Raw genomic sequence first — 70,030 nt, forward strand, 5'->3', positions numbered from 1 at the left:
TAAGATGCATTACTGCCACCTTCAGGCGGTAGTAATGCATTACCTACTTACGTACTAGTATGTCGGGAAGGGAAAATATACTTCTAAAGACAAGACAATAGTCACGCATGAACTATTGAACCATCACGCATGAGCCAATGCATACAAAGTAATGTGCTGTGGCGTATGTAGTTATCTGCTTTGTAGTTATGTACTACCCATCAAGTATTTTGATGTACACAATATTTTCAGACCATAATGAGGTTATTCTGGAGGAACAAGGGAAGAATGATATTTCCCAATATTTCTGTGCATTCTATGCATCTTGATTCTATGAATCCTTGAGATGTTCAAGGTTCAGAATGTCATAAAATGCACAAAACAGACCTGTGACATATTCTATTCCATGCACAGGAATATTCCAGAATGATCCTATATCACTGTAAGCCTTGAGGTTATTTAACAACTTACCTGTGAATTTCAAATCCGGATGCAATTCATCTTCAAACTGTTTGCCAAATATTGATGCACCTCCACGACCTATGAAAACATTTAGCCCATATAAAAATGCTGGTTTTATTGTAGATTTTTCTGACATTGCAAATAAAAGAATTACGTATGGATTCAAGAGCTTATCTAGCCTAAATCTCTATGTAGATCAGAGTTAAATTAATAATACAGGCTAACTTAAGTGACTTAAGGATTTCAGCACAGAGAAGATGCTGAACCACCTGAGTGATGGACCTGGCCTTGTCACTGTTCACAAACGATCACCTCACCTGTTCCAGTTGGATCTCCACCTTGGACCATGAAATCTTTGATGATGCGATGGAACTTTGTAGTGTTGTAATATCCTCTTCTGCTGAGCTCAGCGAAGTTCTTGCAGGTTTTGGGAGCATGCTTCCAGTAAAGTTCAACTACAACAGTTCCCATTCTGAGATACAAACAAGATAAAGTTAGAGTCAGTCAGTCCTCAATGCACCAGTTGTGAACAACACTTCTAGCTATACAAACACAACAATTGTAATGACATTTTTTTCCCTCTGTAACTGTAAAGGATTACTATTATATTTTTTTTGTAATTGTCCGTTACATGTAACCAGAGCCATGCAGCCATGTAACTAGTTACTTCCCAACCCGGTCATGCTCTGGAAACTTCAAATGGTGACTATTACCACCATAGTAACTACGCATGATTGAAGAGCCATTAACAGAGGGGATACAGTGCGTGTGTGTGTAGTCGGGCAAGCCAATGAACAAAATAAACACAGTCTCTCCTTTTGCCAAGTGGTGTCATTTGGAATTCCGTGGTAACGGAAACGTAATGTTATTTGGGGAAGTAGCAAGCTGACACTTGTAATCACATCATGAGCCTGTAAGTGGCAGACAAAAGCAGTTTACCTTGATGCAGATGCAGATGCAGGGGCTTACATTGTATAGTCTGTTTGTGGTTACAGTTCTAAATCAATACTGAACTGATTTTGAACCCTTTTGTCCCTAGCAAAAATGTTGAGCCAAAAAGATGGGAAAATAGGGTAAAATAAAAGTTTCCCTTCAAAGTTTTTCAACAATACACCTGACCTTGCCACAATCTTTTCTGACCATGGGATAAAAAATATAAACTTACAGTAGAATCAAAACAATATAATTTACCACACTTGCTAACTCCTGCAACTTTTAAAGTGCATGAACTGACAAGAGAAAACGTATTACACACACACACACAAGTGTGCATGCTGGCCAGTTGTAACTATGGTTGGTCTACCTAGAGCCTGCCTAGATGTCGTCAATGGTCAATACCGTACTAAATACAATACGCATGCGCAAACATCCAAAAGAAGCTGATCTCCCGCCAGTTTGACAAGCCCTACTTGTTCGTCACTGAGACCGGTCACATCATCAAAAGTAAAATACAATCACACCACTGGATTAAACAAGCTGCTTCGAAAGTTAGCTTGACTTCCTTTGCCTTGTTGCGGTCGGTGCAACAACCCCGAGAGGGCAGTAAGGGCAAAACATAACTAAAACAGTGATAACAGATCGTAATGGAGAGACAAAGGCTATGGTACATATATTTACCGCAACAATTCATTCAACACATTCATGTCTCTTATTAGATTTTGCCCTTGTTTGGCCTGACGGCACGCTACTGCTCGTAATGTTTGCGGTTTGTTCATTACTCTAAGATACACATTACTGAACTTTACTGTTTAAACTGTTTAAAGTTAACTTAGCTAAGTCCGAGCCAGCAGAGTAGCTAAATGCATAGACAATTAGGGAGCAGAGGTTGAGATAACTGCTGTCCTACAGATGACAATTTCATATTAATCAACTGCAGTTGTAAACACTTGGTGTTAGCCAAGTTAACGTTTCCTTGCTATCACTGTCAATCATTCATTCATGCATTCATTCAGGAAAACGCCGAACTCAGCTTACGTTGTCTCCACAGACACTGTAGGAGGCTGCCATGAATCTGGTGGTATTCCTGCCATTTCAAAAACGAATCGGGACACTTCAAATACTAAATATGCGAATGATAAAGTACTACCGCATCGGAGCAGCGTGTAGCCAGGCGGCACTGACGACAATTTCAATATGGCCGCCCTCGTAATCTTTTTCAAAATAAAAGTCGACATTTATTCATTTGTTTTTAGTAATACAATGACGGACAAAATGCTCATTTAACAAAATCTAAATGCAGAGGTGGGACAATACAAACCAAACTAGAAAAAAAGCTTTAAATGCCTTTTTCTTTAAACAAAGAACAGGTTAGTGTTGTTCAGCTGAATCGCCTACTGATGAACTTGAAATTGTGTGGCTGAGAAAACAACAAATTGTGCATGGGGGTGAAATATAATTCTTTTAACAAGTACACTAAGGAAATATAGATATTGAAGCCTGAATCGCCTTTGTAGGCAACAAATTGATCTGTTTTTTTTTCTCTGTATCTTTCAGCGTTACTTTTTTTTGTCTTTTTACATGTGAATGACATTACATCTAATGTACACAGATATACAAATACTGCCACTTTCCCTGTTGTGATAACTGGTATGAAATGCATAAGTTACCATTTACTCTTTGTTCACCAGCTGTCATGGGTGCATTTTAATATTGCATGTGCTGTATGTGTATGTTTGTGTATGTATTATATAGACATTGATGCCTGAATTGAGCCTATCAAAGAAGGCTCAGCGGAGGATGAACTTCCTGAGGCTGCTGAAGATGTTCCACCTGCCAAAGGTCATAATAATGCACTTTTACACTGCTAGCGTTGAGTCCATCCTAATCTGCTCCATATTCATCTGGTACGCTGCCAATTCAGTGTGTCATATTGACGGAACCTTGCACTGCACATTCCCAAGATTTTTATATTGATATACATATTTAGCTTAGTCTATGTAAATATGTATTCAGATTGATATTGTCTATATTTATGTTTCTTTTGGGGAACAAAATGTCCCCCTTTTGTACCCCTTTGTCCACTTAACCTATTTGTGCCACACAACCAAGACACATTTCTTGTATGTGGAAACCTATTTGGCAATAATCATATTTATGATTCAGATTCGAAAGTATTTGTCTGTCAACCAATTTAAGAGCCTTTCAGATAATAAGGATGTGCCTCAATGCTGTTGTTTTAAATGATTCTCTGATTTATTTTTTTTACTTTATGTTATTTTATTTATTTATTTTTTTATACTTAATTTCTGAGTTGTTTAATGTGTTTTTTTTTTATTTATTTTGTCTGTTTCGTTTTGTTATGGTTTGTTTATGTATTGTTCTTCTGTACTATGTAGCCTCAATCAGGGCATTGCTGCAAAAGAGCCCTGTGCTCAGTCAATTTCTCCCTGAATAAACAACTTTTGTAAGTATGACGGCATGTGTGCCCTCCCCTATGTCTATAACTCATTTTAAGGCAGAGGTTACAAAAGAGTTCTTGCTTTATCCAGATTTTTGGATTTAATTTATTCAGTAATGTATAGTGTTCTATGACTCACGAGCAGTATAAATAAAAAGTTAGGTTTTTTTTATCAGCTATATTGCCCTTGATGTGAAATGCAACTTAGACTGGATGTGGTGATCTATAATAGATTTAACGGGGAATGATAGTAAACAATGAAAAACGAAATGTACCTAATAATACCATCTCATTCCATGGTAATTTGCAAGATGAGTCTGCCACAATGATAACATTTGCATATACATTATGTTGTGTATATATCTCGAGTAGTTAGCAGCACAACAGGCATATGCTGTGTAAAACCTTGAAACATTTGTCAAAACGAATTTCCAAACACAACTTTGACGCGGACCTTTATTTTGACGTGGAACTCCGCATCGACAGCCACTCTTATTCTTCCTGTCTTATAGCGGAGCTAATGATAACAATAACGATCTACTGCCACCTACTGTAGTGGATGTTTGGATGAGAGTGCCTTGGTTTTACTACAACGTCTCTGGTTTTATCTCTTCTAACAGTTATCTCTCTTCCCAGCAATGAAACTGCTTCCTGAAATGGTGTGCTGTAGAACAAGGCATAAACTAAAGTAATCTACCTACAGATAAGTATTTTTTTCCCGTCAGACAAGTTTTACCTCAAAAATGTAGGTTGGAAAGGTTAGACTTCCTAGGCCAAATGTATCACCAACATACAGTAGGCTTTACTTATAGGGGAGACATTTCCAGGGTTTTGCTTCCAAAAATGATGTAGCGTCGTTCATCTTTTTCCCAAATATGGAGAGAGTCGGAGTCCGGTGTTGTCGTATGACTTATCTCTGCATGAATCACATTATAGTATTGTATAGTTACCATACAATCATTACTATTTTATTGATTTGGTGCTTTACAAATAAAATTTTATTGAATTGGATTACTCAATTAAAGGACACATTTAGTCCATCTTGAGAAAAACACAATTACAGAGATCTACAATTAACAAGCAAAGATAGGTATTACTTACTATATTAAATACTGTAACCTTTTCTACAAATAAAATGTTTATTCATTAGGTTGATTTCTCCAATCAATGATAGTTCTGTAGGTAATGAGACAAGCATGGCAGGCAAACCACAGGACACCTTGCTGTGACGGAGAGGGGCTTAGAGCCCCTAGCCAATTGAACTAGGACCACCTGCAGATGCTGCTGACTGGGAATGGATGCTTCCAAGCTGCTGCTGCAGCGCATGGGGCTTGCTGTGGGTGACATGACCTTTTGACTTTGTCGATGTGACTAAATATATTTTTTAAACGTCCTTGCACTGCCTTTGACATGAACACTTCTTAGTGCCCTTTCCTTGGCCTCACCACAAGTCTCATATCTCCAGATGATGCAATGAGGCAATTCCCTTTATTAAATGTCCTCAACAGGTTATCCGTAACTGTTCCGGGGTTTAAGAACTCTTACAAGCATATCTTCTGAGGTTATTCACACACAATATCACACTGATTAGCAGCTGATGTTTCTAGCTATATTGCAGGATGTGACACACTGGAAGTTGTGCCAAGGTAATATTATAAGCAAATCTAGCCATAATAAGCCACTAGTCAGGTTTCTTCACAGTGATACTGTGGCATGTCATTCACACCCCACCACCACCCTCTTTACTGTACATAATTGTACAGCTGCACAGTTACAGGCAAGAACACAATGTACAATCCTCAGCTATAACCACAAATGACAGATATATGTGATAGATTACAGAAAAGACACATGGTTGCCCAATAGGAGGCTCTGACAACAACAACTTGTATGTCTGAGCAAAATCGCTGATATGCTAAATGCGCATTGGCTGAGGCACACACATATAGGTTTGCCATGGTGAGAGCATTAAGTTAAAACATTGTATGCACAATCGGCTGCGTTTCAAACCATGCAACTGAATGAGTGCCATTGAAATTTTAGCAACTTATAATTAATTTAGTTCTAGCATTTAGCTAATTCTAGTTCATTTTGCGCCTGAGGCAAGGACACAGTGGTAAAACTTGTAACGTAAATCGGAAATCACCATTAAACAAACAGTACGTTTTTTCACTGAGTTGCACTTACATTGCACTTAAAATCTACAAACCAAATAAGGAGGCAATTATAAGATTTTCACTCACAAACATTACAGTGTATAATTGCATATTTTTCAGTTTAAGTACATTGAGAGCAATTAAACCCAGGAAAAATTCCTTGTATGTGGAAATGTACTTGGCCAATAAAGATGATTCTGATTCTGATTCTGATTCTGATAAAACTGAAGGCCATGGTACCATGTGTTTTTTTTTTTTTAGCCTCTATTTAGCGGTTGTAGTATTCATAATTATGTTTTCATTCATATCCTAGAGTCCTTCATATCTACATAAGGAGCGGGTCGTCTTCCACGGAGTCCACCATGTTTTTACAATAGCCCAGAACAGACCAATCAAAACATTGACGGGCTTTTTGCATTGTTATTACATTGACATGACCACTGTGACATACCTGCTGTGACATACCACAAGCGTATTCGCACACGCTTGTAAAGGGAAGGGTATTCAGCCGGTTGCAATTCAGCAACCTCACCACTAGATGCCACTAAAAACACTCTACCTTTAAGTTGTACAACAATCAGGAGGGGTTTTATACTTGGGCATCTTACAGTTACCATAATAGGAAAAAAAAAAAAAAAGAGATGTATGTCTGTGTTTGGTAAGACCACAGTGTAGGGGCTTAGATACTGAAGTATGAAAGTCTCAGACATGTATGAAAGTATCTCAGACTTTAAAACCAGTGTTTTAAATATAATCTAATGATGTATTGAAGTAGATTATGATTGTGGTAGTTTGTGAGAGAGATTTGCTATGTGTTTTTATACAATAAATATGATGATCTCATTTAAAAAAACATTTTTAATAGGTAGCTATAGTGTCTGAATCCACGAGATTCACAAAGTTTCACAAATTCGAGAGAGAGGGTAAATATACCAATTTTTATTCAATGTATTAAGAGAGGGGTAAGAACGGGAACGATGGAAGCTGTTGTATTTGTTTTTCTCACACAGATCTCAAGTATCAGCGACACAATGTGCCGCACAGCTAAGACGGTTGCTCCCCCAATCAGTACCTGCCAAAGCGCACATGCTCACAGCTAGTAAAAAGGGGGTTGGGTATACAGAAAGGAGAGACTCCCTTTTGAGTAGGTGTGTTAAGGGTAGACAGTCATCAAACTAGTATTTCAGAACCAGAGGGTGAAGTGGCAGCTCTGGTTTGCAACAGAAAAGGGTTGGTGGCAATTTGTAACAAAGGTTTTATTGCTTTTCTTCTTTACCAAATGTTTGTCAATAGTGTATTGTTCATTCCAGTAAGGAGCCACCTGAATGGCTTTTGACCTTAGTCAAAGCAAATGTATTGTTAGTTTTAATGAATCATAGCAGAACATAATCGCTCCTGAAGAGTTATGGGACATTTGTTGCCATATGGACTCCCTGAGAACATCATTACCAGACAGTGTTAGATCACTTAGATCACAGCCCAACACTGTCAGATAAGATGCGCTCTGAGAGCTACTGTTTTATTAAGCATCACTAAGTTCAGCATCAATTTCTTTGAAGTAAACATAAATAAACATAATCGTAAAGACAGAACCTTGAAATATACTGCGTACATATGAACAACTTTCTTAAAGTCCATTCAAACCTCTCAGGCCCCTTTTGTCATGTTAGGCCTCGGATGACCACATATACAGGCATGCATAACTCTGTTCTTTACTGTTTGTTGAAAGAGATGCTTAAACAATTCTAGGAAGTTATATGTTAAATGTTGTATCACACAGTACATGGCCATGTAAACTTGCATCCCACTCTGAAATTCTCCTCAACTGATGAGGTTTTAAATGACGTAAAATGATAGTTTCCAATCCTCTCGGTGGCCTAAGGACACGCTGCTGCCAGAGGGTCATTCTCATCATTACCAGGCAGTATTAGAGAAAGCAAAGACATCCAAAACTGCCTTGTAAGATGAAGATGGCCGTCTCATTTGAAAGTGATATTTGGAAACGCCCCTCGAAGCAGCTGTTTGAAAGCCTTTGCTACACACACCATTCCCTTCTGTCCATACATATTGGTGAATGCAAGTAAGGCTTACACGTTACATGTAACATAGTAAAGTAATTAAATTACAAATAAATGTAACTGTCATCCATTACAGTTACTGAGAAAAAATATGTTATTAAATTACAATTACTAATCAAAATGTTGGGGATTACAAAAGGGGTCACATCTGAGGATGTCATTTTCAGTGAAAAGCTTTAAAGCTCATAATGTAGAATATAACATTAATTCTGTTGCTTTGCATCTTTTTTTTTGCTATCTAGACAGGCACAATTCATTAAGCAGTATGCGCTAAAATTAGATTTATACAAAGTATGGAGCAATGCTAGAGACCATTACAGAGAAGCCCCTGGTCTGATCAGCACTTACAACTCTGGCGTCAGTGGGATGGCACAGCTCTCTGAAGCAGCATGTGAGGCCTCTGGACATGACATGACAAAGGGAAAGAGAGAGTCACAGAATTAACATGGAACACAGATTCTATGTATTCTCATACTTTTCAAACACCGCTGTATCCCACTTTAACACTCTAACAAACGTTCTCCTCAACCCTCTCCTGATGAGCTAACATGAGACATTGCTGGAGTAGGGTTATACTATATTTTATTTTTTACAAAGCTTTTACAAGCTCTAGTGGAGTAACAGTTTTCCTCCTAGGTAAAGCAGGCCTCTCTGGAGACTTCTTGCCACTTGATGTTACCTAGGCAATAGTTGCCAATAGTTTTATGAGCACATCTGCTTTAATTAGGGAGCGGCAACCCCATACAGGTACCGCAGGGACTTTTGTCAGCTTCAAACAGAGAGCTACAGTCATGCATGCGAAATCTCTTCTTTCCCTCCTTAATCCCTTCTACAAAACTTAATTTGTTACCTCACTTTTTACAATTCTAAACTAATTACAGCACTATCTAAAGGACACCTACAGACGTAAGAGAAAATCATAACTACATTACTTTCTATAGTGTACAGCTCATGGTCCATCTTCATAGGGGATTATGCATGGATAATTAATTTACTTTTGAGACTAAGTGCTGCAGTTGCTACTTTAAAAAAATATAAAAAAAAATGTAATCAAATTGGGCAATTTGTTGATGTATGATTTGTTAATATCTGTTTGGAGCTGCCCAAACAGGTTTGTTTGGTTAAAGAATTGAATTGCATGTTGCCTAACATTCTTCTTGTTATAAGAATCGTTTCCATAAAGATCCTCAAATGACTTACACCTGTGACTGCAGTACAGGTTTTTTTCATACCTTTCATTTAGCAGAAAATGTTTCAGTTCGGCCATATTCAAACCATCTCCAGAACAAAATGTTCTGAGTCATTTGCTGTCATTAATGAAATACTATGTAAAGTAGGCTACATAAACAGCAACAAATAAATGTACACCTTACCCTCTTCTCTCCACCTGTCTGCTTTTCATAGCCTCGGACAAGAGCTACCATTGTGCTGTCGGTGACGTGTTTCTCATCTTATCCGTGTTTCAGTTGGACAGGTTTGCCCCGTAGAAGACTCAGTCTTAGAGACAGTTTGTAACAACAGTAAAATCTTAAAGAAAAAAAAGAGAAGAGAAAGTATTTTGGACAGATCCTTTTGTGAAGCAGCAACAGGCAACACCGTCTTCATGAAGTCTTCAAGCAGGGTGACCAACTTTGTGAGGGTCTTGGTTTACATGTACACCTTTGAGCTCAGGTGTCGCTCCCGTGGTCTGACCAATCTCCGTGCTCCCCGCACTGACAGGTGTATTTCCTGAGTTGTGATTGGCTGATCCAGTCTGAAGGTCCTCCTGCTTCTTGTGCTCACACACCACTATGTTTTTTTTCAAGAATCCAAGCAAGATAGGTAGGTAGGTAGGAAGAACAAAGAACTAAAAGTAAAGTAAAGAACTAAAGTAAAGAACTTCTGTAAGACCAGAATTTGGAGTCATTGAATACACACCCATGAACTCCAAAGTAATTGACACATAAATGCAAATGATGCGGCCATGATGTGCTTAGGAAGACAGGTTACTCTTGGGCACACACTTCCAGGGTCACATGAAAGTAAACCACCTGAAAGGTCTTCTGAGAGCAACATGGGCCCTGGAGACTAAGAGGCTAATTAATGCTTCACAACAACTACAGCAGACAAGGACCACAACCACTACCTTTTACATGCAACTCTGACATTGTTTTATAAACTGCCTTTATATGGCTATAAATGCTATTGAAAGGCATTCTACAGACATACTTTTGGTTTTTTAGAGCTGGAAATATTGCCATAGTTACTGTTTTTGCAATACACATCCCAAGAGAAAAACATATGTTCCTGTCTTGTCTGTTAAAAGAACTGTCCTCCAACCAGATCTACAGAGGGGAGGGACGTATGTGTGTGTATGTGTGTGTGTGTGTGTGTGTGTGTGTGTGTGTGTATGTGTGTGTGTTTTGTTAAAAGGTGAAGGGGGAAGTGCAGCGGTTGACAGTTGGTCGAAATTCACCAGGGGGATAAGAGATTCCAAACACAAAACGCTTCACCCCGGCAACAAACCCCTGCTTTGATTCACACTCTGGTAATTAGTTCCACTGGGCTATTTGTGCCGAAGAAGAGGTGGCTCTGGGTTCAGGTGGCTGCCTCTGATGCCCAAATAGGGGAAAAAGGTGAATAGGAGAAACAAAACAAGCTAATTACTACATCAGCTCATGCCCCACCGCACCCAAACAACACGATCAATCCTTAAAACAATACGAAGGTGAGAGGTTATTGGGATTTTTTGACTTTCCCTCCAGCAATTTGACAGTACTCTCGGCTAACAAGCAGACTTATTAAAATTCCAAAATAATTAAAAACCAATGGGAATGAGGGGATTAAGCGGGTTCTATTACCAGGTACAAGCACTATAAAAGATGAAATATTGAAACACCCGTGATTTACAGTTTAAAACCCACATCTGAGAATCCTGGAATTGTTTTCAGTGTGACACAGAGCTACTGTACTATTTCTGTTAAATGCCTTACACTAAATGCCAGCAGGCCTAAATGATGCATGATGCCCCTCACCTCCCCCATCAGTAACAGATGAACCCCTCCCCCAAACAGTGCAACCCCCTCTCCCCACCATCACCGCAGATCAGGTCAGAGGGGAGCTGATGAAAACGGTTAATGCCTGTCTTAAGCTGTCGAAACGGGGGGAGCCCCTTCAACAAGGTTTCAACCTGAGCCTGCAACTGGGGAGAGTCCCTGTACTGTGGAAGACACTGTTTTTTCATCCCAGTTCCCAAGAAGGCCCACCCCAGTGTGCTGAATGACTTCAGGCCAGTTGTCTTGATGTCACATATGATGACCTTGGAATGGCTACACAGGGCTTGCACTCACCTAGACAAGGGAAGCAATGCTGTGAGGATTATGTTCTTTGATTTCTCCAGAGCCTTCATCACCATCCAGTCCCTCCTACTGAGAGACAAGCTGACAGAGATGAGAAGGGACTCACACTTGGTAACCTGGATACCTCACAGGGAGACCACAGTATGTCAGGCCTATAGGGACTGCTCCTCTGAGACTGTGGTCAGTAGCACTGGCACACCACAGGGGACTGTGTCTTGCTTACCCTTTACTCTTTCTTACACTCTCTGAGCCATGCCACATGTAGAAGTTCTCAGATGACACTGCGATTGTGGGGTGTACTAAGAGCGGACAGGAGGGGGAGTACAGGAGCCTGGTAGAAGACTTTGCGACATGGTGCAGGTAGAACCATCTGCAGCTGAACACCTCCAAGACCAGAGATGGTGGTGGACTTCCAGAGGCCCCCCGGCCCAATCTGCAACCAGTTCTCCATTGAAGGGGTCAATGTGGAGGTGGTCAGAAACTACACGTACCTGAGGCCGCAGCTGGATGATTGACTGGACTGGTCAGCAAACACTGACATTTTTTACAAGAAAGGGCTGAGCTGGCTCTATTTCCTGAAGAGGCTGGGGTCCTTCAATATCTGTTCAACTCCTGCTGATGTTTTGGTGTTGGTTGTCGCCAGCATTCTCTTCTATGCTGTGATGTGCTGGGAAGGCAACATTAAGAAGAGGGACGCTATGTGGCAGGGCAGGCTGGTGAGGAGAGCTAGCTCTGTGGTTGGCATGGAGCTGGATTCCCTTATGCCAGTGGCAGAGAGAATGACCCTTAACAAACTGTTGTCCATCATGGACAATGCCCGCCACCCACTGTACAGCATAATTACTTGGCAGAAAAGTATATCCAGTGGCAGAATGCTGTCTCAGACCTGCTCCACAGACAGACTGAGGAAGTCTTTTGTCCCCCGGGCCATACGGCCATTCGACTCCTCCCAGCGATGGCGGGGGTTTGACTGCCTCTTCGTTGCTGTGATGTATTGGTAATAGCATTGACACACCACACCAGTAGGGGATGCTATGCTAATTGTATGTTTAATAGTAGATGTACGCATTAAGACATAAAGCAGTGTAGAACTATAACCAAATGTGGTCGGTCGTCACTCAGAGTTGTCTTGCTGATGCTATATAATGGTGAATACGTACACTATAGTTGACTAGGAAAGTCATTACAGTTGCTACCCATGCTCACCTGCATTCTGTTATTAGGCTGCTTGGACTGTCGGTTACTGGCTATCTTAGTCCTTACACACAATCTTGTAGTATTTATTATTTATCTCCACTTTGTATTTTATATTATTTACAGTACTTAATATTCTTGCACTGTTGATCACCTTGCATTTGCACTACACCTCCATTGGCACTCTATTATAATGACAGCTGTCTTTAGCAGTTCTGGTGGCTAGACTATCACTTCCCTGCTGTATTTTTGTTATTCTTGTGTGTATTGCTGTTTTTGTAAGCTACTGGATGCCTAAATATCCCTTGGGATTTATCTATCTATCTATCTTTCAATCTATCTGTCTATCTATTTATCTATCTGATGAAAGGGCCATGGTATGGATGGCTGTGAGGTCCTGCTTTGCGTTGTGGAGGCTTTAAGCCTGACTAGAACGCCCACATTTGCCAGACCATTGTCAGATCCATTACAATCAGCAGTTAGGCTTCTCAAGGGATAACAACTTTTATGCTTTTGCCAACATACCTGAAACAGACTTCCTTATTGGTCATTGACAGTTTCTTCTTTAAAAAAAGAAAAAACTGGAAAGACAGACAGAATGGCATCAAGTGTTTCACAATTTATAAAGCCCATAGTCTAAACTATCACAGATATAATACATTATAGTAACCATTCTCGTGAATAACTTTAATTTGCTCGCTGCTCTTAATTCATCTTCTTGTTTTATTTCACTTTTAATCAGCCTCTCATAAACTGGATTCTAAGTAGGCTAGATGACATCTGAACCTTTCTGCCCTCAAATTAGGTGGCGATGTGGGAGAGGCTCCGCTTACATGGACAGGCCGCGCCTTCTCAAAGCTCTTCCGTGTGATAGCTGGGGTCGGCTAATTTAGCTAATATAAGGACTCTGCTAAGACTGCTTAGTCTTGCCCACAAGTAGTCTGGCACGTACACCGCTTCTCTGCTCACCTTGACGGTCGTCTCAAATCTCAAACGGTAATTCTTTACTTTCTTACTTATCCCGTGTTACATTTTGTGTTAAATCTATGGAAAAATCTATTCCCGTCACATTGCCACTTGTTTAATATGGGTCGGTTAGTAATCTAACGTTAAGTTGCTAACGTTGGCTAACTAACTAAGAGACCGGCCTCATTACGAAAGAGAACTAAAGGCAATTTGGTGTGAGTTAGACAGTGATATCTTAGCTGTACTGAGTAGTGCTTCCTGGGTCTGACTTTTTGACAGGGGCAATCACCCAACGTTACAGCAACACGTGCAACTAGTTTGCAGTGAAGGGAGGGGGTGTCTAGGAATGTTTTACTTAAATTGCAACACGCTAGACGTTATAAACTCCAAAGGGTAGACTGGATGTTAAATTTTTTTTTAAATGGCCCACCTGAAACGAAGCATAATGCAGAATGTCGAGCAATATGGATTATGGTCATTTTTTCATTGCTCCAACTCTAACACCAATGATGGTGACCAGTTCATTGATCATTTTCTTTTGCTGATGATCATTCATTTGTAAGATGACTGGGCTGAATTGGCAAATGGGAGAATGCTGTGTTTTATGCATCTGTAGGTAGTAACTGAAGTAACAGCCTGGTAATTCATGGATGAAGCCTACGTGTAGCCAGTGGTGTAACTCCCCAGCTTGTCAGCTGATAAAGATTGACAGATCATAATCCAGTTATCTTGTTAGCGCTGTCAGATAGCCTTAAAGCGAAATCTCTTAAATAGCTGAAAATTGAGGATGTAGCCTATTCTAGTGTTGTGAGTAGTGGTGATTGCAATGCATTCGTAACAAACGAAGCACATTTGTAATTGGTATATGGAGGCTTTGTGACTTCATTGTCGAGGATCAGTCTGCCTGTCTCAGGTACTTGAGGCGAAGGGATTCCCTCAGTTTGCCCTCTACTAATGCTGTTTAGCATGAGCAGTTTACAGAGGTGCTTTATTAAAGGAGACATTACCAGACCCAGACTTTGAAAGCATTGAGATCACATCTGAAGTTTCCAACATTGTAAGTTGAGGTGAGGTGAAGTGAAGTGAAATGAATTAAGTGAAGGTGAACGCTAGATTAATGACAGAAGGACTCCTTGTTGTGAGATTTCAGAATCATGTCTATCCTGAACATTCATGCCCGAGAGATCTTCGACTCCAGAGGGAACCCTACTGTTGAAGTGGACCTCTACACTGAGAAAGGTGATTTATGGTTCATTCATCTTCATCAACAGTTTCGGCAACTCGTTGTGCCAGCATCCTTTGCTATCATTTGCATGGGTAACTACATGTAGGTGTAATTGAAACTTCTGGGGGAGGGAGGGCACAGGTACAATACATTATTGTGTTTAGGCTTTATTATCTTGAGGCTACTTATTACATGTACAGTGTAATGATTGACCAGACATTACAAAACAAAACAAAGATCGCAAAATCTTTCATAAATCAAGTTTTGGCATCTGTCGGGGGTTCTTATTTCTGTTTCTTGGACCCCCTGAACTGCACATGTCCCAGCTCCTAATTGAACAGACCTGATTGAAGAGAGTGTAATTATCATGTTCTTATTAGCCAAAACAGGTGTGCTCAATTCATCAATAGAGACTGTTTTGCTTGATTTTTGCTGTTTGACCACCCTGTATTTGAAGTTACGTGGATCAGGGTATTGGCCTACCTTCAGACCCCATTTACACCTGGCATAAAAATGCGTCTCGTATCTCGATTGGATCTTGATATGATTTTAACATCGCCTGCTCCCGCTACCTCAGTAGGGCCAAACACATCATCAAGGACACATCACACCCAGGCCACCACCTGTTTAATCTTCTACCCTCTGGCAGTTTAATCTCCTGCCCTCTGGTGCAGGTCCTCAAGAGCAAGGACTACACGTCTAAAGGACAGCTTTTTTTTTTTTTTTTTTTTTTTTTCCCCAACAGCTATCAGAACGATAAACTCACACATGCACTAAAATGTGAAATATCAAATGTGCAATATTACTACTTTGGTCATTTTATTCCATTTGTCACCTTATTCTTGTGTGCAAGACAATAATGTTACTTCTATTTATGCTTGGAGGATATGTAAGGACTGTGCAATATTGCAACTTACCTCAGGGGAGTAGTTGTACTCACACTTCCATTTACACCTAGCATTCATATCGCTGTGTCCAGCTCACGTCCCATCCTCTCGTTTGTGCGGGTCCAAAAGATGAAAGAAAATGGTAGCCATACGTGAAGCTGTGGTATTGTGTTTGTTTGCTTTTCGAAGCGGGGGAAGAAGCTGTCTTTGACAACTGGATTTATGCAGCTGCTTTTATTATGTATTTCCGCGCACATAGTTGTGGGGTGTGGTTTGAAAATGCAGTTATTCACACTTGCGTTCAATGAGGTCACAATGCATCCCTGACCAATTCTGGATCACAATCCGTCCTCACTGCGTTTAAGGTGCATTTAGATTTGTTCGTTCAAGGACCAATCGCAATTTTAATGCCAGATGTAAATGGCGTATGAGATTGGGTGGTCATAAACTACATGTTGTGTTAGTAAATCCAGCCTTTTATTTCAGTTCCTCAAACATGGGACGAGGGAAGTCACAACCATTTATAGTTAGGGGGCTAATCCATCACTAACTCTTTCACTGACAAGAATCCTCTCTAAACTGTAGCCTATGTTTAACTAATCATGCAGAGTATATTTTCTTTAGCCATAGCCTAATAAAAACAATTGAAAATGAGAGCTGGCATATGGCACCATATTGCCATAATTTATATTTTTAGGTTTGCATTTTTGACTTCAAGAATGTACTATTTCAGCAGGTAGGAAGGTGACGTGAACATTTTGCATGCATGCAACCTGCATGGGCCCAAACATTAGATGTTGCGTTTTAGATTGTCAAAGCGGCTCTGGAAAGCCAGAGGAATCTGAGTGCATGTGCACTAGGGTCATAAGGACACCACACTGTCACTGCCCATGTGCCCTTACTTTCAAACTTGGCTTCTGTACAGAACTTTGCAGTGTAATCTGTGTTGTTTTACAAAGCCTTTTACTGATCCTGAACGAACTTTGGAACTTCATCTTGCATATCATGGTGGTTTTTACACAAAGCAGCTCTGAGAAACTCTTCATTCTTGACTTAACTGATGCTCTTGTACATTTGTGTTTGGTACTGCATATGATCTTATTTAGAACTCAATGCTTGTGAGATGGTGATTATCTGGTTAAAACAGACTTTCTTAGACAGGCTGCCCAATGCCTAGTATAATGTTAGTATGAAAACAAATCTTCTAATCCTAAATTTGTCCTTAACAGGTCTGTTCAGAGCTGCTGTCCCTAGTGGAGCCTCAACTGGCATCTATGAAGCTCTGGAGCTCCGTGACAATGACAAGAGCCGGTACATGGGCAAAGGCAAGTTTTTATCAGTTATCCACCGCAAAGTGTTTTTGTCTTTTGAGGGGAGTAGGAAATATTTTTTTCACAAACAAGAACTTGTATGAGATTGTTGTCTTCAATAGACTGCAGTTCAGTTGTAGCTCAAACTCTCTCCAAATGATATCAAATTAATTTAGATTTTATGTTCACACTACATCTTTTTTGCCATGTCCCTCCACTCATCAGGCGTGGTCAATAATTAGCTAAGCTAATGAGGTTTTGTCCCAGCATTATATCAGGTAATATTATTCAGAAGATCATGAAATAGAATTTCAGCATGTTGGGTTCAGACTAACAAACCTAATCCTTTTGCCCTCTGGACACTAAAACCTATTTAGAGAAACTAATTAGATGGCATGGTCATGGTAAACTCTAAAATTAGGGTTTGGATGCATGTTGGTCTGAGCATGAGTTTTCATTTGATCCTGAAGTGTTGTATGCTAATTACATTTGGCTCTAATAGTTGCACTTGGAACTGGTCATGCAACGATTTGGTAAACTACCCCAATATGAATCGGATAAATCCACAATCTAGATTCAGATGTTTCCGACAATGGAATCTGGCCGCACTAATCACTATTGTACCTTCTGCACTTTGCTTGCTTTTGTTTTGATAGATCCCATGTCAGTCTGTGTTTGTTCTCCGTTGGCTAAGTGAATAATCAACACTGATTTGTTCCTCGCAGGTGTTTCAAAAGCAGTCGAGCACATCAATCAGTCTCTTGGACCCGCTCTGATCGCGCAGGTAGGAAGGTTAACTTGCATGAACTAATTGGTTTCCTGTTCTTCTTGTACTATCCTCAAACCTCCTTCCTCAATCATCCCCATCAGTTTGAGGTCGGTCAGACCAGTCTTTGGATAGATCAATAGATATATCAGTGGATCTGAGCCGGATTCTGTACCCACTTGAATGAAACCCACACCTTTTTCTTCCCATTCAGGGAGTGTCCGTGTTGGAGCAGGAGAATGTTGACCAAGTGATGCTGGACTTGGATGGCACAGAAAATAAGTGTATGATTTTTTTTTTTTTTTTATTATTTTTTTTTTTAATGGGGTAGAAGAAGGGGTTTGTCTATGGGTAAATTATAATATGCAGTGGATATATTGAAGTGTTTTATATGTGTTTTTGTGCTTTTCTCCTGTTTACTAACTAGCCAAGTTTGGGGCAAACGCCATTCTTGGGGTCTCTCTGGCTGTATGCAAGGCTGGTGCTGCAGAGAAGGGTGTCCCCTTGTACAGACACATCGCAGACCTTGCCGGAAACCCAGAGGTTATTTTACCTGTGCCAGTAAGTTCCAATGGAGTTGGATATAAACAATGAAATGCAATATAATATGAATAATATAGGTAATATTATCTCACCAAAGAAAACAGCCTACACACGTAGCTGTAGTAGTTCATAGTAGATACGAAAGATGTGATCATGAGAAAGCTGTTGCCTTTTGCTGCCATCTTGGAGTGTTCCCAACCAATAACAGGGCTGTTTTAGTAGACTGCTATTGAAAGAAGATGGGTTGGAGTCAATAAGATTAGTATCATCTTCAAATTCCTTTTGATGGTGTATGGTCATGCGAAGAACGGGTAAACACACCTGTCCCTCTCACTAGCTGACCTATGCAGCTATGCACTATGAGATTTTTAATCTGAAGAAAAATCTGGTGGTATGTGGTTTGGGTGGCTGTAATGCTGGCAGCAAAAGATTTTAAGATAGGCGCTGAACAGGGACAGGCGCATGTGCATATGGAGGAGAGTGTGTATGTGTATTCCTCTCTCCAGTGAGAGGAACAGGAGGGACTAGACAAGTGGAGAATCCCGCTTGCCTATCTGAGCTGGCCTTACACCTTGGGAGCCACAAGGAGCAACAGCCTGAAGTCCGTTTTAAAGCCATTCGCTTGTTTTTGCACATTGTCCATTGTGACAAGCTGAGATTTCTTTATGCCTCTGAGGATAGACCATAGGGCAAAGTTCACAGCTGTACGATTCGGTGATGCGGCCATTCAAATGAGTCACCCCAAACACTATGCTGGCTATATCGGCAAATCTAAGGACAAAAAAAATTATTAACTACGGTGGAAGAGAACTGTATGAAGAAATTGTCTGACCGTGTAAAGGGGTGACTGCTAGGTTGTCTGTGGTGCAGTTACCCCTCTCGGTGAGGTCCAGCTGATTGGCAGCTTTGTGGTTTGAGGAAGTTGAGACTCGTTTGTGTTCAAACCGGGTCAGTAGTGCTAGGAAATTAGCAGACTGCGGTGTGACTAAATGGATATTTATGTTGCATTAGTGTCAGAGGTAGCTTGTGGAACATTAGCATGCATTGTGTCTAGCTTGTCTTCGTTTGTTGGCTGACCAAATGACTTGGTTTATGACCAATAAATAGATAACAACCCATGACATTGATAGAAAATAAAAATTCAGTAGCGATAGGAGCTGGAAATTATAGAATCATGATTCTATTAAAGAATGTATGGAATCATGAGTCCTTCATTTTATGTTTCAGTGGTTTGTTGGATTCCTCTAGAACACAGCCAACCAAACACACAGGAAATAAAATGGTCCAAACATAAATTATGGGATAACAATTGTCTTCTGTTCAGGCCTTCAATGTAATCAACGGCGGCTCCCATGCTGGCAACAAGCTGGCCATGCAAGAGTTTATGATTCTGCCTGTGGGGGCCAGCACCTTCAAAGAGGCAATGCGAATGGGGGCCGAGGTCTATCACAACCTGAGAAATGTCATCAAGTCCAAGTATGGCCAGGATGCCACCAATGTGGGTGATGAAGGAGGGTTTGCCCCCAACATCCTAGAGAACAAAGAGGGTACGTTAAGAGACACAGTTGTGTACGTTGAGTTATTATTTACCATTTCAATTAATAGAATTGATTTGTACACCAGATGCGTATGCTTTCAAAAACATGATCATAAGCCAAACTCTGAACATGAAAATACTTGTCTGCTTACCTGAACATATCTGCCTGTCTGACAGATCTTTAATGTTTTGGTTTACCAATTCAAATAAGTCTATTTATCCAGACCTTGTGACGGTAAAGTAGAAATGTAGCAGCTGAGTTTTCTTCCCATCAGGATGAAGCACAGCATTGTAATCAATGCATGTGAATGTCACTCATTATATAGTGTCTGTGTCCCACAGCCTTGGAGCTCATCAAGAACGCCATCAGCAAGGCGGGCTACACAGATGAGATTGTCATCGGCATGGATGTGGCGGCATCTGAGTTCTACAGGGATGGGAAGTATGATCTGGACTTCAAGTCTCCCGATGACCCTGACCGTTACATCACGCCCGATGAGCTGGCTGACCTCTACAAAAGCTTTGTGCAGGATTACCCAGGTGCCTAGCTCCCTCTTTTCCAAAATCTCCAGCTGGCTTACCTCTTGGGCCAGTGGTATACTCTGTCTACCCACTTTTAATTGTAAGAATGCTGTATATACTCTATGAAGTGAAAAATGAATGCGGTACATTGGAACTATTCTGGTAAAGGCAAGTATTGCATCCTGTATCCCTTTAACCTGAACACAACTTCAGGGTTCTTAAAGAGAATGAATGCGTCACCAAGACCAAATCCTAAACGGTACTGTAAATTTAGCTGCCAGCAGTACATCTTGAAATGTTTAAGTTTTGTAAGGTTTTCAGTGTTTAAGACATTGAGCTTCTTTTTAGGTATTGAGACAACCTTGAGTGTATTCTTTATGATTTTTACATTCATGTTCTGACCGTACCAGTAGAAGTTATCTAAGAACATTCCGGCAAACCAGTTGGTCGTCTCAGCCACTGGGAGGCCATTCAAAACCCAAAAGCATTGTTCCCCATTGTATATTGAAGAAAAGAAAATAATAAAATGTCTGTCCTGTTCTTTGTCCTCAGTGGTGTCTATTGAGGACCCGTTTGACCAGGACGACTGGACTGCATGGTCCAACTTCACGGGTAGCACCGACATCCAGGTTGTGGGAGACGACCTGACAGTCACCAACCCGAAGCGCATCGCCAAGGCTGTAGAGGACAAGGCCTGCAACTGCCTCTTGCTTAAAGTCAATCAGATCGGCACCGTCACCGAGTCCCTTGCGGCGTATGTATCTTGTCCTGTATGCAAATTAACAAATGTAATAAATATTTGTTTATTACATTGATAAATATTTATAAGAACATCAATTAGATTTAAACAAAAGTCACATCTTTCTGGTAGTATCCAATCGCAGTTTGATGTAAAATAGCTTACTCATGAATCATCTGTTCCAGTGACCTGCCTTTACTGTTCCTTTCGAACTTCTGTGTGCTAAATACACAGTTCCAAAATGATTTTCACGCCAATCACTACTTTTTCCCCACGTGAAATGCTACTCAGTCATTCTGGTGTCAAAGAAGTCAGTGAGTGATTCTATGAGTCTGCCATCTTTCTCCTGCAGTTGTAAGATGGCACAGTCCAGTGGCTGGGGGGTGATGGTCAGCCATCGTTCTGGAGAGACTGAGGACACCTTTATTGCTGACTTGGTGGTCGGCCTCTGCACTGGCCAGGTAAGGCTGCATATCCATGTAGCATTTTGGAAAAATTAAGATCAGTAGTGGGTTTTTTTTTTTTTTTTTTTTTAATTCCCTACCCGTGGGGCAGCCGTAGGCAGCTTTGTGTTATTATACAAAGTATGTACTGTCACACTTTCATCCCGTATTTAATCCAGTATTTTAGGAGTTCACTGACGCGTTCATGCCTCTATCTTTTCCAGATTAAGACCGGTGCACCTTGCCGTTCAGAGCGTCTGGCCAAATACAACCAGATACTTAGGTTTGTCCTTTTCCATTCCCTGATTACACTAATTTACTATGCAGTGCAACAGTTCCAAAATAATGGCTAATATTTCAAATGAATATGCTAAATGTATCCGTAGTCATTCATACCACATACATAGTTGTTGTTAGTGCTGCTTTTTAATTGTTTATTGGTTTTTATCCCCATTCAACAGAATTGAGGAAGAGCTGGGAGACAAGGCTCGCTTTGCTGGAAAGAACTTCAGAAACCCTCTGGTCTGAATGCAAGACTATCAATAAACACCAGTAAAAGTATAATAACTTGTTCAGTGTAGAACAGGGACTTGTAGTGTTGACCATGTAATGCATCACTATAATCAGCTAGCATGGCAGTGAGTGACTACTAGAATAACATGTGCAAATGTGAAGTTCAGCTTCAGACTGTGGTTCTGTGGTATCTGGGGAAATCCAGTGCTGCCAATGTCAAGGCTTAAGGCATTGCAGTTAGTTAATTGTTGTGGGCCTGGGATATGTAATTAATGTATTAAATACTATATTGTATTTTAATATAGAACAAATGTATTCATGTAGACTGTAAGAAATACTGTTATAATGGAAAGTTTGGCTTGTGTACTACCTGTGCTACTGGGTTTGGCTGAATAAAACATCCTTATTGAACTGTCAGTCAGTTGGCCTTGTATTATGTTGTCATTTAAAAAAAAAAAAAAAATATCACTGCATATCACTAAATTGGTGTAAGCACTGAACAGAATGAAGATTGTTTGATCTGCATGAAATAGTCCATCACTACATCACATAATAGTAAAAATAACAAACCTACTTTTTTTTTTATCTCAAATCCATTACGCAACAAATAATTGCTGTGATAATCATCGATAAAAAAAATCCATATCTATCATACTGGGCATACATATAGTATAATCAGAGCAGGCAAACAGCTACTTTTAGTGCGATGTAATCCAGAAGTCATCTGGATCATGCAGAATTGAACAGACAGCCTGCGGAAAAAATCCTGGGCTACAACGCTGCATGTTTGTCGCCATTCTGTGTTTATGCGCTCGTTTCTCTCCGTGTTTGCACGGGTCTTCTGTATGTTGTGCCTAGCGGCGATGCGTGAGCTCTTTGTGGACAGGCCGGATATACAGGGATGATCCCATTACCAGTGGTCGCGGCACATGCTCAGTTATGCCTGTAGAAAGGGGATCTTAGTAGGCTGTGCGTGAGGACTGAGGTCATTGCATGAGCTCGGGAAAATAGTCAGCGTATCCTCCATTTTGAGTGGTATGAAATAGAGGAATAGCATAGTTTAAGCTCTTGCTGCACTAAACAAACTGACAACACAAACGGCAGTCTTCGACATGGACGACTTGTTCAGTCCAAGAAGGTTTGTTTACTTTTCTTCTAGGATGTGTGGTTTAAATACCTCTTGCATTAACTCATACTTTCGCGTACTTCGGCATTTTAGTGCAAATATTTGTGGCTGCCTACTTGACAGCTTGTTTGTAAGCCCGCATATTATTAGCCAAGGCCAGAAGACCAGCCTTTTGGAAGCGAAGCTGTATATAGGCTATATATTGTCATAATTATGCCGTCATGTCTGTCATTTTTGTCGCCTTGCAGTTGTAGCTGTCATCGATGTGTTTAGGTGTTAACAATTTCGTATTATTTTGCCTTTAAAAACGATGTATGTTCAGTCCTTTCCGGATCTGGCTGGATTGTGAAAACCTAAGCGTAGCCTTAAAACTGACGAAATACACACACCAACGCCCGAAATACAACTTTTCTGGGTCTTTTCGGCTGGTTGCGTCGTCTATTTGATTGATTTGTTTGTAGAAGAAGGGTTTGAGCCCCGATTTATGTAACCTTTGGAGGGAACGATGTTGCCGTATGTGGATTGGTTACTCTAGATTAGTGGGCGGGATTTGCATAGTAAAGAGTAGAGTAATGCTTTTAACGTGGTGATAATTAGGCTACTTAAGATCTCAGCATTTCTGGCAATTACATAGTTGGTTTAAACATGGGTCTGCGAGATAGTTTTTGGCTTCAACGCTTGTGTTATGCATTCATTCTATATTTTAAAGCATTTGGTTTTTGTCTTTTACAGTTCATTTCAATAGTAAGTAGTTTATAGAATCATCTCAGGAATGCTCATTTTGTATTAATGATGTATATGTTTTTGTGGATACCTTCATATAACCTTGCCTCTTTGCATGTATTTATAATTCCAATTAATTAAACAATGATATTTGACCTTATCTGATAATTTGAAGGTTATTATGGAACAAGTTGATTAGATATCAGATGTTTAAGTGAGTTTTAATGAATTAAGTGGAGTGAATGACTGAATTATGAGTTCCTAAAAATCAATTAAATAATTTCACGTTCCCCATGCAGCATGCATCCAATGTGTCTTAACCTATCAGAGGGCTGGTTCAGGGTGTGAATGCTATTTGGTAAATAAGACAAGCTATTGACAGTTTAGACCTGCAGTGTGGACATGCACAAATTAAAACCATGACTTGATGAAGTTGTAGGTATATATACCCATTAGCATCCATACCTATCCTCCCTAAAATTACCCAAACACTCACCCACTTAATTGATAATATAATAAGGGGCTAGGACAGTGTGAAATGCATCAATACTCCAGTGCTGAAATACAGGGAAGTTATAAGATTCGACACAATTTAGACTACTTAAAATGTAATATCTATAAATAATTATAATATAATTTGTAACATTAAGCTTCCCCTTAATTTGACGACAGAGGCCCAGCCTGAACTCGTGAAAAACAGACCCATTATTTTTCCTCCACTAAACATTCTGTGTATTCAAACAGTGTGAGCATTGTTACAAGGAAAGCCAGTCTGGCATCTACATTCAACAGATCAATCTGTTCCTTCTGCAATGTCAACATCAATATGTGACTTATCATTTTCCTTGCAATTGTGTGGTAGAGTAAACAAAATGAGTCCCACAAACACAGCCTAGACTCTGTCCAATTGTTTGCATCGATTCTATATAATATTGAGTTTCCAGTTATGTGGATCTAGTGTTAAAAATAAAGATAGTCCTAATACTTTTAAAACAAAGACAATAGACAGTAGACACAGGGAGCAAGTGTCTTTTTTTTGAGGATCCATGTTTATTGATTTGGTTTGTACTTTAAAGCAGCATTAAGGAATTTTGGTCTGAAGCTAGCAGGCTAACTAGCCTACTCAGAAGGCAAAAACCTTGCAGACACCACCAAAAGCCTATTTTGTGCGGATTAAAGCTTGTTAACATGCTCACTGGTGTCTTTAGGCAAAATAAAGCAATGGCAATGACATGCTATGAAAGCTTCTCTTACATTTTTGCAGGGGGTTCCAGCCCAGGAGCACAGTGTGCATACATATTACATGTCCTGGATGGCTAGTTGGAACAAGACGTTATTATCTGTCATATCATGATCAATGAATTTGAAGATGATACCAAAACGATTTGCTATATAACATACCTAAAAAAAATGACATTGTTGCATAGTGTTGCTTTAAATGCCTTTTAAATTAAATGCTTTTCGCAATCTGAGAAAATATATTCTAGCAACAATAGAAGTGACATAAGCTATAGGCTAACTGGGTAAATACTCATAAAAATAGTACCCTTTGGGCTTAAAGTGACCTCCACAAAACTAGTCTGCAGGGTAATAAGCGTACTTGACTTGTTTGCGTATAAATATACTTTGCATGTACTCTCCAGGATTTTGTGACCTTACGATTTCAGGTTGCAATTTTGTTTTATTACTGTAATATTTCCGCCCCCCAAAAAACATTAAGTCATTATTTGTGATTGGTTTTATTATCAAAAAGTGATTATCAAATCACTGCAATTTTAAGCACAATTTTTGAGAACTCCAGCAGCAAATTCAGTCCCTTTTGGCAACAACTGGGACTGTCTCAGCAAACTGCGACTGTTTTATACTCTTGTATTCTCTTCTGTCATTGTTGCTAGTTTAGCTTTGGGCAACTTGGTAGAATAGTTTTACTTACCTGGAACATGGATCATATGCATTATGAAATGTTGCATAGGCAATTAGACTGGTCGCGTGACTACATTGCAACTGAATTCATTTTTCTTTGTTTTTAAACTCAGTCAGTCTGTTGAACTCCACTCTGCAGAAATCTGTGTTGATTTAATGTTTTTATCCTTTTAATATTGTAAACCCATCTTCCAGCTGTTTTGTTGTCATGCTATAGGCCATGGAACACATCCTTGGTATTTGCACTTTAAAAAGAACTGGTTTATTCAAAAGATGGATGAACATGGCCAACATGGGTGTTATTCTGTCTAGCACAACATAGTCTTAGCTCACCTTTGCACAGTGTCAGCCTCTTTTTGACATTTTGATTTGACTCTTTACATTACGTTTTTAGAGCGTGCACACAGTAATCAAAAAGGAGATGTCAGGATTGTGTAAGCATGTTATAGTACTCACAGTGAGCCTGAACCTCATGTCATAAGCAGATTCAAAACATTGCTTAAACAATACACACGCTTCAGGGCCCAGTTTACTAAACCTAGAATGTATCACAGAGCCCCTAAAGGGTTGTTCCTCATGTTCTCATACTTATGAGAACTTTCATCTCTACATGGGACATTTTTTATGTACAAGAGATACTATTTTGTGTGAGGTACTATAGCATGGACATAAAATACTTTTTTCAGATATTTTAGCATGAGATGCTTTCTTGTGTATCTTGTGAACATGAGAAAATAACAGAAACAAATTGAAATGTCCCTTTTGGAATTCTTTATTGTAACTGTAGTGAAATAAGCTACAGAGTCTTTTGTATATGTATACTCTCATCATACCTGATATGAAGAATGCATTGAATGTTGATTGAGGGAGAGAGATCACTGAATACTGACTGTGTGGAAGGTGCATGTACTTCAGGCGTATTCACTTGCGTGTATTTCAGGTTTTATAGTGTATGTGTGCAATATCAATTTAATGCCAAATGATTCAAGATTTTTTTTCACCTTATTGCAAGTTTTCTTTATATACAATGATAAACTAACAGTTTAGATTTACTGTGTTAAAGATACAGGCCCCACAGTAGGAACTCAATGCAACAAAAGTCAGTACACCTTTCATTACTGAGATGCAAATCATTTATTTAGGTCTCACCTGACCAAAGAATGTGCTCCCAATATTCATGAGGGTTCTGTTCGTGCTCTTCATGAAAGTGTAATCTTGCAGTTTTGTTTCGCCAAGAGCTGTTTTCGGCTCAGATGGGGTTGAACATGTTTGATGTGAGCCTGGCCGGGACCACCACAGCCAATGCATAGTCCCGACAGTGAAGCACAGGGGCGGGAGTGTGATGATATGGGGCAGCATGAGTGCAAAAGTTGTTGGGGAGGTGACATTTACAGATGGCACCATGAATGCCTGGCCGACAAGATGAGTCCCAATCTCCAGAAGCTTGGCAGAAGATGAATATTCCAGCATTATAATGATCCAAAGCACACTGCCAAAATCACGCAAACGTTTTATAAAGAAAGTGAAAACTATGACCTGGCCAAGTGTGTCACCTGACTTGAATCCAATAGAACACTTTTGGGGTATTTTAAAGAGAAGAGTAGAGCAACGCAAGAGACCCCTCCATCAAAGAGCAGCGGCGGAAAAAAAATCTCCAGAAATTTGTGCAACACTCAGTGTGTTTACATGATGGTATAATTCGAATCTTGCTTTAGTCGTTTTTGCTTGCTTTAGTTATCCTCCATGCTGAGGAGGATTGAGCCTGTCATCAGAAATAAAGATACAAAGTATTGAAAAAATGTAATCTCAGTAATGAAAGGTGTACTGTCCTTGAATTGAATTGAGTTGAGTCGAGTTCCTAATATGGCTAAACTTTTAATTTGACATAAGATCGAATGCCCTACTGTTCAACTTAGAAGTAATGCAATAAGCTGACATGTTTCTGTATTTTGAACTGGCAACGCATCGGCCTTTCTGTACTGTTTCACGATTAAGAACAACTCAGAGTAATGCTTATGATATGTGGATTCATTTCTTTTGCAGGCAGTTGAACAGCACACAGGGCGAGATCAGAGTGGGACCAAGCCATCAGGTTGGTAGAGGAACTATGCAATGAGACATCAATGACACAGTTTACCCCCAGTCTCAAAGGTCTCTATGGTCTATTCCTGTAATGTTGTGTCTACAAAAGTCAACGTTTCCATTTTCATAGAGCCTATTGAAGCATCAATCCAATTTGTTTGTGCCACTCAGTATATGATACACTGTCACAGTGTAAAGCGTAACAAGGTACAGGTATACAGGTATATGAATAAAAGAATGCACATAGAAAATACACTGCAAGATCTTTTGACCTCGACCTTAGAAATCTTGACCCTTCTTAGAACGGTAACATAATCTGGTAACATAATCATAATCCTTTGTCTTGTGTGTTCTTCTATAGTTATGTTTGAAGTGAATTATAAGATAATCTCGGTTTATGTTTTAACAAATGCCAACACTCCAATATACCAAACAACTGAAAATAATATAACACTGGAGTCATTTATTTTGAGCTTCAATATTTGCAATGAAATGATGACAAGGAAAGAAACCATTGATCACACAGTATGTAAAGTGAACACATTGTCAAGGCACTCTACAGGTATGAGTAAAATTGATAATTGACATTGAAAACATTGTTCAGTACTGTATCATCATTGAATTACCTGAATTCCAAACATGAAACTTTAACACAATATGACGTCTCTTTTCTTTATGCGATTTTAAGCCATAACAACATGCTCAATATCTCCAGGCCAAGCTTCCAGAGCTCCAGCCTCCTCCTGCTTCTGGTGCGGAGACTGTGACTGAGATTGAAGAGCTTGTATGGATGCCTGGAGTCAATGACTGCGACCTGCTCATGTACCTAAGAGCAGCCAGGTGCGGACGGGGCCTTTCAGTCCTCATGTATTTCCTCACACTACTTTACAACATATTAAAGTAATATCTTTATTAACTCTTTCTCCATTGATCATCTACCCTTTGACCTCTGACCTCTGCCCATTCAGGAGCATGGCAGCCTTTGCCGGGATGTGTGACGGAGGCTCCACTGAGGATGGTTGCTTAGCAGCCTCCCGTGATGATACAACACTAAATGCTTTAAATACGGTATGCACACTCAGTAAAATGATACAAACCCTGAAGGATAATGCACTAAGTGGGGAAATGATTCTGTGCATTGTGCTTTCATTAAATTATTCATTTTACTGTTCCTCTTCACCAATTCAGTAGTTTTTTTCATTAACATAGATTTGCTCCTATGGATGATGTCATTTTTATATAAATAAAAAATGGATATGGTTTTGTCCTCTGACACGTTTCCTGTCTAGCTTCACGAGAGTCACTATGATGCCACGAAAGCCCTCCAGTGTTTGGTTAAGAAACCAGTGCCCAAACTGATCGAGAAGTGCTGGTCTGAGGATGAAGTGGTAAGACTCTGCCGGTGGAGATCTCCAACTGCTTCCACAGCCAGTCCATCCATTACACTGTTGTAACTCACAGGTCACACAAAGGTTTTTCATTAACTTGATGTCGTCTTCCGCCTCCCCCTTAACCCCCTCTCTCTGAACAGAAGCGTTTCATTAAGGGCCTGCGGCAGTACGGCAAGAACTTCTTCAGGATTCGGAAGGAGCTACTGCCCAACAAAAAAACGGTTAGCATCTTTAAGGTTTTATTTTTGTTGTAAGTCATAACATTCTGGGATATCTCATTAACCAGTTTCAGCTAGTTCACTTCCAGACGGTCTATTCACTTCTAAAAAGTTAAAATCGGGTTTGTTCTAGGTCTATGTTTATATTTAATATTTTTTTTATTCTATTTCATTCAGGGGGAACTGATCACATTCTACTACTACTGGAAGAAGACTCCAGAGGCAGTAGGGTTGCGACCTTATCGGCAGCACCGCAGGCAAACAGCATCTCGCAGAGTCAAGACCCGTAACTCTGCAACAAATACCCCATCTCGCACCCCATCCAGTGAGTTTTAGTCTCATTTAGCCTCCTGTAGCCCTGCTGCTAAATCGTGGACAAATCTAAGGTGGCCATTTACAATGGGATAGAAGACGTTTAGAATATCAGTTTACACATTGGTTAACATTAGCACTTGTTAGCATATCAGATGTCCTATCTTATGTCTGGGTTTTTAATATTTTTGTTATCATATAATATCGTGTGAATGTCAGTGGATTATTTTGAGTTTTGCCACGAGGCAAGCTTCCCCTGTAGGAACAAGATCATTGAACTGAATTGAAACTGGCCTGAAAGTGTGCAGCATACTGCTGGGTGTTTTGGACAGGCGATCTTTGTATTTAGGAGAGGGGAAGAGACAACAACAACAACAACATGAAAACAGGGACAACCAGCAACATGTGTTGATGTTGTTGTTGTATCTCATGCAGCTTTGCCCATAGAGGTGGTAGTTGAAGGCATACAAAAGGGATTCCAGACAACTGTTTAGCAGTCCGTCCTTTTTCAGTAGAGTGTTGCAGTCTGTCTAAGGGAACCACGGGGGGGCGGTGAGTGTAATGAGTGTGAAGGGGAGTGATGAAGTGCGTGTAGAGAAATACTATGGCAACGCTTTGGGGAAAAGCAGAAAAACAGTTGGGTTGGGCTGTGTTTCCCTCTGCCTGCTGACGGCGCATGTTAGATGATAGTCCCTGCCTGTACGAGTCTTCTCCTGTTGTAGCCCCAAGCTGGTTGAACACGATAGGGACTTCAGTTTTGAGTGGGACAGTTGTCGACAATAACAATGTCTTCGGTCACAAGTGAAAATGAATCAACTGGTGGTAGGAGAGGCATTTATTAAAACTATAATCATTTTCTTTCTTTGTCCTCTACAGTGGAGCTTAGCTCGGCCAGTGAGGATGACCTGGACAGCGAGGACAGTGAGAACAGTCTGAAGGGAAGCTTCTGTCAACACTGCAACTCCACAAGTAAGTTCACTCCCCCCCCCGCTGGCCTTACTTTGATAGTAAACTTCCAATCAAACTCTTCCAGTTGACAGGAAACATTGTGTAGTCTAAGATGCATATGTTTAACATTTAGGGGCCCTTACTCAGGGGTGATCAACAGTACAGCAAATGTGTATTAGAATATACCAGTCGACGTCCTCCCAATTCCAATGCAAATCTTGTTGGTAGTCTTTGGTTGTACAGTGTCCAAGGTCATTAGGCATTAAAGACCAAAACTAACCCTCGGGGCTCCAATATCAGTGCCAAATTGTTATTTTTACTGAATTATAGTGCCAAAACCACCTGCGTAGATCTTGGTGTCTCTAATGTTGACGTGGACCACTAGGGATCTTGCGCACATGTTCTCACTTACATTCATCCATCTTGAGGGCCATTGGATGCTCATAGATGGTTTTAGCACCTTAACGACATGGTCTAAAGCCAGTTCACACCCCCTAACCCTTGCACTGTACAAACCATCATATTATTCAGCATCCAAGGATTGGCACCATGGAGGGAGGGAGAACATCCTGCTGTGCACTCCCTGCTACACCCACCTCAACAAACACCGGCGGCTCCCCCCCTTGCCAAAACCGGCTGACCCCCCCTTCATGTTCAAGCCTGTGAAGGAGGAGGAGGAGGAGGAGGAGGAGGATGGTGGAGGGAGGCATGGGATGAAGACGCGCCGCAGCCGAGCACCGGTAAAGTTTCTTCTTCCTGATTGTTTTCAGCTCAGTATTCTCACCAGACCTAACTGCACCGCACTCCAGCTGTGCTTCTGAACCGGAATTCATCCCGGAGCATTTGACTACTATCTTGGAATGCCGATTAGGAGTGTGATGTGTTTTTTGCATGCCTGCTGAATTTGCAAACCTTTATCAGTGAGGACACTTTATTTTCAGGAACCTTTCACTAGCTACCTAATCAAAACCTTCTGTATTATCTAATAATAATAATACATTTTATTTCACAGCGCCTTTCATGTCACTCAAGGACGCTTTACAATTTAAAACAGGAGCAAACAAATAACAAAACAATTAAAATTAGAAGTGCAAGTAAAAACAGCATGGCAACTACAGTGAGAATGCAATCCTGAAAAGGTGGGTTTTGAGAGAGGTTGACTCTGTTGAGTGTGCATTTGAGAAGGCATCGAGTGGGTTTGTGTGTTCCTGCATAGATGTCCTCCTTAAGAAGCGGACGCAAGAGAATGACGGGAAGCCCTGATGGAAAGGTGTCTCCTAACGAGGAGCTTCGTAAGAGAATCAGCCCGGATGGAAGAACGTCACCCAATGAGTATCCCCCATCTCGGGGCCAAACCCCATGCAGGGAGAACTCCTCCACTCTGGCAACCCGAACCTCTAACACTGAGAGTAAGAACAACACTCAGAAAGCCACTAAGGTAACCACTGTCTACCTCTTTTTGATTATTTACTACCTACAAAATGGCTGCTCTGAAAAGGGCTGACCACAAGTACACCTGTACTCCAAATATCATAATTTTGTTTAGGATATTTGAACCTTGCAATTAGTTGGTTATATAAATGTCTACAATATGTTATATGTATTATGTTATACAATATGCTATTTATAATTTAGTGAAAGTGGACCAGCATTATGTTTTCAGTTCAATCCAGGTATGCTGATGTTTCCCCCCCGGTGTGTTTTTGTTCCAATTCTACAGAAAGGTAAAGTGGAGACACCGCTGACTAAAGGGGCGAAACGTCCAAGAGAAGACGCTACGCAGGACAGAGATGAGAATGAGACTAAAGCCAGTAAAAGATCAAAGACTCAGGTGAGAGGAAACAGAACGATCATGTATGCTCTTAGGGAGTAGCCATCTCCAATAAAATGAGCTAAGGATACATAGAGCAGGCAGAAGTCTCATGGAGAAGAAAACACTAGCAGTGAATTCAGACAGGGTGACCCCTGACCCCTGAAATCCCTTGTTTTCTGTATGTTTTTACCTGATTGTAGATCCCTTGGTACACATCGTATCTTCTCGTCTCATCTTTGTCCACTTTTAGTTATAATCTACGTATTTAGGTCATTAGGTAATAGTACACTTACATCTTCATCTGGTGGTCAGGATCACATGAATACCCATGGCAGATTGTTCATGAAGAGACATACAACTTCTCACTGCAGTGAGTAAATGTTTGCCTGTATGTATATTCTTTGGTCTTCCAGGAAGGGCCAGACTCTCTGTCGGAAGGTGAGGGTGAAGGTGAGGTTGAGAGCTCAGACAGCCGCAGTGCCCAGGACGAGGGCAGCAGCGATGCCAAAGACATTGACCAGGACAACCTCAGCTCCTCGCCCAGCTTACCCAGCCCTCTGCAGGGCAACGAGAGTGACTCCGACACCCCCACTCTCCTGCAGCCTGTGGCGATGGCAACCACTAACCCATACAACCCCCCAGGCCCTCTGCCTCCCACCCCTGCCCAGTCTGCTGTCCAGGCCCCGGCCCAGTGCCAGCGCGGACCCTCTCCTGGAGTCCTGGTCCCTCCTTTCCAGCATCTATCTCCCCCAACGTGCCCCCCTCGGCCACCAACCTTCTGTGTGCCCAGCCATGCTGCAGCCCCCGAGCAGCCGCGGGTCTCTCACACCGTCTCTGGCCCCTTCCATCTGCTGCAAGGGCCTCCATTCCCTTCACACCAGCACAGCTCTGAGGCCCACCCCAGCCTGCAGTCCCTTCCGCCAGCTCCCCCCCAGCCCCAGGCCTTCGCCAACCGCTTCCCTCCCCCTGTGCGACAGCCCCTCTCCCCCTCTGCGGTTCAGATCAGGCCTCCACCCACCACACCCATCGCACATTCCCACAAGCCCCCGCCTCATGTCCCCAGTGCCACCCCTCCCTTCATGCAAATCCCCGCTAACCTGCCTCCGCCTCCGGCCCTGAAGCCCCTGGCCTCTCTGCCCACCCAGCACCCACCCTGCGCCCAGCCTCCGCCCTTGCAGATCATGCCCCAGCCACTGGCGCTGCAGACTCACCCCACACAGCCGCCCCTGCTGGCACAGTCACAGTGCCACCTCGTGAAAGCGGGCCACGGCCCTCCTGCGCCTCTCCCCCATCACCCTTCTTTCCTCCCGCACAGGCCCCACCATCCGGATCTCTCCTCCAACTCGCCTTCGTTCTCTCTCTCCTCCGCCTCCCAGTGTTCCTCTGTGTCCATCCCGGCTCTGCAGTCCGGGGCCCACGCCTCCTCTGCGGTCGGAGGCCCCATGCCTTCTCTGCACATGCAAATCAAAGAGGAGCCGATGGACGACTCCTTCGAGGACTGTGACAGTCCACCCCCTGTGCGTAGAAGCCCTTCGCCGGAGCCGACTGTGGTCAACACACCTAGCCACGCCAGCCAGTCAGCACGGTAAACATTGCCTTTTCAGAACCTTGACGAAACACTATGTTCCATAATACTACTAAATTATAAATGAACCATTTGTATTTGAAATCCATATTCAGACCATTAAAAGTGAATGTGACAAAGATTTTACTGGAAAATATGTTGTTTTATAATTGTAGATTTTTCTTCAAACTGAAAACTATTTTGTTGCAGGTTTATTAAGCTTCTTGATCGGGGCTACAACTCCTGCTCTCGAACTGACCTGTGCTTCACTCCACTGGCCTCATCCAAACTTGCCAAAAAACGAGAGGAGAACGAAAGGTCCAGAAAGGAGAGTGAACAGAATGCCCGCCAGAGAGAAAAAGAGCGTGAGAGGGAGAGAGAGCGGAGAGAGGAGAGGGGAGAAAGGAACACTGACAAACTTTCTGTAAGACATTGTTTCTGAAACTGTATCATAATGATCCATCTGATTTGTTATTGCCTTTGATATTCAATCTCATGTTTCTGTCCCTCTCTCAGAGAGCCTCGAGCTCTTCCCAGGATGGTCGTGTAATAGAGTCCCCGGTGCCAGCCCATGCCCATGGGCACCACATGCGCCCACACTTTGAGACCCCACCCCCCACCACAGTGGCTGCCGTACCCCCCTACATTGGACCGGACACCCCTGCCCTGCGCACCCTCAGCGAGTATGCCCGGCCTCACGTGATGTCGCCCAACAACCGCAACCACCCCTTCTTCATGCCCCTGGGCCCTGGCGATCCCCTGCTGGCCTATCCCATGGCGGGCCTGTACTCCAACGACCCCGCCCTGCGGGAGCGCGAGCTCCGCGACCTGCGAGAGCGGGAGATCCGCGAGCGCATGAAGCCGGGCTTCGAGGTGAAGCCGCCTGAGCTCGAGGCTCCCGGCCTGCACGGCGCTTCCGCCAGCGCCATGGAACATTTCGCCCGGCACGGCACGCTGTCGCTCCCCCACATGGCCGCCGCCGCCGTTGCCGCCGCCGCCGCGGCCGGAGCGCCGCACCCGTACGCCCAGTTCCACCCGATGGTGGGGGCGGCGCTGGAGCGCGAGCGGCTGGAGCGCGAGCGCCTGCAGCGGCCCGAGATGAGCTACGCCGAGCGGCTGACGCACGAGAGGCTCCACGCGGAGCGCATGGCGTCTGTGGCCGCCAACGACCCCGTGGCGCGCCTGCAGATGCTGAACGTGACGCCCCATCACCACCAGCACTCTCACGTCCACTCACACCTGCACCTGCACCAGCAGGAATCGCTCGCACAAGGTGAGAACCGCACACCGGACATCAGATAGCTAAAGCTGACCGCTAAAGTTCAAATATACATTCAATAAACATTCAACGGTAAGCCCTGAACTGTGAGTACATTTCAGAGGTGGTTTGCAGAGCTAGTAGAATTGTATAGAGCATCCCTTCACAAGTCATTGACCACCATTGCAGACCCAACATTTAAACCCATTGTATGTAGTAGGCTGTGCATGTATGTGTCTGCTAGGTGGGGGGCCCCATCCTCTCGCTGACCATCTGGCCGCCGGCCCGCATCTCGGGCGCTTCCCATACCCTCCAGGATCCGTCCCCAACGCTCTCCTCAGCGAGTTGCCTCATGAGCACGAAATGCTGCGCCACCCACTGTTTGGTAAGTTACCATTACTTTTGGTGACTGAAAGGTACAGTCGTTTTTTGAACTACCTAATGTGCAGTTTGCTTTCACGAACAGATTCCGTTCATCAAGTGCAGGGCCTTTTACTTTTAAGGATGAAATATGAATATTAACGCACAGTGAATATTAACGCACAGTAAAAAAAAAAAAAGAAGAAGAAATCTAACCCTAAAAAGAAATCTATGATTTTGCTTACATTGCTTACAAGTTACATTGGCAGTGAACAAATCTGAGCTGTTCGCCAGTGTGTGGAGAGGTGATGGCAGTTTGAGTTGCTGCTCTTGTTGTTCCAGGTGTGGCGTACCCTCGAGAGCTGCAAGGCGCTCTGCCCCCCGCCATGTCAGCCGCCCACCAGCTTCAGGCCATGCAGGTGCAATCGGCTGAGCTGCAGCGGCTGGCCCTGGAGCAGCAGTGGCTGCACGGGCACCACCACCTGCATGGAGCGCCCCTCCCTGGCCAGGAGGACTACTACAGGTGAGCATAGGTGCTGACACTAAAGATAGGCCACCATTCCATTGTTTTGTGGATATGGTGAAATGTGATATTATGGAGATGGTGAAATGAGAAGTTGTCCTTTGTCTTATCTGTAAAAAGGATGTAGTTGTTGTGGATAAAACTGCCATACCTTAAACTCCCATACCTTAAACTGGCATACATTAAAATCCCATACCTTAAACTGTTTTTCTTCTGTTTCTTTGTAGTCGTCTCAAGAAAGAGGGAGATAAGCAGTCGTAACACGTGTGCTTATGAACATGCACATGTTTGGTCCAGGTCAGTGTGTGGTATGGCTTGGCATGGTGTGTGATCGAACACTGTTCGTCCTTGTCACTCCCCAAAGAATGCAACACTTATGAGATCCTGTTTGTGATGTCTGTGATTTTGAAAAGGGTGCAAAAGACTGTATGGTTTTTCCTTTATGTTTTTTTACATGTTTGATCTATATTTTACTGTACAGTGCTAACCCCTAAATCTTAGCCCTGCTTTATTTTCCTTGCATGAATATTACTCTCAGATTTCATAGATAAGAAATTAACTTTGTTATCATGTAAGAAGCACAGTAGAGAGAAATGTATTTAGAGTCAAAAAGGTGCTGTCGATCTCCCTAAGTGTAACACTATAGAAAGGTTTCTGCGTTTATAGAAACCTCCTCTGTGTTGTGAAGACCAGATTTTGAGATTGTAAATAATATATGTACAAAATAATATATTAACTGAGGAAATATTAAATATGACTAAATATTACAATGATGGATTTTTGATATAAACTCGTTCACCTGTGCGTAAACATGGCATGTCACAAATACTGTATTGTCTTCCCTTGCTCTTCCTGCTTTCTTCACTATATTTCTGAAAGCAAGCATTTACCATAGTATTAATACATGTCCTTTCTTGTTCTTTCCACATAATGTGCTTTGAAAGTAGACACAGTTTGGAGATGTGAAGTTTGGAAGAGGGCTGTTTAATGCATTACAAATAAGATTTATTTGTCATACCTAATTTCTTGATGCGTCATAATGTGATCAATAAAATTTCAAACTTAAAACAAGTTGAAGTGATTCTGCAAACTTATTTTCAGTCAACATACATCATAAACAACACATAGGTTCTCATTCGTTGTTGCCTACAATTAAATAACATTTGTGCACACAAATATCAATGTATTGTTTCTCACATCTTAGTCAACATAAATCACAAACAACACATATGTCATGATGGGTTGAGTCACCCACAGTTGAATAACATTTATACACACAAATGTCAATGTATTTGTGAAGACACAAATATAAATGCATTGTTTCTCCCAATCACATGCTTGTCTTCCTCTGATAAAACCACCAGCAGCCTTCAGCATAACAAGTAAATAAGTAGAGAGCTCACTTTGCCTTTCCTATTTCCAGACACCCATCAATCATTCCTCACATCACAATTGAGGCCTTCTGCCTTTGAAATGCGAGTTGACATCTCTTCTAACACTATCCATCTCCATGCCAACCTTGTGTTTACATTCAACCACCAGATAAGTCATTTATTTTGACTACAATGACTGATCAGTTAAAACCACTTTTATATTAATATAATTATATAATGAAATATTATATAATATTTCACATCTCCAGTAATCCTGCTCCCTGCACTTCATGTACAAAACAAGTCTGAATTTACAACCAAAGTCAGGAACATTGGTTGTAAAAACTCAAATTTGGGGGGGACGAAATGTGTAGATGGTGTATAGACTTATTCTATATTCATGTAGTTAAAATATTAGAATCTGAGTTTAATTTATGTAACACCGTTGCCACCTTAAACATAGCCAAAATAACATTTTTGACAGACACATAATATTACCCTCATACACCATGCTGTAATATGGTCCAAGTCAACCTCCTCTACATGGAAATTACACCTGTGTACATCCAATCTTCTGCGTGAATACAGATATAACGATTTACTTATGTTCTGGAAATCCTTGAGGGAAAATAGGAAAGGTGTATTTTTGAAAGCTGTAAATGATTTTACAGCACTTTTGTAGATTTGGAGTTCTCGAATGTGTAAGAAATTATTTCCATGTGCTGGCCCCTTTGAAAAAGAATCCCATTGCTGGACATCATGGCTCATCTTCAGAATTACGCTTCTTATGCTTATATCGCCGCAAGTACTGGATGGCTGATATTGCACTCACATTTGCCAGAAGAGCTGGAATATAAGTGAAACAGAGATGGATTAATGGTTATGCTCATGTACCATCAGGAACTGGGCTCTGTAAAGCGCCTAGAGACAATTTTATTGTTTTGACGCTATATAAATACAATTGAAATGAATTGAATTGAAACCATTTGCCTGAGTATAGGCCAGATTTCAAAGCAGAGACCAGGAGTGGCTTTGGACTGATAACAAGTGTTCCTTCGTTCCATGATTTTGTTCTAAGGCAGGACAAAATCACTGGCTTGTTTGTCCAATGTCATGAAGATATCAAATCTCTTTTAGTGAAGAGGGTATTGACACCTACCCGCCTTCCAGGTATCTCCACTTTGTAGATTTGTGGACTTCAGCACCCAAGACGACAAGGCAATGCATACTAAACACATATCCGATTGCCTCAGGGAGAAAAGGAAACATTTCTTTTCTGTGTGGAAGGAAAGAAGGAATATTATCTTAAAAATGACCTGGCATTGTTGCTTCTTCAGTCTTTTGGATTATAGTTAGTTTATGTCTTGTAAAATAAAGTGCCTTTATTTTGTAACGTTTGGAATATAGGTTAAAAGACCAATTAGCTTTTATAATTCAAGCTTTGTTAGTAGCAACAATTAGTTATCCTGTTGTGCACTTACGGAAGACTGGGGCATTAGGCTGATCTGGGAGTCGTATCTGTTCCAGCGCTAGTTTTCTGAGGATGGGATCACCAAGGTGGAACACCTGGAGAGAGGAACAGGCACCTCGGGTCACATCAGATAAGGAGTTACTGCGGCGTATCCCTCTAAAGAACATCCCTGGTGACACCCAGGCTTTAGCCCTCTGGCACCAGCTGCTCCCCTTTGCAGCAAATCTGATCCTCCTCAGAGACAGCATGCTCCTCCAGCTCCTGTGACTGTAAAGGTAAACATCTGGGGTCGTCAATGCCGTTACCGAGCTCCGCTGGCCGCTGAAGCGAGATATCACACGTATCGGGGCCCAGTTATCTTCCTCCTCTGATTCGATGAATTGTTCCACAAGGTCTCTCACCAGAGAGCGTGAGCAGGAGAAAATAGGGACTGTCTTGGCTTCCTCCTGTTCTTCCTGGAAGAAAAGGTTCCTCTCATCAAAGTCAGAGAACAAATGATCGTATGCCTCTGGCACTGATACATTTGCTGAGTAAGGCGGAAGGGGGACATCTGAACTGGGTCTGTCGAATAAACTAGCATGGGGGGCATCTTCACAACTCTCAAACATCTCACTGAAGGAGACCATGAAGGGTTCCTCCAGAAAACTGGAAGTGGATAGAACAGGTGATGGCATCGCTCTCATAATGTCGCAGCTTGTCAGGTGGAAGGCCGTATCCTGAATGTCCTCATAGGGGTAAAATAGCGTTGTCTTTCCCCCTTCCTCCTGCAGGGCTGCTTCATTCGCGATCTCAGACTCCAGAGCAGACATGTCATACTCACTTCCAGTGGGGCTCAGTGTCTGTGAACTTGATTCTGCATCTGAACAGAGATGCAGCGATATGTCGTTATCAGAGTACAGCAGTGCGAGGTCAGATTCAGGCTCAGGGCACCTAGCAAGATCCGTTTCCTGTTCTGCCAGGGCTGCTTGTGAGTAGGCCAAGTCAAGGAGCCTTTGGGTGTGTTCCCCCAGAGTCTCCTGGGGCTCAGGGCTCGTGCTGGCGCTTGTGTTGATCATTTGTAGGAGGTCTTCATCGAAGTCAGAGAAGGTTGAGAACTCACAGCTCGAGCGGTCTGGTTTGGAATCATCCAGGTGTGTGAAATAGTCAGAATCTGCATTATCCAAAGCATCCAGTGGTACAGTATCCTGGCCACAAGTGTCAGTTGGGTCAAGAAGGCCACTGCCGTGTACATTGGGGATACTTGTGCATTCATGCAAATGGACTACATCTGTCGAGGGAGACTGGTTATCCACAAATCGCAGATGGAGTATGTCATTTATCGTCAGCTTTTCCATCTCATCCCAGAATGATGAAATTGCAAAGACCGGGCGAGGGGGACCAAGTGTGTCACCGAGCCACTCCTCACTGACAGATTCCTGAGTTTCAGAATCCTCCCGGGTAGAAGGAGGGGGCTCACCCCCATCAGTGTTGAAGGTTGCTAAGGGTGGGGGGAGCTGTTCAGCAGTGTGGGGGGGGTCGAAAGGGTTTGCAGCTGTCTTGCATTGATTCCCCTGGGGATTGTCTTCTGTTTTACTTGAGTCAGCTGATGTGGTTTCATTGCGACAAATCACGGGACATGAGTTTGTGTGGTTGTTATTATTATCAGCTATGCTTTGATGGATTTGGGGTTGAGATTTGTATTGTTTTTCAAATGGAGAATTTCCAGAGCCAGAGGAAGTGGGAGGTAATTGGGTAGTGCACTGTTCTTTCTGGTTTAAATGGGCAACTTTTAGGGTGACTGACCTGCAATCATTTTCTTCTTGTCGTTTGCATGGTGGTTGCTGATCAGATAAATCAGATGTGTTTAGATCCTGAGCCTGATCCTGAGGCATACTTTCATTGTTTCCTGATGATGCAATTCTGTCTGTGAGCTGTGAAACTGTGGAACAACACTTCTCACTCACCTCCACCGGGTCGGGTTTACTCCCTGCACATCTCTCTGTGTCTGGTTCTGTCTCAGACTGCGAGGAGTGCCAGTCCCACCCTGCTACGCTGCGGGCTGACCTCCTAGACGTTTTTTTTTTTCTTCTTTTTTTTTGGGCCGAGGCGCCACCATGGCACCGGAGTTGCACTGGGCTTTCATTCACCGTCACAAACCAGCGCTCTTTCTCTTTCCTCTCAGCTGGGGGAACATTTTCTGCCGGTGGAGAGTCCGGTTGAACACCATGCTGCTTCGCTTGGCTCTGTGTTTGTGTGGTTTCAGTCAAGTCTAGACTATCCTCTCGCCGATCCACGCCATCTACCACTTCAGGGACCCCTGTAGCCACAGGGCCGGGATGGGAGAGTTGTGTCTGTGTCTGTGTCTCCTCTTTGGGGCTGACACAAGACGCGGAGGGAAGTTCGGGGGGAAGTATGTCGTGTTTAAGTTGATTTATTGTGGTTACCACTCCTTCCTCCTCTTCATGGTTGACTGGAGACACAGCGCTGTAACCCAGACGGACCTCCTCTGCACATTTTGGGATGGGCGGCTCTAGGGATGGATCCGCAGGCTCTTCAATGTCACTGAAGCCGGAGTCCTCTATCCTCGCTAGCTCTGGCTGGACGAGGCAACACTCCTCAGACTCCTCATAGAAGCTTTCCCAGTCACGCTCCGCAATGTCAACGCTGTGGTCCAAGTCATCCATGGCTGATCAGTTCATCCAGCATCTGAAAGAATGTGGTATTCCAGGACATTTCATTGTGGTGTAGCACATTATTGCACCATTCACCATTACATTGACATGATTTATTATCCTACCACACAATGTAACACCATCTCCATTTTCTTTTAGAGGATGAACCTAAGAAGTGTGCAGAGAAAAGTGCAATCTGGCATTCATTTGTCAGTTAGCTTTTTTAGCCACTACGTTTTGCACTTAGATAGGGTGACCAGACGTCCTCTTTTACCGTTACATGTCCTCTCCTCTGGTCACCTTGACGCCTCCACTAGTTGCATTGTTTACAACAGCACATGACATGTGCATGTGAAAAAGATGTCAAAACTTCGTCGCGGGGGAGGGGGCGTGGTCATCTGCATGTGTAAACGATGCTATGCACTACCCCGCCCCGTCCCCCCGCGACGAAGTGTCCTCTTTTTCACAAACTCAAATCTGGTCACCCTAACTTAGAGCAACACTATGCAGCAGTTTTGAGGTATGTTTTTATAGGCAACTAGTTTTGGTATCATCTTCAAATTAATGTTGATGGTATATGGTCATGTGAAGGACAGATAAACACACCTATCATTCCCATTCCAGGATGGCACACCCCGTGAGCATGTAAGAAAAGCTTTCACAGCACAACATGAGTGCCACCTATATCAACAAAAGACACCAGTTAGCATGTTAGCAAGCTCTCATCTGTGCCAACTTGGCTGTCGTTGGTCTTTGTAAGGTTTTTGCTTTCAGGTAGTTAGTTTGCTAGTTTTACACCAAACTCCTTACTGCTGCTTTAAGCATGTGCTTTTTATCTCTATCATTACATTTTCAAAGGATGGTCAGAATCATGACAAAATAATGTTTTTATCAATTTATCAATCAAGCATTTGCTTCTGACGTCCCAGCGGCCTCAGCAAACCTGCCTTCAACAAGCTGTTAGTTGGTCTGAGATACAGTTTATATGATGCATGCAGTTTCAAGGAACCAGACTGGACCATTGGGTGTATGTATACTTCATATCAAATGCTCAGCGTTTGAATGTTGACATTTAAAGGTCACTATTTCACAACCCCTCTAATGAAGCCTGCTCAAGGTAAGACACATGAAACAGTGCTTAAATCTAAGCTGGACTGTATCTCTGCAAAAAAACTAAGAAATAAAAACAAGATTTAAAACTGTGTTGTACACGACTGGAACTGGGTGGTGTTGTTTTCTAAATTAGACAGTTGAGCTTATTTTACTGTCTGTCACTGGCTGTCAGTCTTTAAAATGACATTGGACTCGGGCCAAGCTGTACCCAGCTGACACACTTCACAACACATCAGCAGTAGTCCGAGGCACTGATGTTTAATGCATCAACAGCAGACGCCTGTGCCAAAACACTCCTCAAAATATACCCCAGCCCTCACTCCCCAGGGGAAACAAGTAACAACACTTCCTCAATCCCCAGGCCTCTGTTTCATAATCTGACATCTGATTTGGTTCTAGCACCTTTGGTAACAAACATTTGCTGTCTCTCAGGACGGGTATGCCTTTAAATATTGGATTAGTAAATGCAATTTTAATTTAACTTTAAATAGCAGATGTTTCTGCTGTTCTGCTGTGTTTCTATATATGGTGATTGCTTAAATAATTAGTGTCAAGATTAGTGTCAAATTTCAGCATTTGAGTGTCCAAAAAATGCTACAAGACCTTTGAAAAAAGTCAGCCAACACATCAGTTTAGAAAAGCACAGGCAGACAGGCAGAAGTCCTTTGGTTAGTGGAAGGCGTGAGTAGTATTAAATCACATCTGCACTTCAGTTTTACTTTCTCTTAGTGCATAATAAACTCACCTTAATCTTTAATAGTAGTTCAAAAAGTAGTGTGAGTGTCCCTCTGTTGGCATTGTGTGTATGTGTGTGAGGTGGGTATATGTGCGGGTGTATGTCCTCTGGCGTCCTTCTGCCCTAGGGTGGGGGTGGTTGGGGGCCTATCTGTCCAGCTGATATAAATAGAGTGGTCTGTCTGATCACGTGGACAGGACTGTGCTCTGCTCCCTGGAGGAGTTACATTTCAGGACCCCTAAATAGACGCCCCAGGTGCCGCCTGACACCATTGATCCCCAATCACCAATTGTGCTGTTGCTTCTGTCACAGGCCAAGGTAAAGTACCCAACGCATCGGAGCGACAGTGGTTCAGGAGGTAGAGGAGTCATTCGGCCATCGGAAGGTTGCCAGTTCAATTCTCGACTCTTCCTCACCAAGGTTGATGCAGGTTGGTGCAGGTTGGTGCCTCGCATAGTAGTCTCCGCCATCGGTGTGTGAATGGGTAGACGTCTGAGACATCAACATGTAAAGCGCTTTGAGTGCTCTATGAGTAAAAAGCGCTCTATAAATGCAGTCCCATTGGGATATATTCATTTCTTAGATAACAGATATTTCTGAAGGTATTAACAGTTTGGCCTGATTCTGGTCTACCAGGTGGAGAGAAACACTGTGTACACACCACACACACACACACACACACATATTTATATATATATATTTATATATATATATTCCTCATAATGAAACAGCACCTATTCCATTAACACATCATGTTAAGTCATGCTAAGAAGAAAACCCACTGATGGAAAGTTAAACACTGAAAAAAAAAGCCATCTTTCATCATTTTTTATTTGAATTTGTGTTATGCCATCAGTGCTGTTGTGAGTATACACATCACCACGTCATCATATAAACATCACCACTTATTATTTATATCACATGCACACAAACACAAACACAAACATAAAAACTCTGCCACACTCACTCAACACGTGACAGCCCTTTGGGTTCAGCTGTAAAAGTGTTTCCAGTCGAGGCAATATAACATGTGCACAGTGGTATTTAGAAGGTTTTTTATTCTTGGTTTTGTTCTTGTGCATACATTTATCTTTACAAAACTATAACAAGTCTGCATAGCAATTCAAAGCGATACATATTCAATCAGTACATATAAACGGTTTGTGAATCCGAGACAAATGCTGTTTACCCAATAGTTCACTGACGGAAGATTACTGGTAGCAGGTGCAGTCAACATGACTTCTGTGACTTCACACACTGAGGGTTACAGACAGATTTGACAATGTCATCACAAACAGTACATCTGGGCCCATGTGAGGGTGACTTTGTGATATGTGACGTGTAAAATCCTGAACGCTCATGTAGAGGCAGAGCATCCTGTGGTAAGTCATACTGCAGTCCACAAGGGCTCAGTGCTTTTGGCACGTGTGTGTATGTTTCTGACCTACCTCACAGAGGGAACCCAATGCCAGGCAGTGGCTCACTGTCCGGAGGGGCTGTGGTTGGTGGTGTCCGATTGCATATAAAGCAGCCGGCGAGAGTGTGTTTGGTGATCATGCACTGGAGTGGCCACGTTACCACAGCGACGAGCAGCACCAGGAACATGACCAGGAGCAGAAGTCGCCTCCAGTTCGTGCACAACCTCCAGCAGCCAGAGGGATACCTCCGCCTGTCCTCCTGCCTGGCTGCTGCCTCTCCCTCTGGCTTGCTCTCCCCGACGTCGATGCAGATGCAGGTAGGGCGCATGGGGCTCAGGTAGCACAGCCTCCTCCCCATCATACTCACGGGCTCCTCCTGCTGGAGGTGCTGCGGCAGGCTTCCCAGCACTTCCCTGCTCGTCACCAGAGCTGGAGGGCCGCTCCTGGGCACGGTGGTGGGGTGGCGACAGAGAGGGCAAGAGATGTGGGCATCGCCTTCCCCCGGTGTCTTCACCTGTTTCTTAAACTCCTCGGACCCGGCTAGGATACGTGCGAGGCACTCTAGGCAGAAAGTGTGGGTACAGTCCAGGAGCTTGGGCGTCTTGAAGACGTTGTCATAGCTGCTGAAGCAGATGGAGCATTCAGGTCGGCCATCGTCAGGGCTCTCGGCAGCCTCAGTGTAACCGGAGGGACCCAGTGTCCCCTGGGTGTGCCACACAGCACTGGTGCACATCGTGGACTCTTGCCTTAAAGAAATGGTCCTGAGAAAAAGACATCCATCTGAAATACTCTGTAACTAGCAACCATAAAATTACATTTAAGAGAAAAAAAGCAGTGTTGTGGAAACAGGAGTGAGTCGACCTATTTAGGCAGTCCTAAATTTGCATCAGCATTGTAAATAAGGAGATAGAAACAAGTATGGGGACATATACAGCATCATTTACATTTTAAACTTAAAGTTATAATCAGGTATAATCTATAAAACATATCATCCACGACTCTCTGTTGTCACCTGAGCTGTTCAGTATTCAAGGTCATTGCTATTTATGTGGCTGCAATTATACAGAACAGTGTGGAGCTGGTAAGCCAATCATTATTCAGTTTCTATGGACAGTTTCTAGTTTCTATGGAGAACCGTTACTGTTTTACTTTTCAGCAGTGACAGATAAGTAAATACTGGCTGAATTTGTAAATACTGGTAACCAGATATTTTTTTGGGTCCCTTAAGCATAAACTGCACATATCACTTCATAAGTATTGTATATTAGGCTACCTCATAGCTATTTTGGCAGCAAATAAGAAAAACACTCTATATTTCTAACTCTAGAGTTATTTAATGTGTAGACACAGCATTTTAAAACATCAACATTGATCAGAGGTATGGTTTATGTTTATGGAATTGGAGGTGGAAGCAGAGATGATAGACTTCATGTGTTTGTCTAACAATTTACTCTATTGCTCCTGAGGGAGGAGAGATAAGTCACAAGTCTCAGTGAATCCTTCTTACCTGAATTCAGTTGTATCTGCCGTAGTCCTTCTGTGTTAATTGCTTGTTGGCCTATTGCTCTGTCTCCAGTGGTCACTAAATATTTATACACGTTTTGTCAAGTTCCAGTATTTTGAAAATCTCTTTGTATCTTTCAATAAGAAAGGTTGCTATAAACAAGTGCCAACCTTGTAGTGGTCAGTCTATGTAAGGTACAGTTTGTCCACCCTCTGTATGTGTTTGAGTGGCTCTGAGGCTCTTTCCTCTATCTATGAATAACTAGTACCTCAGAACCACACCTTTGTATGCACGTCTGACGAGGAGAAATCGTCAAGGGAGGAGAACGCAAAGAAGGAAGGAATTCCTGGAAAATGAAGCACGTGCAGGAAGTTACTGCTTAATAAGGATGAGAGTGCAATAAAATGATCCTGCCCCTCAGGTGTGGCCATACCCTGGAGGCTGGCTTTGTCTCCTGTCTTATGCTTTGTCTCCTGTCTTATGCTTTTAATAGTTTTTGTCAGACATCATATGACATGGCTAATGCTCAAAGTCCCCTTCAGATCAGCAGGGACATAAGTAGCTTTTTAAATGAAATATGGACAACAGAACTAGTAATTGTTCTACCAGCTAAATGTTACATTTGGCCTCACTCCTTCAACTCGCCCCAAATGGCAACATTTTGGGATGTAATCTACTGAAGTGACCAAAACTGCCTGGATATGTATTTGGGCCTGTGACAGCTTTAATCTATTTGGTTAAAAGCTAAAGGTATACTCATTTCTTAACCAAGTAACTCCTGCTAACTGCGTCTGTATGGATTTCACCTTTGCCCCTCTGGGTGCATTGTAGGGCCTTCCTGCATTGACAGGCACAACATTGGTGTTGATTCATAAACCAATGTCCTTTGAATATCTGACATTTTTCTTGTATTTTCCTCCCCAAAGTCCTACCATGTCAGTTAATTCACAAATGTTTTCATCACACTCTGCCATCTTAGTTGTACCATCTTAATAGTTGATTTTGACATTCATGTGGAATAAGACATAGTCTGGCACATGAATTCTCTTCATTGTTGAATTGTTTTTATTTTACACGCCGTTAATATATCCTACCCAAGAACAAGGTCACAACCATGTTTATTTGACATGCGTTAATATATCCTACCCCACGAACAAGGTCACATACATGTTGTGGAATACTAAATATAGTTTACTACAGATTTTTCGGACCAAACGTAATTTGTTCAGATGTTCAGATTTCCTAGGCACACAGTCTCACATTTGTGGCACAAAATGCAGATTTCACAATCCTGTTATTTGTTTGTGCTTCATTTGTTCCTGAAATTCTTACAAGTTACAAAATGCACAAGCACAGAAATGAACAAGCACAGAAATATTTCAGTTCATGAAAACAAAGTGTGTTTGAACTTTTGTAGAAGTCAGTATTAAGCTGAAAAAGAAAATAATTATTTCCACTGAAAGTTGTAGGACATTGATTGTGAGTCAGTATTGTAGTACCGAGTCATGGATTTTTAAACAACTTCAGTTTAGTGCAATTTGTTTTATTTTTAAGTTTAGAAAAAGTGTAAATGCATTTGTGTACACAATGTGAATGCATAGCAATGTATCTTTGTGGACAAAATGCATAATGGTGTCATCTTCAAGAATGTATTTATTTAATTGCATAAAATGCATTTGATCTACAAAAACTAGGTTGTGAAAATTGGTGCAACTGGAATCTGCATATGCCTTGGTGAATCTGCATATACATATGCCTTGGTGAATCTGCATATACACATGCCTTGGATCAAACTGAAAAAAAAGATTTCTCTTAACTCATGTCTTTTCTTGTTTACATCCCCTGTGTCAAAGCAGCCAGAAGTCAGCTTTGCTTTCAGCTGTTGATAAGACATTATAGACAACAATGGCATATCTCGGAGGAGTGTCAAACAGAAAAGTAAACAGGAACCTGGATATTCCATGATGACCTCCATGAAAGTTATGACTGATAAGGGGCAATTTAACGGCGAAGTCCAGGTTTGTAAATACACGTGCCATCAGATCACATGTACTGAGTAGTATTATGAATGCTTTGCATTTATGCATGAACTGTGGTTCTTATTACATTAAATGCAGTAAATGGATGCAGTACAACTCCCTTCTCTGTCTTTGAATTACAAACGTTTAAGCCTCCTTTAAAGTAAAAAATGTTCCAGAAACACAGCATACTATTCTATACTATACTATGCACTAGCCCTGCCGACCTGTACACATGCCCACATGTTTATGTGAACTTAGTGGTAACTGTTAAGTACAAATATGAATAGTGCACATACATTGGAAATATATGTTATGTAATGGTCTGCAAAAAAAAGAAAAATTGTGACGGTTGTGTTTCTGGATTTTCCCAGCCCCAGTAAGTTAAAAGCAAGCACATCTAAAAAAAAAATATACCCCAGGTGCAAGGCATTCCAGGAAACTATTCTTCTTGGGTAATTATTTACCTTGCAAAAAAAAAGACTCATTGGTGACTGGACAAAGTATGAGGAAACGTGTACATGTTATTGAGTCATTTTAAGAGCTGTTTAGGGGAGGGTTATGGAAGCATTGTTGTAAATGCAATAATATAATCATGTTATCTTAAGATACAGTATGTAGCTGCAAGCAGCGATGTGGGGGCCAAGCAGCCCAGCAGGTCTGAATTACCATGGAAACATGATGTCAGTATGTCAATGGCATGGCTGGAAGCACGCACAGCAAGTTTCTGACAGTTGACCAAAGATTTTGCCGAGATATGAGCTCACCACCAGTTATTAGCCAAAACGCATTTTTGCTTATTGTAGTGACAGGCGAAAGCTTTTGGAACGCAGAGAAGGAAGGAATTTCTGGAAAATTAAGCACGTGCAGGAAGTTACTGCTAAATAAGGATGAGGGTGCAATAAAAGGATACTGCCCTTCAGGTGTTGCTTTCCCGTGAATATGACATTATATGACATGGCTAATGCTCAAAGTCCCATCCAGATCAAAAGGCCATATAAATCGCTTTGTGAGGCTTGGTCTGAAAATAATCTGTGCAAATTTAGGTGAAGATTGGACAAATATTGTGGCCTGTGAAATGTTTTTTTTTTTTTACATTTTTCATAAAATCCACTTTTCATTGAACTCAACTTGATCCAATGAAACCAACAGTATCTCATTTTTTTTAAAATCAGCATATAGTTCCAAAGTTGCGTGCATAAATGCAACTCCAAATTAGACCCAGTGGTGGCACTAGAGCGCTTAAGGCACAGGCATGAAACTTCCAAACTTTTTACCATATGCTTCTAGGGACTGCCATAGACACCCTAGATAAGATAATTAACATGAATAAGAAAAGGTAGAAACACAATGGGTCCCTATGCAGCTTCAATGCTTGGCCCCCAATTCTGGCATTATATGAATGAAAACAGACATCAAGTTTTGCTTCCAAAACAGGTTTGAACTCTGATGAAGAAAGGAATGTTACCAGTGGGAAATATCTTTTATCATATGAGGTCAGATTCATTCACCCTGATCCTTTTACTAACCTGGGAGCGATGAATCTGCATCCTCCCTGACCCAGATCCTTGTGCTGCTAACACCAGGTGAATTATACAAATTAAAATGATTCATTGTGTCACTCATTACTCTCCTAATTACCTGTACAACCTCATCATAACATTCCCCGGTCCGTCTGCCTAGCCTTTAGCAAGTAGCTGCCAGAAGTTCTATAACTCATCATGGACATAAGGAGTTGGTTGCCACCAGAGTCTCCTACTCCAAGTATGGTGGCTTCGTTGTGATTCACAGTCACATGGCATGTTAGCTTTAGGCTGTCCCCTAGTGTACACTATCTATTTGCAGTCTCTCCATTTCATGGGATTACAAAATGCCAGTTATACATTATTGAACAGTTTAAGAAATGTGTAGATGGCTACAGCACAGCATAAAGGAGAAATGCATGGGGAAAACACAGGGAAGAATGGGCTGTAGTAATAGTTCTTTTTAAATAAGCAGTTTAAACACCCACTGCATGTGTTGTGGTGATGGTGGTGGCATTGATTTGTGTGTGTGAATTCAGGAACAGGAGTGGGAGGTCACGGTCATCATCAGTATCAGTAAAGGTAACAGAAGGAAGTATATTGCATTCCTTTTAGTGGAGCACTAGGCTTGGTCAGTAGATAATCAGCCCTTGGACTCTTATCTGGTCTGCATTTCAGTTATTGTTGGTTGTTAATTAACTATTATTTAGCCCTTGCTAAAATGACCATTTTAAGGTACAATTGTACAGTTTCATCAGGCACTGAACCCATCATACATTTAAAGTTATAAGGTTTAAAATGTTAGACAACTTCTACTAAAGATCTAAACAAATTTTGTCTTTTAGGTTACCTTTTAATCCACCAGCCAAGCTCAAATGACTCCCTCAAATGATTATAATAGTAGAAAAGCCATAGGAAGCAATGAATTGACTGATTTTGTTTTTACCACTCTTAAGCATACACACTTCGCTTGGTAAAGACATAAAAATAATTCATGTCACAAATTTGTTTTGCACAGTTAGACTATAAAAGGTCTTCTCAAGAAAGGCACAAAGCTTGTAAAAGCTTCTTAAATTTTAGATTTAGGTTCCCCTGTAGTGGACGAAATACAACTCACTCAATGTTATCATGTAAGTACTTTATTACTTTATTACTTTATTTTTGTCATCTTACTGCTAGTGACAATTTTCAGAATCACCTAATAATCCAAATAATCAGCGTTCAATCATACAAAATACAATACATTAAAAATGAAACCCACTCATCACCTCATTAAAAAAAAAAAAAAAAAGACCATGTACAATTGTACAGGATTCCTGATGGCTGTACAACAGCTAAGATAAAGACCAATGAGATACAAACTAAACCTAAGTGAAAAGCCATCATTCAATTTTGGTTGGTACATCCCCGTCGTACCATTGGCCATTATTCAGGCAACATACCTCTACTGATAATAATACCCAACTTAAAGAGAAAAAGAAAGGAAGACCAACTAAGTGAACCAGAAATTAAGATAAGATACAATCACTTTTCAAAAGCCATATCATTTTGTGAAAAACTTCAAATTAAGAAACATGATTCAGCAAAAAAAAAAAACACAAGGAGGAATACACATCCGGAGCCTACACAACCCTTCCATGAAGTTTTCAAACAGTGCATATCACCTTCATTGGCACAGGATTGGCATTAAAAAGTGCTATTTTCAACTACTGACAAACAAGACAAAGCCATCTGGTAAGAGAAAACACAGCTATCATTCATATGTAACGCTTCCATTGGCTGACCGCTCAAGACTAAATGCTTTCAAGATTCTGTAGTTAATGGAGATACACTGGAGGGCTCAGGAAATAGTCACAGTTCCAATGTTTGAGGCAATATGACTGAACAGCCTCACTGAAAGTTCAAACCTTTCTTAACATGCATGTAAGGCTGGTGTGGATATGTAATGGCTTACCAATATAGGCACAAATGGACCATCGGTTTCAACAGTGGAGGACAGTGTGAGCATCCTCTCTGCTCTCACCTCAAATTGCATGCGTACTGGCTTACATCGGAAATGTGTCCGTTTCAATTGGCACTGGGCCGCATGCAGGTGTATGGAATCTTTTTCATCGGGACATGATTATTAACATTAATATTATTTTGGCTATAATTCATCAGAGACATTTTGTCCACTGCACAATGAGTGTTCTTGATCGATCTATGGAGACCTGTGCAGAGGGACGGTTTTTGGTCACTTCAGTGCATCACATGTGATTCAAATGTTGTGCAAACTTGGCACTATAATTCATTTTGGTTTACTGCTACAACAACAACACAATACAAAACAAGAGGGAACAATAAGCTAGTGACAAAAACACAATGCTAATCTGCTAATCACGAGATAAATAACTCAAAGTGCTACAGCTGCACCAAAACCAAATGGTGTTGCGTTTTAAACACAGAGGAAAAAGGAATGGAAACATGATAAGTATCAATAAATAACTGCAGCTCTTATGCATCATTGAGCATTAAAATCAAGTACATACCGGTACATTAAAATGAGAACTGGTGGATGACATGGTTTTTGGTCAGAATTCAGTGTCAATGGGACATTTCTGACAGTGGAGAGGACAATTAAGCAATTGGACAAGAAAGGAACACGTCTCCATAAGACACCCGAAACAGAGAGGCCCTTCCTATCAGGACCTCTCATTAGACTTCAGTGGGCTGATCACACATTGTGAATCCTAGTGACTGGTCCTGTGGACACAGTGGCACTGCTCGAGGCTGACGCAGCAGATGGTCGCTCCCTTCTGACATATCTGGGTTTCCTTACTGCAAATTGGGCATATTATTGTTTAGTTAATGTTTGTAAGAAGTAAGGGTCAATCTAGTTTAAATGCACATATTCTGCACATTGAGAGAAGCATTTCACAATATTATGACAGCTATTCATGTGGAATTCCTGTCATCTGGTAAATAGTCATCAAATTCAATGAAATGCCTAATTCATTATGTGGATGCAACAGCTCCACCTTCCAACAAATGACACTTTTGTCTTCCAAGACTACATAGCACAGCCTTACAACTGGCCACAAGGGGGCACTGCTGTTAGTAAACTTTTTTCTTACCTGAAGCTCCAGCAGAAGGCATCATAACCGCCTTGAGACAGAGGAGAGGAATGTGTTAGGTATCTGTTAACAGGCTAAACCTGTTCGTTATTTTAGTTACTAGTGGCTCCTAGCAGAGCGAGGTTCCTTAGTCCTAACAATTGTAAAGAAAGCAATGAAAATCAAGGTGAACTACTCACCGTTTCACTGGGCTGGAATATGAATGCTACAAAAACAAAAAGAAGTCTTTCTTGTAAAAATATCTCCCAGTACACATTAAGCAATAGTCAATCATCTACATCATGAAAGAATGATGTTCCTGTAGACTGAGTCACCTTTGTTACGCCTGTAGAAAAGCCCAGGCAGCTGGTTTGAGCGCTTGAGGTAGAAGAAGGAGGCAACAGATAGGATCAGGAAGAGACTGATCAGCAGTGTCCCGAGGAGGAGTGAGGCTGCCACACCTGGCCCACCTGTTGCACAGCCAAACCCATCACACACATCCACACTTATCACTATTTCAGTGCATCGAACATAGGACAGAGTCCAAATCAATAGAATAATTGTCATTGCACTTTAATTTTAATTCTTACTTTAATGTGAACAATGTTAGTGAAATGAGTATGGTATAATTATAAGACCTTTCTTACCAAGGTTAATAACTGTAGATTTTGTGGTAACATTGCTCCTTGCTGTAAGCATCAAGCAAAAAAAGAAGAAAAAAATAATGCTGACCAATGTTCATTCATCCAAACTTCAGAAGAAGCTTTAGAGAAAAAAACGAGTGTTCAAAGCGTTTTCAGCCATGATTTAACTATACAGAGTGCCAAACTCACTGTGGTTGCAGACTGTGAGGGCGCCTTGTTCTGGAACTGCTGAGTCACAGGATAAGCACATTGAGGTATTGTTCTCCAGAACGTGTAAATGGCAGCCTAATGAGACCAAACAAGGCATATGAGGTTTGCTACATGGCCCCCAGATCTGAATTAACTTTTGACACACTGATGTTTTCTTCCTAATAGTACATCACCACTGACGAACAGACATAGCCTCCAATTACAACATACAACACACAAAGATAGAGCTGTGTGTCAAAGGAGCAGTACCTGAATCACAATGAGTGGCATTCATACAGCTTTCATTGCTTCTCTGCATGGACCCACAGCAAGTGATAGGGTTCTGTAGAAGAGCCTTTAAAAGCATCCCACCAAAGACAGTAAACAGGGGTTGAAGTGTTGAAGGTATGTACAAGCATGTATAACAAGTTGAGAAGCCCTGAAAACCCACCCAGAGCAGAAATAAATGACACACTCACTACCAAAGATAAATAAGGAGCCAACGTACTGTATCCTAGCTACGTGGAGTACCTTTAATATAATGATACAGCAAATGTACCTTTGTTACAAAGTTTTCCGAGATCATTAGAAGTGCAGCTCCAGTAAATATGTTGCAGTGTGTCATGACGACCTTGTCTACAAATAACAAGTTACATGTTAGAATTAAACATTCAGTCTGGAATGAGCACGAGGCTCTGAAATTTGAACAGCACACTATATCTTTGGTATACACAAGGACTAGTGATTTGCTCAGCGTTTCAGGTAAATATTGACTTCGGTTATAAAGTAGCAACATCATTCGTGTCTCTCCTGCTAACACATATAACTGTCACTCACAGTAACCTAGCTCACAAGTTCTAACGGCATCAATCTAATTAACATTAGCTACTTACAGCTAAAAAAAATGGTTAGTTTGTTGAATTTAACACTGCTGTATCACAATTTGGATGAATAGACACGTTTATGAAACCGCATGGCCTCAGTGGATCTTATGTTTACATAGATACGAATCCTAACTTAACTAATGACGTTTGGTGTTAGCTCTCATTATCTAACCGGTGTTACTTATAGCCCTGATTGCCAAACTAAGCGTATGCAGCCAACAAACGCTAATAATGAATACTAGTGACCATTATCAATACAATAACGTTAACGTTACCCTACCTTAGCGTGCTAGCAAACTACAGTGAAGTTTACTGCCCGGGCAACTCCGACCGTTTGAAGAATATGCGATGTTACAGGCTGTAAAGTTACCTTGCTAGCTAGCTATCGATAACATATCTAGCGATAGATAGATAGCTTGTTGCCTATCAACTTCCTTTTCGTCTGTCACTCTACACGGCAAACTAACAGTTGCGCAATAATGCTTAGGGATGAGTCATTTTGTTAAATATTATTTTTGGTTGATTGTTTTGTGATTTGTCCTTGCTTGCAGTCACGACAGTCCTCTCATGGACACATTATCAACGCCCAGGTAACGTTTGGGTCGCAAGAAGACTTTTACGGCGTGAAATGAAATCAGACTTCCTGTCTCTGAGTTGCTAGGATACAAATTGCATATACATGGCAACGGCATAAGTCTCTGGTACAGCCCTACAACCAGATGGAACCTGGTCAAGAAGATAATCTCTGGATAAAAGCTGTCGCGGACAACACACTGGTCTGACTAATAGCCTAACTATATAATAGTCTACCTAATGGTGTTGGCTAGAGGGTTATGTATTAAGAAACAATACAATACTTAACACAAATACAAATAGCACAATTTCTTCACACATTTTTATTTCCGAAATGTAGTTCTTCTAACATGCATGGAAGCTATTTCTTGAGATGGCAGCATCAAATAGCCTAAAACTTCAAGGGTTGACTGCCCTTAACGAGTATCATCGGGATTTTTCGACCTGGCCCTGTTTTTAGATCTTTTGGGTCCAAACTTTTACTAAGGACTATAAAACAGTGCTGTAGGCTAGTCATTTTTTACATTATTTCTTTACAGTTAAATATAGGGCCCAGGTTGAAAAGTTTCCCTTTAAAATATGTCTACGGGGACATTTCCCTACTGGATAAATTAATCTAGGCTGTTCGTTTTCTGCCATTTGACATGTTGTGTGTCAGTCCTAGTTGAGGACGGTGGGCTGACTGAGGTGATTCGAATTGCTTCAGGGGACATTCTTACGATTTACCGTCGAGGGGCACCATTGTGTCTCGAATACATTCCTTGTATGACGGCGAGAGAGCACGAAAAATGCAGCTCCTCGAGAATGCTGCCAGCAGCTCTGTGTGTAGTTTTGTGTTTAAAAAAATGCAATTAAACAACAGTGTCTAAAATACACGCTGTCTCAAGTGATTACTCGTTAATTTATACGATTTAGTCTTTAGAAGAAAAACAAACTTTTAATCTATTGACAGCCCTAATATATATATATATATTTACCTACTAATCACTCCAAGTGAATTTTTTAGCAAGTGTTCCTTAGTGTGTATACAGTGCTAACAGATTATTATTTTTTTGAGGTTGTTTTTGTATTTACAACAATTTAAGATTATTGCATCCTAGTGCCAGGTATTTCGTAAATCTTTTTTAAAGACAGAATTTTTTTTTTACGAATATACAAATTAATGTATTCAATACAATAGCTATGCACATTATAGTTTGCAACCATTTGTCACTTTAAACTATTATTTATTGGCTTAAATAAAATAAATACCTCGTCGCACCACCTGATGATTCAGTTGTGCGCCCTGACAACAGTAGTAATCACAGGAAATATGCAGAATAATTGCATTTTTATTTCAAAAATGTAGTTAACAGTCTGAAGTCTTCTGAAGTTAAAGTAGTAAATTGATCATTTATCAAGGCTATTAAAGTAAAAGTAGTGAATTTATCAAAAACAGGAAATAGCCATAGGATCACATTCGGTACAGGAATAGACTATAGTGCAATAGATTGATTAGATACACTGTAATGGATTGTAAATGAACAACAACAAAGTCACATTCTACAGTATCATGTTTTAGTTTGATACTTTAGTTTAATAGTAAAACATAACATCACCATTGAAAAGTCTAAATATATCCAAAGTCATTCATGAAAAGTATTCCAAGATTTTAAAATATTCAATGCATAGCAACTGGAATGTAACACATATAACTACCCACACAAAAAAAAAAAACGTATTGTGATTTAACAAAAAGTAATGTTTGACAAAATATTTCAAAACATGAAACAGAAATGTTTAACTGTTTAACTCTTTTAGAGGGCTGATATACCATTTCAGTTGTGGCAACTAAAGCAGTCCCAGTCTGCCATGAATTAAGAGGCTCTGGTTCTGATATCACTTTGAGCACATCCTTTGTATAGTAAAAATGTAGTGGTGTTTGGCTAGGCTGTCGAGCTTATGATAGAAACAGTTCAGTACATGTTCCAATTTGGGCTTCTTTAACAAAATTCATATACGTGTTTTGCCCCTCTGACACAGGTTTTCGCTTCCATTGACTCCAGGTGACATTCTCTTCTGCCTGAGGTCTTGAAACTTCCACCCCATTATAGCAGCATTTTGCACAGACTCGATACATGCATGGCTTGTTGTCTGTACTGCAAACGATTGAGGACAATAGCTGAGAAATGCTAGCAGTTTTGAGAAGACCTTTCTGCTGCAGTTTGTAGGAGTTTGACATTCTCATGGTCCAAGCATGCACAGAAAGGACAGTACCGAACAAATTGTTTGCAAGAGAGCCAGTGTGACTTCTGCATATCAGAGTTATACTGCAGATGGAGTTCAATTAAAGATTTAACTAAGACACGCCGCTGTTGTTTGATTTTGTTTTTTGTGACCGTGTCCTTTCTCCCTTGCAGTAAGCATCACAGAGGAAGTCAGCAACTTTCTCCTTTCTCTGGATGGCCAGTTTCTTCCCTGATCGGTTCCCTTCAGGATTACATTTTGCCTTTTGCGTCATAGAATCTTTTGCCCTTAATCTTTCTAAACACTTTCTTAATTTTTCAGATAATTTTTTTGCAACTTCCATCTCACTTTTCATTTTGTGCATTTTACGGGGCAATTTTGCTTTCTCTCTTAGCCATTTCACATTCCTGCTTGCTACTCTCTGTGGTGTTGAGGATGCTCTGGGTTGATCTGAACTGACAATATTCCCTCTATCAATGTTAGGAGGGTTAGGTTGAAGCTCTGCTGGGACTTCTTTGGGAGTTGTATCCATTGACTCTGGTGTGAAATTCAAGATTTCCTCCATAGCCCTGTACCTTCCCCTGTGCTCTCTCTGGTCTTGCTTCCACTGTTGTCTCACTTTTTTCTTTCCCTCTCTCTTCCTCCTCTGATAACTATAAAACATGAGAACAGATTTTTTTTAAATGTCTGACAACTGTATAAAAGTAACTACAAAATCCAGGCTTGCATTACAGTTTAGCATTCCTTTCTTTTCTTTTTGCAAGATATTCTTCTCTTGCAGCCGGATCATTTTTAGTGCGCTCCTTGTGTCGTGCAGATTTTTCCTTACTTGATAATGGCATCTACAATTATTAAAAAATAATCATGAAAATGTTTGAAACTGTATACCATCTTTAATATAAAACTAATAAACATTTTAGAAAATGAATAGACAATTCAAGAGCTTTATATATCATATTATAATTAGTAATAATATTATAAAGCATAATTGCAGTTGCGCCACCTGACCTACTCAGACTGATATATTTCAAGTGTTTATTTCTTTTCATTTTGATGATTATAACTGACAGCTAATGAAAACCCAAAATTCAGGATCTCAGACAATTTGAATATTACTTAAGACCAATAAAAAAAAGGATTTTTAACACAGAAATGTTGGACTTCTGAAAAGTATGAACATGTACAGCACTCAATACTTGGTCGGGGTTCCTTTTGCATGAATTACTGTAGCAATGCGGCGTGGCATGGAGGCGATCAGTCTGTGGCACTGCTAGGGTGTTATGGAAGCCCAGGTTGCTCTGATAGCGGCCTTCAGCTCTTCTGCGTTGTTGGGTCTGTGGTCTCGCATCTTCCTCTTCACAATAAGCAATGAAGCAACTGAAGCATGTGAAATGTAATTGAAATAGGATTTCTGCTCCCTGCCGGCACTCAAAATGCAGCCCATAGCATATGCCTACCTGGGCATAGGCAAATTGCTTATATAATAATATAATAATCAGCTAGCTCTATTTTTGTGAAGATGACATGACGTCATACAAAATTGCCCCACCAGAAATGTTGGGCTAAAATCGCCACTGGTATCAGGTAAAACAACACAGGATAGATAAGGCATTTGTATTCCCACTCAGTCTTCCATAACAATAAAGTCACGGGTGTATTCCCAGCATACTTTAGTTAACAGGTTGCTACAGAGTGCGAATCTCCGCAAGACGTGTAAAACATGCAAGGTCTCATGCCAGTTAACCTAGCTATGGGCAATCCTGGCCATCTCGGGCTTAGTGCCCCATTTTAACAGTTGGCAGTTGCCTGGGTGTGTTAATATACACTAATTAGCTGCTGAGTTAAATGTGTGTGTTTGGGGGTCAAGCAGTGAAGCTGCACAGGCACCCAGAAGGTTTCTATTTCTTATTATGATCTTAAGTTAAATTGAGACTGAACCGTCAGGTAGATAACTCGCTATCATTTCACACAAATGGTATTATGCCATTTAAACCATTTAAGGTATACTTGAAAAGTTCCCCTAGCTAGCTAGTTAGCTAGCATAGCAACTAAACAACCATAGCAACCAGGAAATACAGTTTGCAGCATAGTCTGAAGCAAAGTTACAAGGTAACTAGCTATCATTTCACGCAAATGTTGGGTGTGTTAATATGCACTAATTAGTTACTGTATCCTGGTATGTTTAAGGCCATACCCTACAGATGTAAGCACACTTGTGCTTGAAAGCAAATTTGGCTGTCAGTGCAATCAGTGAATTTCACTTAGGTATATGTCTTAAAGTAAGATTATTATTGCAAAAATATAAAAATGATGAATTATATTATATTATAAACTATAAAAATCATAAATTATAGCACAGTTAATGAGAGTCGAGCCTAGTTAATTCGAAAGAAGCCTGTTATCATTAACATCATAATTATCATTCATTAGCCAAATTACTGACAATAAGATGTATGAAATTGTTGTTTTTAGGAGGCTAAATTAAAAGAAGGAAACATGACAATTCTCTCAGAAAAAAAAACATGATTTTAATAACGACTACCCAGGAAAGATACAAAAATTCACTTGGTAACTAGTTATAGTAGTTATTTTCTTGACAGCTACAACCCACACATAACATGGCCGCAAGCTAAAGAACTACAATCCCTACGAGGACTACACACAAAGTTATCAATTTTTGTTTTGTTTTCCCTGTTGTTGTATTTATTACATTCTGTCAGGAAAAGTAACTCATACTCCACCTCCCCATTACTAGTGAGTGCAGCCTGTTTTCTCGAGGTAGCCATGTTTGTCTGTGTCTACCCCACATACACATACTTGAAAAAAACACTCACTTTTTTTTATTCAATTCATGTTTCAATATCTAACCTAAAACCTGTTTCAAAAATGAACATCACATTTTTTCATCTAATCAAAATTATTTCAGTAAGTGATACTCAATCATGTATTAGCAGGGCAGCACATCATTTGAATGGATCCTCTGGTGTCTCTTGAGATTACACATTTGACTAAAGGCCTTTCCACACTGAGTACACTGATGTGGCTTTGCCCCAGTATGGATATTCTGGTGTTTCCTAAGATGAGACATTTGGTTAAAGGCCTTTCCACACTGAGAACACTGATGTGGCTTTTCTCCAGTATGGATCTTCTGGTGTGTCTTGAGGTTACCAATTCGGTTAAAGGTTTTTCCACACTGAGAACACTGATGTGGCTTTTCTCCAGTATGGATCTTCTTGTGTGTCCTGAGATTAGACATGTGCGTAAAGGTTTTTCCACACTGAGAACACTGATGTGGCTTTTCTCCAGTATGGATCATGTGGTGTGACCTGAGACTAGACATTTGGCTAAAGGTCTTTCCACACTGAGAACACTGATGTGGCTTTGCCCCAGTATGGATCCTCTGGTGTCTCTTGAGATCAGACACTTGTCTAAAGGTTTTTCCACACTGAGAACAATGATAATGCTTTTCCCCGGTATGGATCTTCTGGTGTGTCTTTGCCCCAGTATGGATCTTCTGGTGTGACCTAAGATGATGCATTCGGCTAAAGGTTTTTCCACACTGAGAACACTCATGTGGCTTTTCTCCAGTATGGATTATCTGGTGCGTCTTGAGATGAGGGATTTGGCTAAAGGTTTTTCCACACTGAGAACACTGATGTGGCTTTTCTCCAGTATGAATCCTCTGGTGTAGCTTAAGATAACCCATATGGCTGAAGGTTTTACCACACTGAGAACACTGATAAGGCTTTTCCCCGGTATGGATCCTCTGGTGGGACTTGAGGTTACCAATTTGAATAAAGGCCTTTCCACACTGAGAACACTGGTGTGGCTTTGCCCCAGTATGGATCTTCTGGTGTTTCCTAAGATAAGACATTTGGTTAAAGGTCTTTCCACACTGTGAACACTGAACTGGCTTTTCTCCAGTATGTGTCGCCATATGTACGGTTGAGTGTGGGCGATTGTGACATCTGTCTTTTTTTCTTTTTTCCTCAGTGTTCCCTTTCTTGTTAGATTGGATCCTTTGAATGTCTCCTGTAAGATTATTTTAAAAGTTCAGCAATATCTTCACTCTTCTCTTCTATCTGGGATGTAATTTCTACAATTTCTTTGCAATATATTGGCTATTTGCTAGAAATGTACATAACTTAGAAGTGACTTAGGATAAAAGTGTCTACCTAGAGACTACATGTGAATGTAAACAGAGATACACACACATGAATTACAGAGCTAGAGAAAAATTACGGCAGACACTTTCTCTCTTTTAAATGTAACAGACTGCAGCTAGTATCCCATAAGGAAGGTATTCCCACAGTATCTCTGTTCTCTGAATAGGTCTCGCTTTGTGAAGCACAAGTTAGCCATTCTCTCAAATTCAAGTAGTGTAACTATACATAACATATAATGATGAACAAGCAACTTACTTGTAGGAGAAGAGACATGGTGACCATATTCACTTAAATCAAATTCTTCTTCATCTTTAATTTCCATTGGTGAATACTTTTCTTCTTTCATGGTTGGTGATGTGTACATTTCAGTCTTGATTTCACATTCCATTCCAGGCTTTTCTTCCACGGTCTGAATTGCAGACAAATACTCTTGTAGGAAATCATCAAATTCTTCTTCTTTTATCTCCTTCTTCACTGACATGAGCAGTTGTGATGGTCCAGTAAATCCAGACATTTCTGACTTTAGTTCTGTTTTGGAAACAGAAACTCGGTCAAACTATCCTTCAATGCAACGATAAATCTGAAAATAAAAAAAGATAGATAGATAGATAGATGGATACTTTATTAATCCCGAAGGAAATTTAGGACAACAGTAGAACAACAGTATAGTTGTACTGCTGGTGAATTACACATACAGTATACTTCCAGACAGCCCAGTGCCAGCCTTTAAAATGTGAGTTCATTAATCTGACTCTGTGGTGTTAATATAATGGTTTCTCTCTCTGACCTATTAGCTTCGAATGAAAACTAGCATGACAAAGGATTATGGCCATTAGCACAACCTGCTGAGACTACACAAAGGAGTGTAGTAGGGGGGTGGGGTGGATGTAGGGGTGGGCGATATGAGCTAAAATTCATATCACGATATTTTCCACTGTCCAGACGATATCGATATGATATCACGATATATGAGGGGAAAAAATCTGAATCATATTTTAATAGCCCTTCTTAGCTAAAATTATATTAGTTAAGGCAAAATATGTCATCATGAAAAGTAAAAATCAAATAATGATAAAATAAATATGTATCTACTGATATGTGCTACAAATGTAATTTCTGTATGATTCCAATCATTTCAAGCATTTTTATAATCAAAAATCGCTGAATTTGCGCATGTCCTGTTCAAACAGAGAGACATGCGAGGTGAGGCAGCAACGAGCAGCGCCTTATCTCAGATTGTGCAATCCCTCACTAACTGGGTTGAGCGCATGCCTTTTGCTTTCTCGTTGTTTGTCACCACTGTAGTATTTGTGGACACTTGTATTGTATGTCCTCTCTATCCATAGAATAGGTAATGTATTTCACGTATGTGTAGAACCTATGTAGTCTTGCTGATAAATTACATAAACCCGCATAGCAGTGAAAAAGCACTGAGGGGAGGCAAACAGTACCTCGGTCTCAATGAAGGGGGCGTGCGCGAGAGCCTGAAACTGGACTTTCAATCGAAACGTGAAATGTTAAATAATGGGAGACCGGAGCTAAAAGGTATGCTTCAAACGACGGGACAGAAGATAACTCGACCTAATACTCACATTCAAAGCCAAATTGCTTTTGAAAAATGTTGGAACCTCAAGAATAGATTTGGCTTTGGACGAAGAGCGAAGACTAAATATTAGCATGAGCAATATTCGCTAACATTACAGTGATATCAGAGTGAGCCCTTTGTCGATTTCCCATTATTTCTCTTAGGATTGTTTATATCTATGTGAAGCCATTTAACATCACACAAGTGGTTGTAATCACTTTGAACCCAAGACTGCTTTTTAATGGTGAGCTGATTTAGAAAAATTAAACTTTGCAGCTAAAGTTGTGTTTCCTGGTTATGGTTGTCGAATTGCTGTGCTAGCTAAGGAAACTTTAAATAACCTTAGCATAAACGATTTAAATGGAAGAGTTACATTTGCATGAAATGATAGCTAGTTATCTAGCTCATGTTATAGTCTCCTCGATTTAATCATAAAATTACAATGGGAAAAGGTAGAAACCCTCAGTGTGCCTGTGCAACTTCGTATGAAAGAGTTCATATTCACACATATTAACAAGAGTTCATCACAAGCTAGCAGCCGCCAACTGTATGTACCTTACCTATGTGGGTTAAGAATGATGATATGAAATATGATAAACAACCAGTAGACAATGTGCAAGCTGCCAATTGAATAGTGATTTAACAGGTTGCTGCCTGGTGCTTACACCTTTGGCTAAAACAACACGGCGACACAACTATGGAGAGAGATATGGAGAGCCTGCCTACTTACTTCAGCTGCCTGCACGCTTGTTTGTTGCTAGCACTACATGCGCGCAACAAATGCATGCGCCGTCCGCTCATAAAAATAGGTCAACATATTAACATACCAAGAAAGAAGAAAGGTTAGATTAAAATAAAAAAAGATGTAGCTACTTAGTACTATCACTCAGTTGAAATTTGGAACAAAACAATATGAATGCCAAATTCGAATTTATGAATTATGAATTATGAATAAATCGCGGTATCCACGGTATTGCAAAATCCATATCATGGCGTGGCACAATACCGGTTTTTACTATCAAACCGGTATATCGCCCACTCCTAAGATGATGTACCTTACTTTAAAAATGTAACACTAGTTAATAAAATGTACATGTATTAAAAAGGCTTTCTCTTTGGCAGGCCTCCAACAAAACTTTGCCCATACATCTATTGTGACTGGCATAGAAAAAGTTTATTTACTCACAATTCTCTCAGAGATGCTTGCTGACTTGTTCTTGTACTGCCCCTTTATCTTTATGTTCATACAATAGGATAGACACCTGGGGAAGAGGTTGTGGGTAAAAAGAGAGAGAAGGTTACCATGGATTTACCTTTTTGCAATACAAATTAGTACACATATTTATTTTAGCTAATGTTAAGCATTAAAAGTTGTAGTCTGTGATTCTGGCAAGAGGTTGATGATATTTGAGCTCAACAGCCAATCAAATCAAACTGGCACTGTTTTAGAATGTTACATTTGGTCTCAAAGTTGGCATTATTTTTAATTTTTTATTATTTATTTAGTTTAGAAACTCGGGAAGAGAATCCATCGCTGAAGAAAATCTTTTCCAATCTGAGCAGAGACTAGGTATGTTAATGACATGTGGTTCAATTAAGTACTCACTCTCTTAAACTTTAAATCTTGAAAGAAATTATTCGTTTGTGTTTGTGCGTGTGAACTTGATTTTGTGTGGTGACTCAGCTGTCATAACAAGCATCAGGAGAGCACATTTTTTTTGTCTTTCTTTTTGGCAGGTGTGGCTTGGCTACATCTGTTGCTTTTATTGATGCATGCATATATTGTGTCATACATGATGCAAACTATGCATGTTGTATCTGAACTTTGTCACAGTATACTTACAGTATTAATCAAAACAAAATATGGTATGTTTTTCCATTTTGTTCTTGGTTCATTTTCCATAGGTGACAGAAGCCAAAGAATTTAAGAGGCTTGCTGCCGTCGCCAAGCTGGCCCTGGTGTTGCCCAATTCGAATGCAGATGCTGAGAGGGTGTTTCAGTTGTGAGACTGAACAAAACTAAGACCAGAAATAGCCTGGCATTGGATGGCACCCTGTCCTCAATAATGGCCATAAAGATGGCCGACCTGGAGCCCTGTTTCAGATGGGAGCCCCCCTCAGATGTCATCAACTAGCTAACTAGCTTCTGATCTGCATCTGATACCTAATTTTTAGTTATATTTGTCATGTGTTGATCCATTGTATTGCTTAAAAAGGCTACTGTTTAAGCACTTTATTTGTTTGATGGAACGTGTGGTGGGAGGCTTTGAATAATGAATAATATTTCTCCCTAACTAATCTTGTGTCATTTTTTGCTGAACATAAATCATTAAGTGCTCTTAAGAATACAATTATTAACAATATAGGTTAGGTTTCAGTTAAGAATGAGTTGAATACCATTGTAATCAAAATGTCTATCAACCTACCTTTGTGATAAATAACTGTCACTAAGTTTTCTATTATGCTTATGTTTACTAGTTTTATTTTATTATTATAGTTTGTTTCTACTATGTTGGCACTCTGAAATTCTTTTGAATTAAGAGTGTGTTACAAATAAAATGCATTATTATTATTATTATTATTATTATTACCTTGGTCAAATCTTAAACACAGGTCTATTAATTACGCTATATTGTGGTACATAGACAGTCATTGAGGCACAACAATAGTTTTCTGGTTGAATGTTCAGCTCAAGTCTAGAAGGCCCTACAAGTCATGATCAGATGAACATGAATCAGAATAAGTTCAGGTATTGCACATCTTTAGCATACCACCCAAAAATCCACTAGAATGCAGGAAAGAACATCTACTTAAACCAAAATGTCCTGGGGATGGACCAGCTATGGTTACATTCTGTGAAGCAAAGAAGCTGTAAAGCATGACTTCCATCTCCAGTAGGCCACCCAGTGGCGTAACGTAGTAACGACGGGCCCAGGTGCAAGATATGATATTTAAAAAAAACATCGTAGCGTTCCCTACCTCCGCAACTGCGTCTAAAAGGTGTTTGTTATCGATATAAATAGTGTTTAATTAATCAACCTTACTTATTTCAGAAACGATGGGTGTGTACACAATGAACTAAGTCTTGTTTGACTCTCAGCAGGACAATTTCTTACCGTAAAAAATAGTTAGAAAGTAATAATAATAGCGACCACTATTTACCCAACTTGTAGCCTAGTAATCCTGCCCTACCATAATGTATGTAGGCTATAACTTGTCTTGAAATGTATATCTATCACAATAGCCGTAAGTTACTTTTTGCATGGTTGCTGACACACCACTGAGGGCAGAAGCAGCGATGCTGATCCCTGCTGACTCCGTGGGCTGGCGAATAGTTGACGGGCTAGTTAAAAAGCCGAATTGGTTTAACTATAGCGTGTATTGTATTGTCACATGATCAAATAGAGACTTGACATTGGACAACAACATACATATTACCTAGCAATCATCATTGCTAATCGCAAAAATACCAAAGAAAATAAGAACGTATTAATTTCATTGAATAGTTTTTTGATAGTTTCTATAGTGTATGTAGGATAAGCATATGGTTTTGTTATAAATGGCTACTTTTCCCCAAAAAATGATAACAACCATGACTGAGATAAGTTTGCCTTTTCAAGTTTAGCCTATAGATAACATTTTTACAGTACAGACTAGTTATGAACAGCTCGTATTTGAATTCCGAGAAAATTTGACGTTGTACTAAGGTTGGGCCCGTCGAACGACGCCTGTCGGTGTACTTGTCGGGCGCCCTTGTCGGGCGACGCGTGTAAAAAATGTGGGCTTGGCTACGGGACATCGGGATATCCAGTATATCTTTAACTTCTTTATCATACAAACGTTAGGAACTTACAGTTGTATACAATGACCAAGCTTCTTAAAGTATACCGTCTTTCGCAAAGTTCCACAAGTTGTAGCTAGCGATTGTATTCCGCTGTCGACAGTGTCGCGTAACTACCATCGTGTAGCGACTACCATCGGGCAGTGAGCAACTGAGCATGCGCGACTACCATCGTGTAGCGGACTACCATCGTGCAGCGACACCCCTGACCCCTATCAACGACTTCGGGCCGCAGAAACCACAAGAATGCAGGGCGCAACATGGGCACAACGCCAAATGAATTCCAATTCCCTGATATTTGAACCACCAACGTGTGTGGCTGCGTGCGCGGCAAAATGTTGGTCACCCCCGACAGAATCTCACTCCAAGGTTTTTTGAAAAGTTGGCAGCTCTGAACTATCATCTCCACATGTTAACAAACACTAACATACTAGCTGCTAACCAAACATCATTACAGTAGGCTACGGAATTCTCGAGTAGGCTACATTCATATTACAAGAAAACAGATTTACAGTTCGTCAGTGACGCACAAACATGTTGGAAAGTAATAGGAAACAGGACTAACATCCACTTACTTAAGCTGTAAACAAACAAGTAAACTATTGCCGTGCAGACTCCTCTGGTGATTTGCGACGTACTGACCTAATGACCAGCTGCTGCGAAAAAAGGCAATCCGCTATAGTCTCTGGCCTGTCTAACTATAGACATATTAGATTAGATTAGATTAGATTAGATTCAACTTTATTGTCATTGCACTAAGTACAAGTACTGAGGCAACGAAATGCAGTTTAGCATCCAACCAGAAGTGCAAAATAGCAAAAAGTTCAGAGTATGTGCATATGTAAAGTGTAATAAGTGAATAAATAGATATGTACAGTAAGAAATAGATATGCAATATGAACAGTAAGAAATGGATATGCAATATGAACAGTAATTGGGACAAGAATAGCAGCAATTGAAGTTAAAAGTGTAGGTATGATAAGTATATGTAAAGTGCAGGTGTAAGTATTAGTGGTGGTAATAAGTGAGATGAAGTGAAAGAGGTATTAGTAATATTATATTTAAGAGGTATTGTATGGTATAAGTACAATTAATACAGTAATAAGTGGTAGAAAAAAACATTCTGGTGCAAATGTTCAGTGGCTGGAGGAGGGTGTGTGGCAGTCAAGCCAGGGTGGAGGGGGGAAGTACAGTCACTGGGGGAGATGTGTGTGGGGGTGGGGGGCAGAGTTCAGTAGAGTGACAGCCATAGACATAGTATACTATGTCTATGGTGACAGCCGCAGGGATGAAGCTGTTCCTGAACCTGCTGGTCCGGGAACGGAGCACCCTGTAGCGCCTCCCAGAGGGGAGGAGGGCAAACAGTCTGTGGCTGGGGTGAGAGCTGTCCTTTTCGATGCTGCCTGCCCTCCGCAGACATCTCTTGCTCTGGACAGCCTCAATGGTGGGGAGTGAGGAACCGGTGATGCGTTGGGCAGTTTTCACCACCCTCTGCAATGATTTACGGTCCGCGACAGAGCAGCTGCCATACCATACTGAGATGCAGTTTGTAAGGATGCTCTCTATGGTACAGCGGTAGAAATTCTCTAGAATCTGAGGAGACAGATGGGCCTTCTTTAGTGTCCTCAGGAAGAAGAGACGCTGGTGTGCTTTCTTTACCAGGGATGAGGTGTTGATGGTCCAAGAGAGGTCCTCAGAGATGTGGACACCCAGGAACTTGAAGCTGGCGACACGCTCAACCTCAATCCCGTTGATATGGATGGGGATGTGTGTGCCAGCTTTCTTCCTGAAGTCCACAATTAGCTCTTTGGTCTTCTTGGTGTTGAGAGCCAGGTTGTTGTCGGCGCACCACACCGCCAGGTGCTGGACCTCTTCTCTGTAGGCCGACTCATCGTTGTCACTGATGAGGCCAATCACCGTTGTGTCGTCTGCAAACTTGACAATGGTATTAGAACCATGTACAGGTGTGCAGTCGTAGGTGAAGAGGGAGTAGAGGAGAGGACTTAGCACACAGCCCTGTGGCACGCCGCTGTTCAGGATGAGGGTAGAGGAGGTGTGGTTCTCTACCCTAACAGACTGGGGTCTGTTGGATAGGAAGTCCAGTATCCAATTACAGAGGGAAGTGTTGATACCCAGATCACTGAGTTTCGTGATCAGTTTGGAGGGGATGACTGTGTTGAAGGCTGAACTGAAGTCTATGAACAGCATCCTCACATAGCTGTTGTTATTGTCCAGGTGAGAAAGGGCGGAGTGTAATGCCGTGGAAATGGCATCCTCCTTACTCCTATTCTTGCGGTAGGCGAATTGGAAGGGGTCCAGTGTGGGTGGTAAGCAGGTTTTGAGGTGAGCCAGGACCAACCTCTCGAAGCACTTCATGATGGTGGGGGTCAGTGCAACAGGGCGGAAGTCGTTTAGGCTCACTGCAGTGGAGTGTTTTGGCACCGGCACGATGGAGGTGGTTTTAAAGCACGTGGGGACAGCAGCTTGGGCCAGTGACATGTTGAATATGTCAGTCAAGACCTCAGCTAGCTGCCCAGCACAGGCCCTGAGCATGCGTCCGGGGATGCCATCAGGGCCAGCAGCCTTTCGTGCATTAGTCCTGCTCAGTGCGGCACACACGTCGGTGGAGGAGAGTGTTAGGCCAGGCAAATGAACCCATTTTGGAGCCAAAAATAGAATTAATTGTAAAATAATTCCTTGTTTGTGCAAACTTACTTGGCCAATAAA

The 70,030-nt window shown here is 41.2% G+C and overlaps 7 protein-coding genes and 1 long non-coding RNA gene across 15 annotated transcripts in view; 2 read left to right on the forward strand and 6 right to left on the reverse strand.

Annotated features, from left to right (window-relative positions):
- The window catches only part of ppil1 (peptidylprolyl isomerase (cyclophilin)-like 1), a 5,018-nt gene extending 2,435 nt beyond the window's left edge, over positions 1-2,583 (reverse strand). The window contains exons 1-3 of the mRNA XM_031568339.2: positions 2,416-2,583; positions 759-913; positions 451-519 (exon numbers count right to left, since the gene is read on the reverse strand). Of these exons, the coding sequence (XP_031424199.1) occupies positions 451-519; positions 759-913; positions 2,416-2,471 (280 nt within the window). The 5' untranslated portion in view covers positions 2,472-2,583. The remainder of the gene's footprint in view (positions 1-450; positions 520-758; positions 914-2,415) is intronic.
- Positions 2,584-8,237: 5,654 nt separating this feature from the next.
- Positions 8,238-9,900, reverse strand: LOC116220458. The gene is made up of 2 exons (XR_004163667.2): positions 9,446-9,900; positions 8,238-8,472 (listed from the first exon to the last, which is right to left on the reverse strand). It is a non-coding gene; the product is annotated as an uncharacterized LOC116220458 (long non-coding RNA).
- Positions 9,901-13,447: 3,547 nt separating this feature from the next.
- Positions 13,448-22,472, forward strand: eno1b (enolase 1b, (alpha)). 3 transcript variants are annotated; one of them, XM_031568344.2, is made up of 12 exons: positions 13,448-13,600; positions 14,721-14,809; positions 16,912-17,007; positions 17,718-17,776; positions 17,973-18,042; positions 18,186-18,319; positions 19,626-19,848; positions 20,181-20,378; positions 20,913-21,114; positions 21,452-21,560; positions 21,767-21,825; positions 22,004-22,472. In XM_031568344.2, the coding sequence occupies exons 2-12, from the start codon at positions 14,725-14,727 to the stop codon at positions 22,068-22,070; spliced, it is 1,302 nt and encodes a 433-aa protein (XP_031424204.1). In that variant the 5' UTR covers positions 13,448-13,600; positions 14,721-14,724; the 3' UTR covers positions 22,071-22,472. The 3 variants fall into 3 exon arrangements, with proteins under 3 accessions (XP_031424204.1, XP_031424206.1, XP_031424207.1); XM_031568346.2 differs by lacking the exon at positions 13,448-13,600 and adding an exon at positions 14,285-14,483; XM_031568347.2 differs by lacking the exon at positions 13,448-13,600 and adding an exon at positions 14,509-14,627.
- A 93-nt stretch (positions 22,473-22,565) lies between these two features.
- On the forward strand, positions 22,566-37,367 carry rereb (arginine-glutamic acid dipeptide (RE) repeats b). 4 transcript variants are annotated; one of them, XM_031568340.2, is made up of 17 exons: positions 22,566-23,193; positions 27,871-27,919; positions 28,625-28,749; positions 28,878-28,977; positions 29,199-29,297; positions 29,441-29,521; positions 29,696-29,843; positions 30,707-30,799; positions 31,310-31,518; positions 31,995-32,216; positions 32,499-32,609; positions 33,005-34,176; positions 34,366-34,579; positions 34,672-35,428; positions 35,631-35,798; positions 36,116-36,296; positions 36,524-37,367. In XM_031568340.2, exons 1-17 carry the CDS (start codon positions 23,168-23,170, stop codon positions 36,555-36,557), a joined length of 3,789 nt encoding a protein of 1,262 aa, XP_031424200.1. In that variant the 5' UTR covers positions 22,566-23,167; the 3' UTR covers positions 36,558-37,367. The 4 variants fall into 4 exon arrangements, with proteins under 4 accessions (XP_031424200.1, XP_031424201.1, XP_031424203.1 ...); XM_031568341.2 differs by having other exon boundaries at positions 35,634-35,798; XM_031568343.2 differs by having other exon boundaries at positions 35,658-35,798.
- Positions 37,265-43,826, reverse strand: LOC105889204 (PPARGC1 and ESRR induced regulator, muscle 1). Its single transcript, XM_012815002.3, has 4 exons — positions 43,650-43,826; positions 39,151-41,825; positions 38,829-38,945; positions 37,265-38,515 (listed from the first exon to the last, which is right to left on the reverse strand). The coding sequence occupies exons 2-4, from the start codon at positions 41,801-41,803 to the stop codon at positions 38,427-38,429; spliced, it is 2,859 nt and encodes a 952-aa protein (XP_012670456.2). The 5' UTR covers positions 41,804-41,825; positions 43,650-43,826; the 3' UTR covers positions 37,265-38,426.
- Positions 43,827-44,453: 627 nt separating this feature from the next.
- LOC105889185 (RING finger protein 223) lies at positions 44,454-46,956 on the reverse strand. Its single transcript, XM_012814983.3, has 2 exons — positions 46,566-46,956; positions 44,454-45,819 (listed from the first exon to the last, which is right to left on the reverse strand). The coding sequence occupies exon 2, from the start codon at positions 45,789-45,791 to the stop codon at positions 45,090-45,092; it is 702 nt and encodes a 233-aa protein (XP_012670437.2). The 5' UTR covers positions 45,792-45,819; positions 46,566-46,956; the 3' UTR covers positions 44,454-45,089.
- Positions 46,957-51,246: 4,290 nt separating this feature from the next.
- On the reverse strand, positions 51,247-55,572 carry c5h1orf159 (chromosome 5 C1orf159 homolog). Of its 3 annotated transcripts, XM_031568351.2 has the most exons (9): positions 55,193-55,565; positions 54,588-54,664; positions 54,299-54,383; positions 54,029-54,124; positions 53,843-53,884; positions 53,531-53,665; positions 53,396-53,421; positions 53,217-53,247; positions 51,247-52,920 (listed from the first exon to the last, which is right to left on the reverse strand). In XM_031568351.2, exons 2-9 carry the CDS (start codon positions 54,651-54,653, stop codon positions 52,817-52,819), a joined length of 585 nt encoding a protein of 194 aa, XP_031424211.1. In that variant the 5' UTR covers positions 54,654-54,664; positions 55,193-55,565; the 3' UTR covers positions 51,247-52,816. The 3 variants fall into 3 exon arrangements, with proteins under 3 accessions (XP_031424211.1, XP_031424208.1, XP_031424209.1); XM_031568348.2 differs by having other exon boundaries at positions 54,588-55,567; XM_031568349.2 differs by lacking the exon at positions 53,843-53,884 and having other exon boundaries at positions 54,588-55,572.
- Positions 55,573-60,144: 4,572 nt separating this feature from the next.
- Positions 60,145-62,000, reverse strand: LOC105889214 (zinc finger protein 665-like). The gene has a single exon (XM_031567125.1). The coding sequence runs from the start codon at positions 61,646-61,648 to the stop codon at positions 60,659-60,661; it is 990 nt and encodes a 329-aa protein (XP_031422985.1). The 5' UTR covers positions 61,649-62,000; the 3' UTR covers positions 60,145-60,658.
- Positions 62,001-70,030: the final 8,030 nt, after the last annotated feature.

Source organism: Clupea harengus, chromosome 5 (assembly GCF_900700415.2).
Source record: "Clupea harengus chromosome 5, Ch_v2.0.2, whole genome shotgun sequence".
Lineage (NCBI taxonomy): Eukaryota > Metazoa > Chordata > Actinopteri > Clupeiformes > Clupeidae > Clupea > Clupea harengus.

Coding starts and splice junctions, on each gene's coding strand:
- eno1b (XM_031568344.2), top strand. CDS start 14,725: ATGTCTATCCTGAACATTCATGCCCGAGAGATCTTCGACTCCAGAGGG. Junction 19,849..20,180: donor CATCCTAGAGAACAAAGAGG/GTACGTTAAGAG, acceptor TGTGTCCCACAG/CCTTGGAGCTCATCAAGAAC. Junction 21,115..21,451: donor GTCACCGAGTCCCTTGCGGC/GTATGTATCTTG, acceptor TTTCTCCTGCAG/TTGTAAGATGGCACAGTCCA.
- rereb (XM_031568340.2), top strand. CDS start 23,168: ATGGACGACTTGTTCAGTCCAAGAAG. Junction 29,522..29,695: donor TACTGCCCAACAAAAAAACG/GTTAGCATCTTT, acceptor TATTTCATTCAG/GGGGAACTGATCACATTCTA. Junction 34,177..34,365: donor CACGCCAGCCAGTCAGCACG/GTAAACATTGCC, acceptor ATTTTGTTGCAG/GTTTATTAAGCTTCTTGATC.
- LOC105889204 (XM_012815002.3), bottom strand. CDS start 41,803: ATGGATGACTTGGACCACAGCGTTGACATTGCGGAGCGTGACTGGGAA. Junction 38,946..39,150: donor GCCTAATGCCCCAGTCTTCC/GTAAGTGCACAA, acceptor CCTTCCACACAG/AAAAGAAATGTTTCCTTTTC. Junction 38,516..38,828: donor TGGAGATACCTGGAAGGCGG/GTAGGTGTCAAT, acceptor CTTATATTCCAG/CTCTTCTGGCAAATGTGAGT.
- LOC105889185 (XM_012814983.3), bottom strand. CDS start 45,791: ATGTGCACCAGTGCTGTGTGGCACACCCAGGGGACACTGGGTCCCTCC.
- c5h1orf159 (XM_031568348.2), bottom strand. CDS start 54,827: ATGATGTTGCTACTTTATAACCGAAGTCAATATTTACCTGAAACGCTG. Junction 53,666..53,842: donor ATCTACAGTTATTAACCTTG/GTAAGAAAGGTC, acceptor GCTGTGCAACAG/GTGGGCCAGGTGTGGCAGCC. Junction 53,422..53,530: donor TTTCTACAGGCGTAACAAAG/GTGACTCAGTCT, acceptor TTGTTTTTGTAG/CATTCATATTCCAGCCCAGT.
- LOC105889214 (XM_031567125.1), bottom strand. CDS start 61,648: ATGGCGACACATACTGGAGAAAAGCCAGTTCAGTGTTCACAGTGTGGA.